Consider the following 72,089-nt stretch of genomic DNA (forward strand, 5'->3'; position numbering starts at 1 on the left):
CTACACTTAGGTCCCTTAGGTAGTTACACCACCTAAACTAACTAACCACTCTAAATGCTCTTGATAGTTGCAATACAATATATACCATGCTTATTGTTTTGAAAAAGAATCTTAGGTCTACCTCAATCTTAAATGCTAGATCAAGAAGTGAGAAATTTTAAGATTAAACAACGAGACAACAATCCATTTCCTCGAATAAAGTGAGACACCAAACACCTACTAGTCAAAATAGAGTAGTGCTCAAATTAATTACTAGTCTTAAGGGCATTTGGGGCCTCCTTTCTTGGTCTTCCAATTGTTGTAGCAAGGGCAGATGGCCTTGTTACCATAATACTAACCAGGAGGGACGCAAAGGCACTTTCTGCAGCACTTTTGGCAGAAGAAGATGCATGCCTTGTGGTACATATTGGGTCCTTCCCACTTTGACCAGCACAAGATTTTTGGAAGAATATTAACAACAAACCACCTATTTTAATTAGTCCAACGAGTATAATGAGCATACTTTTAGGAAGCAAAACAAATTAAGTACCGGATCTGTTAGCCAAATATAAGAGCAAGATCGATATAATTAAGTTCGAGGCAAATAAATTTAGATCTCTGTCCTGTAGAAAAAATACATACACACACACATATATATATATGGAAAATTCCTTTCGGTCATACCACTTTTGGCCACAATGACCCAAATGGGGTTATTAAAGTAAAATCACACCCAAATTAGGGTTTCTGGATAAACTTTATACCGAAAATGCCCTTACCGCTAGGTTTAAATTTCTCTCATTCTCTCTCACCCATTTAATACTTGTCTTCCCAATACATGGAAAATATCAAGCATGCAAACCCTCTTTCCCATAAACCTTTTTTTAAAATTTCTTTTTACGTATTTTTTTTATCTTTTTTTGTAGTATACACGTATATATTTCGAATTCATTCATCTATATATATATATATATATATATATATATATTTTTAGAGAAAATACATCTTTTTAGAAAAGAGAGTTATAATACTTCTTAATTCTTAGTGTTATAATATTTCTTTTTAGAAAAGAGAGTTATAATACTTCTTAATTCTTAGTGTAAAGAAAATATATTTTTATATTTGATATAATAATAAAAAGATAGTTATTAAAAATTAAGATGAATAATAAGATATTGTTAGCTTCGATATTTCATTGCTAAATATTAGCGCCACTATATTAGCGATGAATTACACGTTTTTGTAAAAAAAAACCATATTTAAATTAATATATTTTCTTTTTATTTAGTGATGAAATCATAAATCTAACATTATTTCATAGATAATTAGTTAGGAAACGCCATCATAAATAATTATTTATTTAATTATTCAGGACCATATATACATAAATAAATGGATAAATAAATATATAAAGTCTTCACCATATGAGTACTTAAATTAATAGTTTAGATATAAAAAGGTACTCCAAATACTTATTTAATAAAATAAGAGTTTAGATATAAGAAATTACTATAAATACTTATTTAAAAATAATAAAGGACCAAACTTACATACACACACATAGTGCAAGAAATGGCATAAGTTCTGCACAGCATAGCTAATGTCTGGCCTTGACATAGTAAGGTACAACAGCTTCCCAACTAATTTTTGAGAGTTGCTTGGATCACTAAGCCATTCATCAGCATCTACAATGCCATGTGAACTCGCTTGATCATATTTTACACTGGTGAGCTTATGGCTTGTGTCTAGAGGTGTGCAAGCTGGTTGAAATCTACTAGACCAAGTGTGGCAATGAGGTCAAGAATGAACTTCCTCTGACAAACCAAAATACCATGCTTGCTCCTTGCAATTTCAAGACCAAGGAAGTATCTCATCTCCCCCAGGTCCTTGATCTTCAAGTGATACTGGAGCATAGTTTTAGCCTCCTGAATCAACTAAGGAGAGAAGCCAGTGATTAAGAGGTCATTGACATATATCAGGATAATGACCAATTCAGTTCCATACTGCTTGCTAAAAAGGGAATAGTTATGGTGACTCTGCACAAAGCCTGAGGATGAGAGGGCCTCACTTAGCTTCAAGTTCCATTGTCTAGAGACTTGCCTGAGCCCAAACAATGATTTCTAAAGCTTGCAAACTCTAGGAGGCTCCCCTTCACCTAGAAGACCAGGGGGTGGAGTCATGTAAATTCTTCCAGTAAATCATCTTGAAGAAATGTATTGAAGACATCCATTTGGTGGAGCTTTCATCCTTTCATAGCAGCTAAGGACAAGACAGTCTTTACTATGACCATCTTGTGAGCCGTGAGTGAGAGGTGTGCATATGCCTCTGTATTCAGACGGGAGTGAGGCAAGAATGAGCTTATGTGATAGAGAGAAAAGAAAAGAGAGGGGCGGCGACTAGGGTTTTTTTGGGTGTAGAGGGGGGAAATCTGATCTCTTCTTCAGGTAGTGATGGAGAGGGGAACTAGGGTAGATTTTAGACATGAGGGGGGGATTTTGGGCCGGCGGGTAGTGGGCTGGGGCGAATGGAAGGAAAATGGGCCACTAGAAGCACCTGGCCCAAAGATGTAATGAGATCCCATAGCCTTCTCTTTTCTTTCTTTGTATTTTGCAAGACTAATCAATTTATTTAACACTCCTAATTCTAACTAATTTGTAAAATTAACCAAATGACCTATTTTTCTATAATTAACTAATTCATTTAGCTAACCAATGCATGTAAAGTTACTAATGTATTTTTTGGTATTTTAGTGTTTTACAAATGCAATTGATTATGCAATTAAAATCTAAAAAATATAAAAATTTAAAATATTTTTGTATTTTCTTTAAGATTTAAAATGAAACTTAAAAATGCATCAAACATGAATACGTACAAAGCAAACTAAGTAAAAAAAATAGAAAAATAATTTAAAGTTATTTTTTGGATTTTTTAGGATTACTTTTATATAAGGGCAAACTTTAGGTGCTCACAGCTGTCCCTCTTTGCTTGGAAACATGAAGAGTTTTCGGGCAAAGATAAAGTGAGCAATTACGAGCAATTTTTGCACGTTTGGATACTCCATGGGAAGCGTTTTTTGAAACGTTTGATCGAACCTTACTTCAGAGGTTGCCTACATATCCTTGGCTATAAAAGAATCAGGTTAGTGTAGTTCTGGAAGTTTAGATAGCTGGAACTACCGAGAAGCTGTGATTTCACTGTTATTGTTGTTGTTTACTGCTTGCTGAGCTCCTTATTACACCAAAGTCAAAATGAAAAGGACTAACTAAGCCTATTAGCTACGAGTTACAAGATTCCTATCTATGAGTCTTTTGAAGCTTGATCTTGAGTTTTGGCTGGTTCTTCCTGCAGACTCTGATCTGAACCTTGATGCTTGCTAGCTGCAGGTGCTAGTTCATTCTTCTTCGACTTTTCAGATCAAGATGCGACATGCAAAGCTTGCGACTTCAATCATGTCTTGGTCATCCCGGACTGTCGACTTGCATTCTTGAGGTGAGCTTCTGTACTTCTAACTTGAATTGAATTCTGAAATGACTTCCCTCATTCTTCAGGTGGGCGCCTGCAACTGACTTGAAATTTGAACTGAATTCCCTCGTTCTCCAGGTGCCTGCTAATGACTTGAAAATTGAAACAAATTCCCACATTCTCCAAGTGGGTGCCTGCCGCTAACTTAAAACTTGAAATAAATTCCCTCATTCTCCAGGTGGGCGCCTGATGACTTAAAACTTGAAATAAATTCCCTCATTCTCCAGGTAGGCGCCTGCTGACTTTAAAACCTTGAAATGAATTCCCTCGTTTTCCAAGTGGGTGCCTGATGTTGACTTAACACTTGAAATGAATTCCCTCATTCTCCAGGTGGGCGCCTGATGTTGACTTAAAACTTGAAATAAATTCCCTCGTTCTCTAGGTGGGCGCCTGATGACTTAAAACTTGAAATAAATTCCCTAATTCTCCAGGTGGGCACATGCTGACTTAAAAACTTAAAATAAATTCCCTCGTTTTTTAGGTGGGTGCCTGATGTTGACTTACACTTGAAATGAATTCCCACATTCTCCAGGTGGGTGCCTGATGCTACAACAAAATAGACAAAACAAAAGAAACTTTTCTGCCCCAGTTTGTACTAGGAAGATTTGTGAGTTGTTAGCAGAACTATAAATCACCTATGTTATTGATGAATGATGCAATGATGAGAGTAAAATTAAAGACTCGACTAGGATGTGCGTCTCCTAAAGAAATAAAAATCTGAAAAACCTAAACTAGAAAGTGCGTCTCCTAAATTTTAGATTGAGCTTGCGGAAAACTATAAACTAAGCTTGACTAAACTAAAAACTGACCCTATTCTCCAGGCGGGACCCCTGATTTCAAGAAAACTAAAGATTGATAACTTAAGAAAACTGAAAATTGACCCTTTCTTTTTAAAAAAAGAAAAAGAAAAAAAAATCCAGACTTCCCTTTTTTTAAACTTATTATCGTAGCAGAAAATTCATTAGATTAGGTTTTAATCTTAGGAGAAAGATTCATCAGACTAAGATTTTGATCCTAGGAAAAAAATTCATCAGACTAGGTCTCTTTTTTTTTGTTGGTATCTTTGGAGAAAGATTCATCAGACTAAGATTTCTATCCTAGGAGAAAGTTCATCAGACTAGGTTTTCAATCTTAGGAGAAAGATTCATCAGACTAAGATTTCGATCCTAGGAGAAAGTTCATCAGACTAGGTTTTCAATCTTAGGAGAAAGATTCATCAGACTAAGATTTCGATTCTAGGAGAAAATTCATCAGACTAGGTTTTCTATCTTAGGAGAAAGATTCATCAGACTAAGATTTTGATCCTAGGAGAAAGTTCATCAGACTAGGTCTTTTTTTTTGTTATCTTAGGAGAAAGATTCATCAGACTAAAACGTTTATCCTAGGAGAAACTTCATCATACTAGATTTTCTATCTTAGGAGAAAGATTCATCAGACTAAGATTTTGATCCTTGGAGAAAGTTCATCAGACTAGGTCCTTTTTTTATGGTATCTTAGGAGAAAGATTTATCAGACTAAGATTTTGATCCTAGGAAAAAGTTCATCAGACTAGGTTTTCTATCTTAGAAGAAAAATTCATCAGACTAAGATTTTTATTGGGAGAAAATCCATCAGACTAGGACTATTTATCCTAGGAGGAAAAATGTGAAAAGCAATGGAAACATTTTATGCACACTAGTAAGACAGATAAAGGCAAAGATTTGAGAAACTTCCTTTTGTCGGCTCTTCTCTTCTTCTTTTTTTGGTCTTTCTTTTCTTCTCTTTTTTTTTTGTTTTTGAACCAACTTCCTTGCACTGCTTTGTTCCTATTTCAAACAAAGAAAATTTTGTAAGTTTTAAAAATGATGGTCGGTTTGTGGCCTTGAGTCTTGGGCAGCTTGGCTTTTGCTCAATCAGCTTGAGTCAGTTTCAAGAGACTTTTTGCTCTGCATCAACCCTGATTGTTTCACACTCAGTACCATTTGTATTTGTGGCTCAATCAGCCTTATCTCAAAAGAGAGATTTCTTTTCTTGGATAACCTTTTCTGATATCTTAAATGGCTTTGCTTTTGGAGCAATTTGTCTATCAGAGAGAATCACAACTGGTAAGAGCCTTTTGCACGATATGCACACTTCGTAGTTATTCTTCGGTACTACAGAGAATCTCTGATTAACCTTGAGGTTATCTTTGCTTGCTTTACCCGAATAGGCTGACATATTTTGGGGAAAAGTCTTTGCATGAATCCGCAAGGCATGTTGACAGTAACAACTAAGTGTGCTGGCCAAATTTACTTTGTGCAACTGAAAAGCTGGTGGCAGATTTTGAAATCTTTTCTTACTTATTTTGACAAGGACTGACCCAGAGTGAAGGGACACAATGGTGCAAAGAAATAGTATTAACAAGAAGTGCCCCTGTCAGGAAGGACAGAAGGAAGAGTTTTTTTTTTCAATAGCTAGCCTTAATGATCATGACATGCATTTTGGACTTAACAGTCTGATCTATCAAACTGACCAAATCTTCCCTTTTACCATTCTTATGATTTTGAAGTCGGGCTTGTTCGTGCCAATCCTTTGCATCAGCTTCACGACTCACTATCGACTAATGGTGCCCCGAGAGGTTTTCACCAACAAGTCTCTCTCATTTATTCATCTCTGCTTACCGTCATCTTACAATGCTCATGAGGGTTTTCACTAGTAAGACTCTCATTTTTTCTTCTTTATTTTTCTTTTTCTTTTGCTTTCTAGTGTGAGCAACTGACAATGTTTTATGTTACGTGACAATCGTTGCTCATTGCATACTTCTCTTGGCATTCTTAAAGGCATATCGGGAGGTCTTTATTCGGAAGGTTTTTGGATGGGTTGGAAAGAAAGGACGGCATAAGACTCAAAATACACTCAAAATGAGGGGTTGTAGACTTACAACTCTTGGAATCGACTCTTTCAAAAGTGGAATAAAATCTTTGTCCCTGTTTCTGATACTGGGGATTTTTGGATTTTTTTATTTTCTTTTTTTTTTTGAATTCTTATTTGGTTAGACCGAATCGTGTAAAGCTGCCTACGTATCCTTTTTTTTAAGGAATCAGGTCTAACGTAGTTCAAACATATGACTTAACTTTTTTTTCATCTTTCTTTCTTTTTCTTTGTCTTCTTTTTTCTTTTTTCTTCTTTTTCCAAAACAAGTTGCCCCAACTTTTATTTTCGGAGGGCATGAGACTTTGACTGTTCTTTTCTTCTTTTTCTATTACTTGAACTTTCTAAAATCAGATAATAGACAAAAACTAAGTATAACAGTTATTCTAAGCTCGAATTCTGAACTCTGAACCAGAGATTCTGGGTTCTATTCTCCAGCATAGTCGCCAGAGCTGTCATACCTCCTTTTTCCCGAAGGGATAGGGGTTTTTTTCCAATTTAAGTGACATTAATCGAAATGAGATTATTTATTTGATCAGAGTCGCCACTTTGAATAAGTTATGGTGTCCCAAGTCACCGGTTTATTTTAAAATCTCAAATCGAGAAAATTTGACTCTATTTATAGTCCACGAACACAGAAGACCGGGTAAGAAATTCTATTAACCCGGGAGAAGGTGTGAGGCACTCCCGAGTTCCATGATTTTAGCACGGTCGCTCAACTATTAATAATTGGCCTAATTATCTGATTTATTACATGTTTAAAAGCCTATTGTGCATTTTTAACTTTTAAACTGCTTTTAGTATTATGAAATTTATTTGAACAAGTCGCGATGTCGTGCACTCGTTTATTTTGTACATATTACGAATCGCGCCACGTGAAACGCACCCGCGATTTATAACATGTTAATTTTTTATTATTATTCGAAGTTGTGGTCAAGTCGCGTGAAACGCACACTCGAATTGGGGGATTACGTATCATGACTATGCCACAGGAACCATACCCATAGCCACGATAATTTATTAATCGCGCCTAAAGCAACTAGCGCATTTATGATTATTTCTTAACTTTGAGATTATTGTAAAGGCCATGATTTATGGAAAAATAAAATTATGGGGAAATGTGAAATTGATCACTAAGCATATTCAAAGCTTCTCAAAGCTTCTCTTCCAGCACTTATCAAATGAAGTATCAATGATATTGAATAGAGAATCGGGATACAAATCAATCTAAAAAAAAAACTTCACGTCATCAACTCTTTTAACTTATGTGGAGTCCAAATCAAATCAAATCAAGCAAATACAATTTCAGGATATTCATCAATACATAAAACAACAAACAAGATAGGATTGAACTTAAACTAGTAAGAATATCATCAGTAAGGAAAATAAAAGTAACATGATGAAAGAAAAATTGATCCCTATTTACTACAACAAACAAGCTTTTACTGCAATATGAACTTTCAAAATTGCCAAACTCATATAAAAAAAACCATGAGAATAACATAAATGCTTGCCAAAACAGTTCATAACTCAAGGTGTTAGAATCACAGCTTCATCACTACCTGGAACCACTTTTGTTCATATTTCACACAGATTTCAAATTAACAGTATGTACAATGAAGGATGACGGGATCGTAAGCTGAATTCTCGAAAATTCATGTAATACAGGCAAGCAAATCAAGTGAACTCAGAAAGCAATAAACCAAACAACATAGTCAGGATCCAAATCAAACAAATTTGAGTATGTAAATTGAGGTGAGTACCTAGTTGTGCGAAAACAAATAGCGAATGCCAAATAAAGGCTGAGAAGGAAGCAAATGAAGCTGAGCGGAGCAGTAATCAGAAGCAACGAACTTAACCTTCAGCAACCTTTAAACCCAAAAAATCGTTTCTCAAAGCTTATTTTCAGATCTCCTTTTTTGAGTTTTTGAATTTTTGGAAAGTTTTTGTTTCTACCTCTATGGTGAGCTCTTTTCATGTGTGATCCGTGAGTGAGAGGTGTGCATATGCCTCTGTATTCAGACGGGAATGAGGCAAGAATGAGCTTATGTGATAGAGAGAAAAGAAAAGAGAGGGGTGGCGACTAGGGTTTTTTTGGGTGTAGAAGGGGGAAATCTGATCTCTTCTTCCGGTGGTGATGGAGAGGGGAACTAGGGTGTATTTTAGACATGGGGGGGGGGGGGGGGATTTTAGGCCGGCGGATAGTGGGCTGGGGCGAATGGAAGGAAAATGGGCCACTAGAAGCACCTGGCCCAAAGATGTAATGAGATCCCATAGCCTTCTCTTTTCTTTCTTTGTATTTTGCAAGACTAATCAATTTATTTAACACTCCTAATTCTAACTAATTTGTAAAATTAACCAAATGACCTATTTTTCTATCATTAACTAATTCATTTAGCTAACCAATGCATGTAAAGTTACTAATATATTTTTTGGTATTTTAGTGTTTTACAAATGCAATTGATTATGCAATTAAAATCTTAAAAATCTAAAAATTTAAAATATTTTTGTATTTTCTTTAAGATTTAAAATACAACTTAAAAATGCATCAAACATGAATACGTACAAAGCAAACTAAGAAAAAAAATAGAAAAATAATTTAAAGCTATTTTTTAGATTTTTTAGGAGTAATTTTATATTAGGGCAAAAATTAGGTACTCACAATGCTTTAGAAGCTCTGCTACTACTTTGTGGAAAAGAAAATCTTGTTTGCTTTGCCAAAGGACAAATAGGATAGACATTATTATTATGCAACTTATTGTGCTTTATTATGTGCATTTGTTGTAAAACCTTAGGTGGAATGTGCCCAAATCTTCTATGCCATAGCTCTTCTTCATTGGTCACACACAGTGTTGCTGAAGCGTGAACCCTGTCTTTATCACTGTGAGGCCAATAGTATAGATCTCCTTTCAACCTACCAGTCCCCTTCACCTTTCCAGTGTGAAGGTCCTGCATTAGGCAAAAATCAGGAAAGAACAACATACAACAGTTTAATTCCCTAGTCAGTTTTGACACTGACACTAGATTGAATTTAAAACCTGGGATGCAAAGCACATTGGATATAATCCCTTGATCTAACTCAGAATTTCCTACACAAAAAATGGCCAAGCTATCTCCATTTGGTAAATAAACTTTTCCACCAATACAGCTAGATTGCTCCTTAGGCTTAGAAATCATTTCACTATTTGAAACCATGTGATCTGTTGCACCTGTATCTACTATCTATTTATCACCCTTTTCTTTACTGTCAGTAGAACTAGTTACACTAACTGCACCACAAGGGAGAAGGTATCTTGATAGTAAAGACCCTCTTGTTGTGTGTAACCTTTGGCCACCAAGCAAGATTTATAGCTTTCCACCTCCCCTTTGGCATTGTACTTTACCATAAACACTCATTTACACCCTATAGCCCTCTTGTCGGCTGGAAAGGGAACTAAACTCCAGGTGTGGTTATCCTGTAAAGCCTGCAATTCTTCATCCATGTCAGCAATCCATTTGGGATCTTGAAGAGCATCAGCATAGGAAGTTGGTTCTGTAACAACTGAGAACGAACAAAGTGCCTTGAAGTAAGGTGGAGACAATGAAGCGTAGGACATGTAGGCAGATATGGGGTAGCTGGATCCCAAAGCAGTAGAAGGACCAGTTATTGGCATTCCATGAATAAAATCATTGAGCCAGCCAGGTGGTTTGGAGGTCCTAGTAGACTTCCTTAAACCCTCTTCTGGCATGTCATGTAAGGGAGCTATAGTTGGGTGTGACATCACTGCTGTAAGAGGTGATGTGAGGTGAGACTGTTGTAGGGCCTCAGGAGCTAGACCATCAGGATCAAGAGTTGAGGAAACCTCAGGAGAAGGTTGAGGTGCAACTGATGAATCAAGAGTTGTCTCTGAGACTTCTGGGGTTGGATCTTTGATGAATGCATCATCAGCATCAACAAACTACTCAACATTAGGCCTCATATTTGTAGATGTTTTTGTCTTGAAGGGAAAAATATATTCCTTAAAAGATACATCCTTGCTTACAAAAAAATGTTTATTAGTAAGAGTATAACCTATAACCCTTTTGAGTAGATGAGTATCCCATATGTACTGTTGGTTCTGATCTAACTCCAAATTTGTCACTTCTATCAGTGACACTTGCATAACATAAGCTTCCTAGAACCCTGAGATGTTGCAATCTAGGTGGTCGGCCATAGAATATTTCAAAGGGAGACCTCCCTGCTAATGTTGTGAAGGGAATTCTGTTGATTATATATACTGCATTTTGCACACAAAATCCCCAGAACTTCAATGGAATGCTCCCCTGGAACCTGATGGCTCTAGCAACCTCAAGAATATATCTGTGTTTCCTCTCTATCACCCCATTCTGTTGGGGTGTATAGACACAGGATCTTTGATGAACCACACTTGCAGCCTTAAATAAATCTGTGCAATGAGAATTAAAGAACTTTGTTTCATTGTCTGATCTGAACACCTTTATTGCACTATTAAACTGAGTCTTTACAAGAGTTATGAAGTCCTTTATTATAGTAGGTACATCACTTTTAAGCTTGAGCAGAAATATCCAAACCATTCTACTATAGTCATCTACTAAAGTGAGAAAGTATCTATTCCCATCATAGGTAGGGGTTTTATAAGGACCTCATACATCACCATGTAAAAAATCAAATGCTTGTCACACCTCCTTTTTACCGAATGAATAAGGAATTTTTTCTAATTTAAGTGACATTAATCGAAATGAGATTATTTATTTGATCAGAGTCGCCACTTGGAATAAGTTATGGTGTCCCAAGTCACCGGTTTATTTTAAAATCCCAAATCGAGGAAATTTAACTCTATTTATGGTCCACGAACACAGAAGACCGGGTAAGAAATTCTGTTAATCGGGAGGACCAGTTATACCTGCTGCATTAGCTATTGGCTCAGGTGTATTGTCTTTTTGTAGCATCATCAGAATTTGATCATACTGTTCTGGAGTGAATGGCATTGGCATGCTCAATCCTGTGTATCCTGCATTGGTATGATCAACACTTGGACCTAATGGTCGTGTAGCTCCATGACTTGTGTGTCCATTTCTTGGATTATTTCACATTCCTTGATGTTGTGCATGATTTCCTAATTGTGTAGAGTCACCAAAGGGCGCTGAATTAGCCACTTGCTTCCTTCTGCCTTTGAAATCTGCTAGATATCCAATCAATTGATAGCAATTCTCCTTACTGTGTCCTTTCATTTTACAGAATTCACACTGTATACTAAAATTTTTTCTAGGTTTCTGCATCTGAGATCCTTTAGCACTCCAAAATGCAATAATGTCATTTCCTTCCACTAATAAGTTGAGACCTGCAGAGTTATGCCCTCGTGATCTTCTCTGAGTCTCATCCTCAATAACCATGGAATATGCCTCATTTAGACTTTGTTCAATGGATTTCATTAGGATTTGGCGTCTTGCCTGACTATACGAGTCATTTAGACCTCCTAAAAATTGAAGTAGCCTCTACTGACTTAGGTGCTAAATATAGTCCTTCACAGAGCTAGGAGGCGGCACTATTGCGTCAAATTCCCCCCTCTCCACAATTCCTTCAATTTTGTGAAATATGTAGAAACAGAATCAGTACCTTGATATTGTTGCAATTTCCCTATGTAGCTGATAGATCCTCCTTCGATTGACTTTGTCAAGCCTTTCACGAAGATCCTCCCATACAGCTTGGGCATTCGATGCATACATTATCCCACTGAGTAGATCTGGTGATACAGTATTCATAATCCATGAAAGGACTATAGTGTTACAAGTTTTCCAATTCTCATGCAATGCTGCCGGAAATAAGGCCTGGGTGTGTTTACCATCAACGAACCCTAGCTTTCGCTTGGCTTGAAGTGCAATCTTCATCGATCTCCACCACAAGCCATAGTTCTCGGATTCTTTGAGCTGAACCGGAATTAGCACTGAGCTCAAAGTATCTGACGGATGCACGAACAACGGATGAGTATGATTAATTTTGTTTTCCCCCATTTCTAAGTCGAAGAAAACATAATTGCAAAAGAAATTTCGCAAATGCCAGAATTTTGAGAAATCAACTATCTTCTAACGAGCTTTAGCTTCTGTAATCTAATGATCGAGAAGCGTACTCAGATCTTCTCTGATGGCTTTGATACCATGTCAAAGTCAGCATGGAAGCACTCAAGCTAGAACTTGGTCGCAGTAGAAGAGAGAAGAGAGACTGGAAATGTAAACTGTTTTTATTGAAAAACAAAGCCACAGTATTAATACACATTTACTGACCGACTAAACTAACAAATGCACAAATTACATAATTATCCCCAACACACTAACTACATAACTACCCCTATGCCTATGTTCTCAATATAAACATTAATACGTTGAAATCGAAGAACACATAGACGCCCCAAAGAAACGGCAATCGGGAGTGACCCATTCTTTTCCTTGATTATACCAGTGATCACTTCTTCTTTTGCAAGCCCAAAAGTGTTAACTGTTTTTCTACTAGTATTTGTAATTATTTCTTTACGAAATAACATCCACATTGAGCATTAACCATTTGATAATGAGATTCAAGGCATTATTTGTTTGATTCACCACATCTGCCTGATTTCCAAATATTTTTCCTTATACTTTCACACTTTCTTTCTAACGAGAATTTATTTTCAAAATATATGGAATCTTGCAAATAGCTACAGATTCAAGGCAAGTTATTTGTAAATAAAACTCATATATCAAAATATACTCATTTTCGACATCCACCAGGAACTTCTGAACTAACTCCCTTTCTTCTTGCTTCACTCCACCCAAATCATTCAGTTCCCATCAATATTCAAGTTTTTCCGTTGAAAGAAATATGAATCAGTGTACATGTGTCGATATGGTACATCAACATATAAATAAAAAATAAATTTTATACAAATTTAATGCAAATTTGAATATCTACAATAACATACATAGTAAAAATAAATTTCATACAACTAATTATATATTATACAATTTATTTACAACTTATCTACAACTTTCATACATTATTTTTACCCAATTAAATGCAACTACAATATCATACAACTGAAATATAATTTTTATACAAATTTTATACAATATGTCTTTTTTATATTTTGTATAAGATTTTATACATAATAAAAATAAATTTCATACAACTAATTATATATTATACAACTTATCTACAACTTTCATACATTATTTCTACCCAGTTAAATACAATTACAATATCATACAACTTAAATATAATTTTTATACACATTTTATACAACTAGTCCTATGTTACGTGCGTTGCGCATGTACTCTATGTCGATGGGTAACAGATTTTAAAAAATTACATAAAAATTATCTATTGAGTTATAAAATAAAAGTAAAAATTATTAAGAATTATCTACTGAGTTATAAAAAGTAATTTAAATTCCTTGAAATAATGAATATTGATTCTACTTAGCAAACTCAATAACGGAAACAATATTATTCCACATAAGTCCTCATAGCCTCAACTCAAATTATTTAGTAACTTATTTTTCGTCAGAATATTTTATTTTTCTAAGAGAATGATTTGAAGTCCGAATTGAATATATATGCTAATTATCTCTATAGTGTGTTTGTTCAAGTGAGATTTATATTTAGAAAATTCTTTTAGTATTAGTTAAATTCAAACCCTAAACATTTATTTCCTATAAGTTTTGGACTTTGAAGCCCGTCTTTGTAGTTTTGTAACCACGTATCATATTAGTAGACTCTATCATTTCATATAATTGAAAATTATTATAGATATTTATCAAAAATTAAATCAAAACGTACAATAGCTAATTGTGCAAACAAATCTCTATTTTTTCCTTATAAATATGGTTCTCGCAAAGAAGTATTTATTTGAACATATAATATGTAAAAACATGTAATAAAACCTTAACAATATAAATGAGAAATAAAATTTGAAAAAAAAAAATTGCCTTTAAAATCCCGTCCTAGTCGGCTCTAAGTCTCAATCACACGCTCCACATGAATCTTTTTTCATCTGCACAATAATATTAAAGACTCGATCAAGAATGGCTTACATAAATTTGTTAAATATATATTGTTTGAAGAAAGTGAAAAGTCTAATAACTTTAAAAAATAACAAATATTGATAAGGAAATAAGTAAAAAAAGAATAGCAGTATCCATAGAACATTAGATAAGGGAAAAAGTAGAAAAGAGTTAGCTTGTTTTGAACCTTGAACTCATGTCGATGGGGAACTAACAATAGGATGAAATATTCCAACGAAGTCAAACCTAAAGAAGCCTAAACCTAAAAGAAAGCAACACGTTAGTAAATACTAAAGAATGCTAATCCTAAACAAATAAAGCCTAAAGAATCCTAAACATAAATAAAGTCATCTCCAATAAAAACGGTGATACACGACAGTTTTGGTTTTATCCCCAAAAATAAAATAAAAAATTAGTAGTGATTACAATTACAATTATATCCAACATAAAATAAATTTACGAAGGATAAAAAAGGCGAACAACATTTCGATAGGGGTTTCGTTCTTTTAATATAGTATAGATATATCTTTTGTATATTTTGTATCTGATTTGTATATATTTTGTATGTGGTGTGTGTTTCTTCCTCTCTAAAATTCCAATCAAAACTTACTCTCTTAATACAATTTTGATACATATCAACAACTTTAGGTAAAAAGATAGTATTGATAACTTAAATACAAATTTTATACAACGATTCATACATTATACAATTATTTTTCAACTTTCATACAACATTCAAATAAAATAAAATATATAACTACAACAGAATACAATTTACATACAATTATAATATAACTTTACTACAATTTCGTAAGTATATTGTATGCCATGTGTTCTACTTCTTCTTCTTCGAGTTTCAATCTGAAATTCAGTCAAAATCAAGTCTAATCTTTACCAAAACACCCTCAAAATTGAGATATAAACTCCAAACAATATTCTCAATTATTTGCAACAACACCAAATCCAAACAAATAATGATTTTTGAAAATCCAAATTCGATTTCAAAGCTTCAAAGCTTTTTAATGGTTGTTAGTGATGGAGAGTCAAACACCTTCAAAATTCATTGATTGACAATTTCGATTTGAACACCAATTGTACAACATGAAAGGAAATTGGTAAGTTAAAACGATTGAAATTCATTGATGAATTTCATTATAACTTTATACAATAAGAAAGCATAAAAAAACAGAGAACATCAAATGAAGAAAAATTGGGGAAAACAGAGAAGGAGAGTAGATAGACGGAGAGAGAGAGAGAGAGAGAGAGAGAGAGAGAGAGAGAGAGAGAGAGAGAGAGAGAGAGAGAGAGAGAGAGAGAAAGGGATAAGAAAATAACTTATATTCCTTATCCAATTCCTAATATAAAGGGATATTCATTTAAAACTTATTTGTATATAATTGGTAAATTGTATATGGTCATGTAATTAAATTGAAACATGTGTAGAAAGGGTAATAAGGTTTCAAATAATATATAGGATGGGAAAAAATTACAATTATTATTCCGCGCAAGAGCGACAGATCATAGATCCACATTTTAAGGAAAAATAGGGATGATGTCTGAGTTCAACTTAGGATAAACCCCATTAACCCAGCGTTAGTTTTTTTCCACCAAGTTAATAGAGAACTAAGAAGCAGCGATCAAAAGGTCGATGAGATCGAACTCATGATATTGCATTCCAATTATAGTCTCTTGATCTCACTTGGGGACAATAGGCCATGTTAGTTTATAAACTTGACACCGACATATAAACACGTACAGTGACTCTTTTCCTAACTTTATTATTTTAATTTGGTACAATTTGGAGTGTGTGTGTGTCTATATATATATATATATATATATATATATATATATATATATATGAGCATATCAATTTCTGGAAAAAGAAAATCTGCAAAGGAATTATTGATACTAAAGTGTAATCGCCAAGAAGCAGAAGGAGCTTGCTGGAAGGGCGAGGTGGAAGGAGTAGCATTTTCTTGGTTATAATTTTGTTAAACCTAATGAGTAAAATAATAAAAAGGTGAGAAACCATTCCTAGTAAATAGTTATTGGAGGGTAACAATTGACTTTGTAGATGTGCCACACCTAATGATGTTAAGATGAGCTTTCAACATTGCTGCACCGATTGCAGACCTTGCATTCTCAAAGTGAAATTTAAAAACATGGCTTATGAAAAGTAATGAATTTGTCATCAAACAAAATATTGGAAATTTTAAAACTAATTTATGACCCTTATATAGCAAATTAAAATGTAATGGAGAAATAAGGTACGTACACCCCTGAGTTCATCCATGTTATGAAGTTGTGGGTCAGTAATGGGCTTCTGAAGAATATGGTTTTTAATCGTGACTACGTGCGACCCCATCAACATAAAAATGAATGGGAATTAAGTATTAATTCTGGTCTATTAAACATTTACGGCTTTACGATTTGCTTTAAGATCTTTGATTCTCTAGAAGAATGGAACTTCAGACAAGATTAATAATTCCTAAATTCATTAAGTCAAAGGCTACTCCCTTCTAATTGATAGAGTTGTAGGCACACTAATATTTGTTACGAAAACAAGCTTCAAGAAAATTGCAACTCTTTTCCTAACCTGTTATCACTATGTCTCTGGACCTTATAAGTTTTTGGTGTTATTACTAAGATTAAGGTTAGGATAGAAAACTAAAGGACAAAATGCAATTTTTAATTTATAAGGACTTTATATGTTCCTTTTTGGTTAAAGGCAAAAGGAAAAAGTAAATTATGAACCATTTTCCTTAGTTATTAACATGCAAGCCTTAGTTGAGACTTTTGAATAGTTTGAGGACTTGTGGTATTATTTGTCCTTAATGATGTTAACATATCCAGAATCAGCTTAATGATCATTTCGAGGAATAAAAAGGTTCTCCCTCTATCTTAATATTAAGATTTTTTTTTATTTATGTTTAACTTCATTTTATGAATAAACCTTTCTATTGCAATATAAATTTCATGAAATTTAAATCGTAACAATCAAGTTTAAGTTTTACTGTGATATCTTTCATGAAACTAAATTTTAACATTTAGTTTAATATTTTCTAGCACTATTAAAATAATACCATATTTAAAGTAATATTACAAACGACGCGCACAATCAAATAATCAAGAAAAAAGGTAAAATTCAATCATTTTACCGGACCAAATCAGTGCGTAAATCGATTACTTTTACATGCGAGGAGTGAGGCAACACCAATTCTCCTATTTCTTTTTTTCTCACCAGGATATGGAGCCTTTTTTATATTAATTTGGGTAAATACTCGAAGTAGGTACAATTGAATTTCTTTGTCGAATAATAATATTGCAGAATTTTATTATATGTATAATTGTCAAAATCTTGTGTATGATATTCAAAACGAAAGGGCCAGAACTGTCCCTGAAGTATTGGAATTGGTGCAAAATTGTCCTCCGTCCACCTATTTGAATAAAAATGTCCTTACCGTTATTTTTTTGGCTCAACATTACCCTTATTACTAACAGAAAATTTATTTTTAAAAAATAAATAATATCCACGTGTCACCGTCCCATTGGTCTAACATAAACCCCAACCCGTAACCCGCCCAGATATTGACCCGTCCCAATTTTAAAATATAGCTCTCTCTCTCTCTCTCTCTCTCTCTCTCTCTCTCTCTCTCTCTCTCTTCGCTATTTCATATTAGTGAGCATTTACTTACGAGTGTATGTCTACTATTATTCATGAGGCAAACTCAAAATTGAGTTCTCTATTAGAATTATTTTTATGGAAGATGGAAGAAATTGTCATATTCTTCTTAATGCAAAAAGTTTAGATTCTTTTTGTTTATGCAATGGGTATTTTTTGTTATATAATTTCCTTTATTTGAAATTTGTGGGAGGGTTTCTTCACTATTTTTTGTTATTCCTCCGTGAAAATTTGAGGATTTATTTTTCAATTTTTTTTATTATTTATGTGATGTGTATTTCTATTTTTTTAATTTATTTCATTATTTATTCAATTAATATGTAAGCTTTTCTACTCCGTGTAACGGGTATTGTGCACTTGTCACATTTCATACACACTGGGTTCATATGATGTACTAATAATAATTAACAATTTTTTTAGATCATTTCTTCAGTATTTTTTTTTCTTATTTTGATTGTTATCATGGATTCAATTTTCTCGATTAGATTATTGTGTTAAATCTAGTAAAAAAAGGATTTTCTACTCATAATTTGCAAATGAGAGAGGCTACTGTATACGCTACTATTTCCGGCGGATTCGCCGTTGAATTCCGCCCAAGTAGCAATAAGGCAGAGAGAGAGAGAGAGAGAGAGAGAGAGAGAGAGAGAGAGAGAGAGAGAGAGAGAGAGAGAGAGGGGTTTTAAAATTGGAGCGGGTCAATATTCGGACGAGTTAAGGGTGAGTTTAGTTATATTTTAGTTGAAATTTAAGTTAGGCCAATGGAACGGTGGCACGTGGATATTAATTAAATATTTTTTTTCCAGAATTTTCTGTTAGTAATAAGGGCAATGTTGAGCCAAAAAAATAACAATAAGGACATTTTTATTCAAATAGGTAGACGGATGATATTTTTGTACCAATTTTAATACTTCAAGGGCAGTTTTGACCCTTTTCCATATTCAAAATTTTAATAAATTTCACGGTAAGAGTAAAGAGTAAAGAGTCCGCGGCTCAACAATCATCAATGATCTCAAACTTTACAAGATTCATTTCATTAAATGAAATCTATAATGTTTAAAACAAAAATCCATATCAAAATTCAAATTTAGATAATTAAAATCAAATTGAACGAAGAGTTTCAAATATTTTCCACGTTCAAAGAAAAAGTTTCACATCAGTTGTGTAGAATTCAATAATAATAATATTGAAACAAAAAAATTGCTTATGTCAATCTCACCAGAAAAAGCTCTAAAATAAACTTAATTTAACACCGTATTCAGTGCACATCAACTGTTTCAACATTTGGGGTCAGATACCGAGCAAATTTTAAATAACAAAAATATATTACGTACAGAAAAATGTATGCTACTCCACCTCCACCGTACCTCTCTTTTGGATTTAATATTCTCTTCCCTATATTTGGTTGTTAAGCCCTAAAAGAAGTGACAGGCTGACAATTAATTTTAAAACTTCTACGTAATCATACTTGTGCTTTTGAGTGAAAGATGTAATTTTGTACGTGGCAGGTTTTTAGGGTAAACAAGTACGTCCACGTGTCGCCGCAAAGCAAAGTTAAGTACACGTGGCTGGGATTTGAGCATGCTTTAGAGGAATTAATTGTTATTTAATAGGTAAGTACTCGTGTTACATGCACTAAACACCAAAAGCAAAAAGGCTAAGGTTGAGGCACGTACGTTTCTGTTACGTAAGCTTGGCATGCACTCTTCTCCTCCCCACATTTCAAACAAACGATGTCGTATGATTTAAAATATTGTTTCTTTCTCGAACAAACGTCTTGCTTTCACTATTCAATCCCCTTGACAAAAATGCAATTTTTTCCTTTTAACGTTAAACTATTGTGTTCCATTAATTAGAGTCCACCTAAAACTTCACTATAGTAAAGTTTAAGGGCCCATTAACATTTTTTATTTACTTAGGAAGATCTAATTTTATGAGTTCAAACTGAGATAAATTTTTTATACCATTTCACCATATAACCTGTCTAGATGACAAGAATGTTTTTAATGCGATGATATGGCAAACTTACGATGCTAATTAACGTCTTGCTTCCAGTAATAACATAGATTTTTTTTTTTACTTTTTCTCAACAAAAAAATATTATTTATTCATAAAATTTGATTAGTTCTTGAAAAAAAAAATGAAGAAAAAATTTCAAGTTTCAAAACTGATTAGGGCTAGTTTTTGGGTGTAAATATTTTGTTTCCTTCAAAAAATTTTAACTTTTAATATATGTCCAAGTATAATTTTACAATACAACTTTAGTTTTTTTAAAAAAGAATTTAGCCAAATTTATGTGGAAATGCTAGCTATGTCCTTTGGTGGTGATGTTTGGAGATGGAAGACGCTATCTTCATGTCATGCTCTGCTTCTCCAACTGGCAACTTTGACAAATTAAGGGTGGGTTCAGTAAATGCATCAGACCTGCAACCCCTGCTGTAGTCATTTCGATGATAATCAATATATACTATAGTACTTAAGTCGCAAGAAAATATTTCCATCTTTTCAAACATAATCTCCTATTAGTCACAATCTAGATTAGGACTAGCTGATTATCCAACGCGGACATGGTCCACATATAGCCTGTTTGGTCGAGCCGGATAAATTGCGAGAAGTGCTTTTGAAAAAAGTATTTTTGGAGATAAATATTTTGTGTTTGCCTAATCACTTTGAAAAATATTTTTGAGCAATAATTTATATTTGGCTAAGCTTTTCAGAAAATACTTTTAAGTATCAAATTACGAATAAGGACATGAATAGATTTACTTAATAGTTAATACTATAAGTGAATAAATAATCTTAAAAATTTATTATTACAGGCAATAATTAAATCTTTTTATTTTATTTAAGTAAAATAAGAAAATAAAATTTAAAAGTACTTAATTCTTTTAATATAAGTTAAATGTATTAAAAAATATTCAACAAATATAAAAGCATTCACTCCTAAAATCACTATATATTAGTTATCCTAAAAATAATAATAAATATTTATACATTAATATTCTAAGTATTAGGTTTAACAGTTATTTTGGTATATATTATATTTTCTTAAGGATATTTTTTGTAAGAAGAAAAGTCAAAACTGCTTCTGCTTCTACTTTTGAAAGAAGCTACTTTTTTCTACTTCTCATAAAATGCTTCTGTTTCTTCCCAAAAGCACTAGTTTTCCCCAAAAAAACTTGGCGAAACACCTCAAGTTAGGAAAAAAAGTGCTTTTGAGAAAGAAGAAAAACACTTTTGGACTTTTGAGAAGCTTGGTCAAACAGGCTAATAATCTCTGATGATCTAAATCAATTAGGATCGTTTGGTACGAGGGATAAGATCTGAATTAAATTTATACTGTGTTTGGTTGGCGGTATAAATTTAATGCAGGATAAATTTATACCGCCAACTAAACACGATATAAATTTAGTCTCAGATTTAATTCGGAATATCCCATCTTATCTTATCAAATTTAAAATTATTTTATCCGGATAATTTAGTCCCGGATTATAATCCAGGGATAAAGTGGCACCATTAATTTGGTCAATTCTTAAGGACATTGCCACCTATTGAAAAGATTAATTGATGGAATGTACCACCTTTCAGGGGTCCAATGCTATCAGATCATTAATGACATTTCAGACTTTGTTCTAACCATCAATCTTAAGGTAAATTATTTGGTTTACTGCCTACTCCCTTTCCTCAATGGAAGTTACACACAAAAAGATGGGAAAAGGAGGAATTTTCGGGTGTGTTTGGTAGAACGGAAAATGTTTTTCAAAAAAATATTTTTTTGGAAAACAAGTAATAATCTTATGTATTTGTGGTGTTTGATTCGCAAATTAAGAAAAATAATTTTTCAAGAATATTCATAAATAATTTAAATACAATAAACATGAAGCCATAAACTTTCGAACTAATAACCTTCCGAACCCACAAATTGCATAAACTTCCGAACCGCTAAACTATCGAATTCGTAAACTCTATAATCTCTAAACCCGCAAACTTCCGAACACATAAACCACTAAACTCATAACTTTGGAACTCGTAAAATTTCGAACCTGTAAACTGAAAAATGAAAAAACCAGAATTGAAAATATAAAAATATAATATATTTTTTGCGTGCGTGCGTGCAGGGGGAGGAGAGGGGGTCTATGGGGGTGCTGTAGAAAAAATTTTACTGAAAATTGAAAATATAAAAAAAACAGTTTAAAAAAAAATCGGAGGGGGGGAGGGGTCAAAAGGCATCGGGGATGAGGGGTTAGCAGGGTGGGTGGTGACGGAAAATAAAAAGAAATAAATTCTCGAAAAAGAAAAAACTTTTTGGAGAGAGGGGGTGGGAGAGATGGGGTGGGGAGAGAAGGGGGAGGGGTTGGGGTGAGATTTGAGGGTAGATGGAGTTTTTAGAAAATATTTTCCTAACTTTTTCTAGGAAAATCATTTTACTCCAATTTCAGGAAAATGTGATATATAGAAAAATATTTTTCAAATTATTTTGTGCAACCAAATAGTGAAAAATGAAAAAATATTTTCCGTCATACCAAACACACCCTTCCTAAACAACTATTGTTTAGAGTCTAGTAATTATAGTTTGCCTAATTACCATTCGTAACTACTATTTAGTTGTTACTAACTTGTATTCAAACGCGCAACGAATACAATCTGTGGTAAATTTTATTCGTTCGTGCAACAAATACAACATGTATCAACTGTATTCGTTCGCACAATTATATTCATTCGTATAATTAATACAATATGTATCAATTGTAATTAAGGCGGAATACAAGGGTGCATACAAAGAATACAACTTGTATCGACTGTATACAGGGGTGTATACAAAGAATACAAACATGTATCGATTGTATTTGTTCGCGCAACGAATACAACTAAGATGAAATATATAAATACAAAAGAAAAAAAATGTTCTTGTTGAGGATCGAACTCAAGACCTCCTTTCACTAAACGGACGTTCTACAATATAAATACGAATGGTAAATTTGTTAAAAATATAACTACGAATAAAAAATATAGTGTAAATATTTGATTGTGTTAGCATTATTTTCCCAAAAAAAAAATAGAAAGAGCAGAGGAAATGAAAGGAAATGAGTACTAGTATCAGCTTAGTCAAAACAATACTGATAGCTAGTTGTAGGTTTTCTGTATCAAAGTCTATGGAAGGTCCAAGCTTGTATGATTAAACAGTGAGGTAATGCATTCAGTATATTTCCTGTCTCAATTTGTTTATAACTTCTCATTTATCTTAATTAGGTAGATTACACTAATATTTCAGAACCAAACCAAACATAAATTCGATGATATTTTTCAAATATTAAGTTTGAGTATATAAAAATAAATACACAAAAGCAACTACTTATATATTATAGTAATGAATAATTCCTTTAAAGGTATTTGTCACAAATTATTTTGTTTAACAGTTAAAAAAAAAGGAAAAATAACAATCATTTCACTTCATTTCAGCTTAAGAAAGAAGATTGGTCAAGTAGTTTCCCAGATTTAAAGGAGACAAAGGTATATTAAGGGGGAAGTGGTATTTATTACACACATGACATAACGTCTTAACCAGCAAGTGGGGGTGGGGTCAATAGCAGCAGCTGCAGGTTAACCATAGATTAGATTAGAACCAAGGTCAAAAAATACACAAGTGGTTAACAAGGACGACCACAAACCTATAGATTCTTACATTATCTACAGTCATCATCATCTTCATCAACCCATAACCAAAAATACAAAACACAAAACTTCCCTTCCCTTTTTCATCTCTTTCTCTTAATTTTCTCTACAAAAAGCTCTACTACTATCTTCTTCCTTTTTGCATGAAATGTTAGACCAAAGTCTAACAACAATCAACTCTTAAATCTCAAGAAAAATGCAAAAGCACTAAAGCTAACTAGATGTTTGAGAAATGGACATAAGCAGCAACACAACCACTGCCATAGCCACTACTGTCAAAACAACCGAAGCTGAACCCGAAACCCCTATTCGGATCCAACCCGCTAAGCCCATTTCTTTTAGCAACGGTGTCCTCAAACGCCACAATTCTCTTCATCTTCCCCACCACCATGGCTTTAACAAAAACAACCACCACCACCACCACCACGCGGTGGTGGTCACTTACAAGGAATGTTTGAAAAATCACGCTGCCAGCTTAGGTGGTCACGCCGTTGACGGTTGTGGGGAATTTATGCCCTCTCCCACTGCTAATCCGGTGGACCCTACTTCGCTAAAATGCGCTGCTTGTGGCTGTCACCGTAATTTTCACCGCCGCGAGCCGGAAGAGCCAGTACTCCCGAATCAGAACACTATTCCGGCGTTAGAGTACCAACCTCACCATCGCCACCACCCTCCTCCACCACCGCCGCCGCATCATGGTGCAAGTGGAGGCCACAGTAGTCCTAATTCCCCATCTCCACCTCCGATCTCCTCTGCTTATTACCCCGCCTCTGCACCCCACATGCTCCTTGCACTTAGTGCTGGCTTGTCTAGCCCACCTGCTGAGAATAATCAGCTAATTTCTCCATCTTCAAACCCGATGTCATCTGCTAATTTAACAAACCCTAATGGGAGTGGAAGAAAGCGATTCAGAACTAAATTCACGCAAGATCAGAAGGAGAGAATGCTGGAATTCGCTGAGAAAGTTGAGTGGAAAATACAGAAGCGAGATGAAGAGCTGATTAACGACTTCTGCAGCAAAATCGGAGTTGAAAAAGGGGTTCTTAAGGTATGGATGCACAATAATAAGTGCAAGAAAGATCAAGCCACCGCCGCTGCCGCTATTAACACCGTCGCTACCCCCAACCTCCTCAATGGTAATAATGGTAACGGTTTTGGTTTAATTAGTAGAAATAACACTGACACTATTGCTTCTGAATTCCATCTTCACCACGAAAGCAGCAAAGATAATGACAAAGACCACAGCCACCAACTTCATAACAACGATAGTGTTAGTGCTCATGGTGTTACCACTAATGGGTCGTCTTCTTCATCTTAATCTTCGAATTAATTGGTGGATAAAATAAGGCCTATCTTAAGTATTAGTTCTAGAATGAGAAAAAAAGAAATTTCAGGCTCTACTGTTAGTTTATGTTACTTCTATTAGTTTTTTTTTCCTGTTCGTAAAATTTAGCGTTAAGAACTTGATGATGATAACGATGGAGAGATATTGTTCCAATTAGCAATTTAATTTTTTTATTTCCTTTTCGTTCGTGCCACTATAAACTACACTAATTATGTCTCTGTTGATTGACATAAGTGTTTTACCTTTACTAATTGGGCTTCACAATTTCAAGTCATTTTTTCTTGGTTTAATAGTTTGCTTCAAATTCTTACACTTTTGCACGTATTTAACACCTATAGCCATGAAAAATTAAACAGAGAAGAAAGCTGGAATGGTGTGACTGGATCGAGGTGGGGGGGGAGGTTTAGGGGGAGGGGGAGTATTTATTTTGATTCTTGTCTGAGATAAAGAAGCACAAAGTGGCATACATGCAATGGGGCGGTTACGAATATTATTTTAATGCGCTAGCAGTAGCTAGCTTTACATAATATTCTAATTTGTTCTTTTTGTTAAAGTAACAATACTTATAAGTACGTGATTAGTGTTTGATCATTTTTAATGTTTTTTTTATCCTTTCTAAAGCCGCAGCATTCTTCTTTAGATATTTTTAAAACCTTTTCTTTTCTATTGAATTGTGTGATGTCTATTTTGTGTTAGGTCACCATGACATGTTAATCCTGACAAAGATAGGATATCTCGATTAGTTTTCTTTTTCAAAAGCAGAAAAAATTTAGGGTCATCGAAAAAAGTGAAAAATTCCTTATTTAACCACTTGATGACTTAAATGTAATAAACTTTTGTGGTAGGAATTTAATAGGATGGTTTCATGAAGTAATCTCCATGTATGATGATATCGAAGTTAACTTTCTAAGCAATTTGGGGTTATGGGTAAAGTGTGGTTTGGTTGGCTTTCTTTATAAAAATTAAAAGATAACGCTATCCATTAACAAAGTTTAATGATTGTTAAGGGGATAATCTAACTTTATTTAGGTGTGACTTATCGCCTATAAGTATGACTTTCCTTTTAAGGGAAGCAGTCGAATGACAATAATTGATTATTAAAAGGTGATGAAAGATTAGTGTCGTGTCATTACCTCCTGTGGCCCTAAGTGGGTAGTTTGGTTTCGTTCTGGATCTCTGATTAATGCAGTAATCTTTATTTTGCTGAAACTTGAAAGGAAAAAAATTCTTTGTTTTCGGCTTGATAAAGTCGTTCTAACGATAAATTATTAGGTTGATTGAGATTCAACAACCTAAAAGTATGGGTTGAAGGGTCGTTCAGGCTTTTCATTAATTTAGGTGTAGGGTTGGGTATATAGCTGTCTGGTCTGTATTACATAAGCATTATCATTTACTATTCAGACACATGATTGTCTGTTTACTTTTTCAAGCGGAAATCATGATTGATTACTTGCATATATAAAAGCTGTAATAACAGTACTTTTCTTTCCCTAAACATCAAGTAATAAGTTTGTTACGTGTCTCTTCAACCGATGTAAGGCAAAATTAAGAAAATCTTCTTTTTCTGTTCGAGTCAAATAATCTTGGATTTGCATTCTGATCGATCCAATGTACAAAAGGAAGAATCACTCCTTATTAAAAGTTTCTTCATTCTCCTGAGCTTAAAATTTCTAGTTAAAGATAATTGAATCTTTACTATTGATGAGCGAAGAAGTTCACTGCTTTGTCTTTGGGTGCGAGTGGGGATCTGGGAAGGAAGAAAAGTGGTTGGTGGAAAGGTTCAGAATAAGGACTAAGGTGATATTAAAATTAATATACGAGGGGCCTTAAAACATACCCCATTTGTTTAAAAAAGAATGAAACTATTATTATTTGCTCGACTCAAACAAGATATCTTTGATCATATTTTTGCAATTTTTTTTTAGATATTTTGAATTGTTAACTATTGTGATATACTCTCTTGTTTCAATTTAAATGACACACTTTCCTTATTAATATGTTCAAAAAAGAATAATACATTTCTATATTTGAAAATAATTTAGCTTTAAACTTTTCATTTATCCACTTTACCCTTAATGAGAAGCTTTTATAGCCACAAATATATAATGGCCCTACGAAGCTTTTGACTCTTAAGCATTTAGGATCACATGTTTCGAAAGTCTTCTTTTTTTAAATTTTTTTTTGTGTTAAGTCAAACTACATCATTTAAATTGAAACAGATGGACTAGTACTTTCTATAGTTTCTAAATATCTAAATTTTATTTTAAATAACTTAAAGATTTTTATTCAAATTCATACTTAAAATTAGTTAATTTGATCCTAGTACTCCAAAAAGGTTCAAATAAATTAAAATGGACAAAGTATATCATATATACATAAATATCATATGCCCCGGGGCGAAAGGCATATCTTATTTGGATTCTTACGGCGACTTATATTTTTTTAGTATTATAGGGAGTATAGGTCATGGTGGGGCTTTTTAGCCCCCAACTAGATGGATTTTCGAGTTGAGGTGATGCTCACAATTAATCCCATAATCTAGTAATCAATTCAATTCATATCAATTTATTAAGGCTTCTATAGAATTGGCATTCACAATAATAAGTTTTATAAAGTTGGCATGCATGCAATTGAATTTTTTGTTGTTCCTATCATGTTTTTCTTTCACAAAATCCCAACCCTTAAATACCATGATATATAAAGCTGTAAAAAGAAAAGGACTCATAAAGAGCTCTTTTCTAAAGAATCTAAAAATGGTAGACAGTTGAAATTATAACGAAGACGAGTAACTTTTAAGTTAAATTACCTAAGGTCATAACAGCTACTTTTTAATTTTCTCAACTCTTTTCAAACGATTTCATACACAACCACCCGTCCAACACTCTTCTCTGATAATGTGTTTTCAGAAGCAATTCGACTAGAAACTCAGTTTGTCACAGTTGAAATCCTACGAGAACAGCCTAATTTCAAAAAAAACACAGCAGATCTGCGAGTTTCTGAAAGTTGATAACTTATTCCAAACAAGGAAATTAAAGACCACTGAAAAAAAAAGAAAGGGCCAATCCTCATTGCGGGGATAAACAGAGGACCACATCCTTTATTATGGGCATAAAGGGCACTGCACTTTCTTGCGTTTTCAATGTGGTCCAACAAATTTTGAGGTCGCACAAGATTAAGTGTCTATTAATTCTACGGTGGTAGATAACGTTCCAAAAGTTCCATAATATTTACCAGCATATGATTCCAACGTAACCCTCTCCCAGCCCACAAAAAATTAAAAGACAAAACTATAGAGGAAAAAAATCTTTTTGTTTGTGAAAGAAAAGATTGAAAATCTTTTTCAAGTTGGTTCTCGTAAATACATGGGAAGATCTGCAAAAACATTTATGAAAACATGGCGTATATAACTTAATTTCTACCCAAATTCTGAAGACCACTAAGATTTCACTTTTAGAAATGAGGACATCATGACAAATATAATTGCAGAAAGAGAGAGAGAGAGAGAGAGAGAGAGAGAGAGAGAGACTTGCTAAGTTTCATAGATCTCATGTGTTGCACACTATATAAAGCTCACGGAATAAAGAATGATGTTTGGATTTGAACCTATAATTGTTGAATTCCTAGATATTATTGCTTAATCATTCAGTATTATAACAATTATTCCATTAATTCGAATGTGCACGCAGAGTGCCTATTTTAGGAAAATAATTAGCTGATAAGATGGAGAGCATACATATAATGTGTAGGGATCTCTTAACGGTGTGAGACTGTGTGGACTTGGCCCAAAACGAATAATATCACACCATGTTAAGAGTGTATTTGAATTGATTTAGCCCAATAAAGAATTTCTTCATTTACGCGCCTCGATCTTAAGATTTCTGATTAAGTTTAGAAAAAACTTAGTGCGTTCCACCATATTTGCTGATGTTGAATCCAAGCGTTAATTGGAGGTTGTTTCTTAATGCGTTTGAAGTTACCTTCAATTTTTTAAGACTCGTAACAAACAAAATAGGAGGGGTTGGATGTGAAACTCCACTTGGTCCAACAAAAATAGACCAACAATTGTACTAGTGAAATGTGGAAAAGTGAGAAAAGGGTGCCAAGCCAACAAAAGGCCCATGTGTTAGAATTGCAGAAAGAGACGTTCGTCTAACTAAAAACGGAAGACGGGCGGCAATGCTACATCTTCTTCCTTTTCAACTATCGCTTGTTGGCCATGAAATTTCATTTTGTAAAATGTTAATGCAAATTCATTTTCCACTTGCGAACTAAAGGTTGCCTTGAAAAGACATGGCCGTTGCAATTTTTAAGCTAAATTCTGGACTCTCTTCTTTTTTTGTGTGTGGGGGGTATAGTATCACTAGAGGAGTCATAATGTAAAATTTATGGGTTTCGTAATTTTTGGCTTTTTAAGTTATATGATTCTATATATTTAAGGTCTAGGAACGGGAAAGATGAAAGCGGCAACTATCTAGAAGATCGAGGGATATATTACCTAATAGTCCATTCATGTAGTCACTTGTATAAGTGATATAAAGGGCGGAACTAGAGTGTGAGTTATGGATTCGATCAAATTTACTAGTTTTACCAGGGAAACTCTTTTTAGTATGAGTTGAGCCCGTAAATAACGAATAATGAAACAATTCATATATTGACATTTCGTGCTCATTTCCAAATTTATCTCATGACGTTTACCAGTATTATTAAAAGGTCAGCGAAGCTAAGGTTTCGTATATGTTATATCCTTTCGATCGAGCGAGAACTTATAAGGAAGGCCTTTTCCTAGAAAACGTCCGAAACAACCTGCTACAAAACTACCCCGAAAGAAAGATAGTCTTTTTTTCGATTCCGCGCATTGGAACAGTTCCGATGAACAGTCACTCACTTTTGACAGTTATACGATTCCAGAAGATGATCCAGAATTGGGTCAATCACGTGCGCCCATCTTTTTACTGTTGTCAATGAATCTCTTCCATGTTCGATTCTACTCTATGTTAGAACATTTCAGAGCAGAGCTTGAAGCAAGGGTCAGAACTTTAGGCGGGGGCCTCTGTCGATAGAGCTAAAGCAGTCATGCTGGAAAAACTCGTCGACGCCGTCAAGTATCTTGCAGACGTGGACGAGTTGCCCGAGGAGAAACGAATCCCCGCTCTCATTGTTAGCAGGGGCGGACCCACCTTATAGGTACGGGATTCAGTTAAACCCGTTTCGTTAGAAAAATTAATTAATTTAACCTTGGAATTTTATCAGAAAATTATGAAACTAGTAAATATTATAATATCTGAACTCATTTGACATTAACTAAAGTTGTAGAGCAGTGGCAAGTGGGTTCAAAGTAATTAAGGGCCAGGGTTACAAGTTCGAACTTCTACAAAAGCACTGATCAATGTACGTGTATAAATGAATGAAATGCATTTCTGTCTTCATACCCTGTCGTTTTTGAGTATTTGAGTATCTGTCTGTATTGGAGTCCTATCAATACAAAATATAAACGATTTCCCACCTGCTTTATTCAAATTTAGTTTGGCATTAATGCGGAGAAAATGGCATTGTATGATAACACATAAGGAGAATTGGTAATTTTTTGGCCTTATATTAGGTTTGGCAATAGAAGCGCAAAAGAATTCCTCTCTCTCTCTCTCTCTCTCTCTCTCTCTCTCTCTCTCTCTCTCTCTCTCTCTCTCTCTCTCCATTTCTTCATTGTGCATCATGTAAGGTAACCATTTTTCGACTATTGCATTCCGTATCTTCCTCCATAAATGGTGCCTTATTCTCTTTAGTTTTCTTTATTAAAGAATCTCTCTCTTCTAATTGCTCGCAGCCATCTTCCTAAAAATTATGTTTTATTTTCTTTCAAAAGTACCTAAAAAATTTTAAAATCTCCTTATATCCCTTTTCTTATTTTTTATTTTATTTTTCACTTAGCAATGTATGTAAGTTTAGAGCAAGTTCTAAGACATAAAAATAATAAATATAATTATAAGAGTAAATAAATTTTTGATATACATTTTGATATACAAAGATGGGAAATAAATTTTTGATATATAAAAAGAAGGAAAATAAATTTATGATATATATATTGGTATACACATTATTTTATATGTTATACACTATGATATATAAATAATATAATTATTTGTATTATGATAATACATTCGTATAGAGATAACAATAAATTTTGAATAACTATATTTATAAATTCATAGTTTGGATATACAAAGAAGGAAAATAAAATTTTAATATTCATTTTGATATACACAAAGAGCGACAATAAAATTATGATATACATTTCGCAAATAATCACCAATACATATTTTGGCTGTTATATATCAGTGCGTATATCACACAATATTTTTATTGATATACATAAACATGTATATCACATTGCATATTAGTGTATATCACAACATATTTTCATTGATATACGTAGACATGTATATAAATATGCATGATATACATGAAATAAACAGATATACAGGGTGATATATAGATATATCAGTTGATATACACTGAGATGTGTATTCACCCAAATTCGAAAGTTCAAAAAACTTGAAATGTGTATAGTCACCCAAATTCATTCCTCTTTCAATTCAAACAGAATATTTCTCTTTTGGACAAATGTTTTGTGCAAATTTATAGAAAGTTTGCTTGATTTTGTCCATTAATGCTAAGTGAGAATGAAAAAACTTGTGGCAACTTCGAAAACGGGCCACGAGAATTCAGTTTCATGGTTTGATTCATTCTTTTGGGCATCTATTTATGTCAATTGCTCTAAAATTTTCTGGTGTGAGGAGAGAGGATGAGGAGATATGGAGAAGAGAAGCGAAGAGAGAGAGAGAAAGAGTGACATACCGGGAGAATGTCTAACCTGGTTTATTATACAAATTTAATTTTTTAAATTAAAACATAAATGTGAGTCATAAGATGCCAATAACAATAAGTTGGGCTTTTTTATGCCATTTATTAAGTTAGGTTGTCATACAATGCCAAAACCCCGTTCCAAAATCCTGATAATCGTTAATCTTATAGGCCTAAGTTGTGTTAATCTTGTGGGCCTAAGTTGTTTCTCGATCCCATTTTAATGAAGATGTTTAATTTTGATAGAAAGTTTAAATAAGATATTAATTTCATTTGAAAAATATAAGGTTGTTGAATTCTTAAAAGTTATATAAGTTGCATAAAACTTGAATCATGTTAAAGATTTGAGATGTTAGAGTATCATATAAATTGGAATATAGCGATAGTAACTAAACAGTATTAGATTTAAATAATTGGACTTAAGTATTATATTATTAATAAAGGAGATGTAATAAGTAAAAGCTGAAAAAGTGATTTTGTTTGAATATAAATTTGTGATACAGTAGAGAAAAGACATGTGTGAGGAATAATATTTTTTCTCAAACAAAGGAAATGATTTGTCATCAACCACCATTTATAGAAATCTTTTCGGTCCTTGTGCAAAAAATTGCTTCAGACTTTATTTAATAAGGAAGCACAATCACGTGATGAACATGACTTTTCTATTCAATTGTCCTCTCAAATTAATTCCATCTTCATTCATTTGTTTCAACTTTTACTTACAACGATGACTTCTATTAATAATTGCTAGGAACAACAACAAAAAAATGTTTTTACATTGTTTTTTCTTTTATTTTTTTGTTACGGAAAGACCAATCCTGAGAAAGTAAATACAACAGAATTCCTTCTTTTATGTCTCATAAAGACATCAAAGTGTGTTCAGAACGGAATAATTGCACTTTTGATCCCTCGCTTATTGATAAACTTTGATTTTAATTCTATGATATTGAAACAAGCACATTTATTTTAGAACTACATTACCCTCAAATATATAACATTACCAATTTAACAAAAAAATAGATAATTGAATAAATTAACAATTAATAATTTGTTAATTTTGTAAAGATTCACAAGTATGAGGATAAAAACTGCATATTTTAATTAATTGGAGGTAAAATATGTTTAATCGGATATCATAAGTACCGAAATTGGACTATTTCAGTATTTCAAGGTCGAAAGAGCAAAATTCCCTGTGAGAAAAATAAAAAGAGGAGTAGGACAAATGTCATAGAGAAGTTGTCAATTATAATAGGGCTAAACAAAGAGAGACGTCATGATTAGGGTTAGGTGTTGAATGTGGATTTGCTTGGTTTCAAGCACAACAAAATTGCAGATCTGGCTGTTTCTTCAATGCCTTTTATGGGTAAAATGAAAGAGGAAAGACGTAACAATATTGAAAAAAGAAGGCCCATCACTTTGTGAGGACCACAGCATACCCCTTAGATAATTACAAAAGGTTTGTAAAATGGGGAAATATGCAATTTAAAGTTTCTGCTGCAATGCTTATTAGTTATTTGAGTATTATAATATTTCATAGAAATAGTCATAATTTAAAGTTTATGAGTTGTAAATTTATGTTGAACTCATAGTTTATTTTAGTTATTGAATTTATAATTAAATATTTATATATATTTAATAAATTTTATAAAACAAATATAGATTCGAAGCAAAAGCTTGTAACTAATTTGTGGCTTCGCACCTGCATTATATATTTCGTTTCCTGAAAATGATAATGAGTGAGTTCGACAAAGGAATGATTGATAAAGTATAGATTATAATTTAAAATCGTTTTTTAGCTGCCAAATCGCTGTTAGCAATATAAAATTGATGCAATCTAAATCAGTGAAAAATACCTTTTTTCTGTCGATGTAAAGTCAGCTTAAAAAAATAATTCTAAATAGACAAAGAAAAATTCAAAAGATAATTGCAAAAAAGTTATAAGAAAGAAAAATAATTTACGAAAAAGAAAAAGAAAAGGGATGTTTTGTTTTTGGAAAAGAGTGAGTATTAAGGAAAATGCATATACTGATTTGACACCAAAAATAGGCCTATGTTTTAGATATGGGAAAATGGCCAAATATACCCCTCTATTTTAGCTAGCGTTTGGCCATACATTCCCAAATTTGTTCTGAAAAATTTGATTTGGGTGAAGTTTGGTTTGAAGATGAAAATATGTTTGGACATCAGTTTTCAAAACATATTTTTCAAATTTATTTTGGAAAAACATGAAACATGACTTATACCCACAAGTTCTAAAAATTATCACAAATATCCAACAGTACCATTATCAATAATATTCATTATATTATCGCAAACTATAGTCCTGAACATAAATAAATTTGATACAAAATTATCATTTTTATAATGAACTACATCATACACTATCAGGTGGCCGAGAAGACGAAGCAACATTGTTATAAAATAATAAATGTTGGGCTCTTTTATAAAATACAAAAGTTTGGGGTAATTTTTAAAAAATATAGTAATGATATTTTGGCCCAAAATCAGCTCTTTTGGGATTTGAGATTTTGCCAAAATGTAGGCAAAATCTATGGCCAAACATGTGTTTACCAAACAAAATTTAAATTTATTTTGGAAAAATCAATGGCCAAACGGGTCCTTAGTATATTGTTCATATCTACCCTCCGTTATACTATCGGGTCACATCTACCCTTATCGTTAGCCAAACTTTTTAAAAATACCCTCCACCTAATGAAAAGCCACCAAATTAAAAAAATACCTATTTTTTTAAAACCCATTAATAACCCGTTAAATATTTTTTATTTATTGCATTTCTTCCTTACAGATTAGTCATCTCCTTCGTAGTCATTTGTTGAACTTAAGACGTGAGACATAAAAATACCGACAATCATATATTCATATTCTCGGTCTGTATAATATGGCATTAGACAAAGGGATTCCATATTATAACCACAAAAAATACAACCAAAAGTGATAACATGACATTCTAACGCCACCATGAACAACTAAGAACCAAAAATATAAATTCTTACTAATCCTACTTCCACTATTATTCTCGGTATCTCTCTAAATGAATAAAATATGTTAAGACGTCTGAGAAATTTAGGTTTCGTATTTTTATATGATGGGTTTAACGGGTTATGGGTTAATGAATTTTTTTTAAAATGATTATTTTATTAATCTGGCGGATTCCGTTAGATGGAGGGTATTTTAAAAAAAGTTTTGTTAACGGTAAAGGTAGATATGTCCCGATAGTATAAAGGAGGATAGATGTGAACAATATACCGAAGTAGAAAAATATATTTGGCCATTTTCCCTTTATAATCTGCTGAAATTGTTTCCTCAGACGATCGTGATATAAGAGAACCTTCATCCTCTGGGCTCTAAGTTAGGTCGTTCGGTGAAGAAAAAAGAAAAAACAGCTCATGAGCCAGCCTAAAATAAGGGAGCGTTTGAGTGCTTCTTTAGCCCAATTCGCTTAGTAGAATTGTAAGGTGTTTGGCCCACTAATTATTTCTTGTTTATTATGGGTCCTTACACCATTTAAAGACTCGATGGTCAGAAAGAAATTTTCCTCTTTTTCTTTTAATTTTTTTCCGGTCAAAATTTGATTGAGTAATTGGATTTATAAGGTGCATAAATATCGAGATAATACCAACAATTTTGAATTTTAGATGGATTCACTAGAAAGTGGACAATATGACACTACAGCATTTTTTTTGCTTATTTCCTTTTACTTTTTTTATACGTTGACAGAAAACTGCTCCCGGTCTTCCTAATTATATTCGCGCTGAGTGGATAATTTCGTCTATCTTTGTACATTTACTTAAATTGACTAGCAATTATCTGATCGTCCACATATACTTGACATTCATAAGTTGCTCAGGTGCATGAGAGATTGATTCATCTGGAGGACTTCCCTAGTATTTGACTGTTTTTTCACACACTTATATATTTGGTAAACAATAAACATATTGAAACTATATCATGATTAAGTAGATTTGACATTAGTACATGCTGCATGCAACCTTAGTTGTAGAATTTCATTCATTGAGATGTTAGTATCTACATTATAGTCGTTAAATCGCAATGATTAGGAAAGCATAGAATGATCAAGAATGTCATCAAATAATTCAATTCACTACAGTTTAACATGAAGAGTTTAACTGATCAGCATATAGCAAGAAAACCAATATGTGTTAAGAGTCCCACATTAGTGGGATATATATTTTTTGCTCTTCAGATTTTGGGTAATCCTCACATCTTGAACTACCTTTTGGGGTTTACTTAAGCTCAAGGTCCATTTTTTTTCTCATGATAGCAGAGCCAGACTCATCCCAATTGATTGCTTACCCGATGTTGGGCCTCATCTTATATTGTTCACGCTCCATATGTTTCTTGGTCTCCTAGTATGATTTTGAACAATTCTCACCTCTTGAACTAATTTTTAGGGTTGAGTTAGACCTAAAGTTTTTTTTTTTTTCAATATAGACGTTAGAGTAGGGTAAGGAGTAAGGATCATGTAAAAGTAGAAAAGGGCACTCTTTTTCTGTAATTTATAAGCAGATAACTGTTACACGTGTTAAACGGAATCCGATAATGGCTTGAAATTAAAGTTGGAAGCCATGTTTTCAATCGGGTACAAAAAGAAAGTGGTGGAACTCGAAAAACAAGCGGCTGTGAGGCTTCAATACATTCATAGATTTGACACTTACCTGATTACAAATTAACACTTACCTAAAGCTTTGTTCCCTTCCCATAATACCTAACTCCAACTGAGAGATTCAGACATTTGTGCTTACCAGCCACATGCCATATACTGAACATGACTCTTTTGGAAATCTCTTCATTCTTTTTTATTTTCCACTTAAACGCATGCCTCCACCTCTCTGATCTTTACGGTTTTACCAGCCACCTTCCTTCTGTTTTCTAATTGAAAGAACTTTTGTAGAAGAATCAATAGGGTTATAACAATGTCTTTATAATGTTCAAAGGGATAACAGAAGATTAGTGAACGATGCTTTCAACAAATTTCTCCCTGGAGGAATGGATTTACTGCATTGAGCGAGGATAAATATCCAAGAGAAAACCAAATATACGAGGAGAGTTAGGCCAAATTTGACACTACTTACAACCCATGTTTCCATATCCATATAGTGTACTTCATTTACCAATTTGTTATACAGACTAACGAAAAGTAACTCAATGTGACATAATAACGTTGATTGTTGAGACATAATATAATTAGGTAATCAAACGAATATGTTCTCTCTAGAATTCAAAGCCAAAACCCTTGACAACTGTTAGATTAAATGCTCTTTATGATTAAGGAAACAAAATTTTGTCATCACCTAAAATTAACTACACAACATATGTAAAGTTCACTTAACAGATAAAAGAAAGCTACTTAATTTTTCACTAACTTCAATTTAGATCATTTGTTTGTAACAAACCTTTTTAACATTGGCCTTCCGTCCCCACTCTTCAACCGGCCTAACCTTATCTTGACCAATCAGAGATCCTTCAAGCAACACAGCTTCTTTAACTGGCTCTGTTACGAGATTAAAATAACTTTTGTTTGGCGCAAAATGCTGGTAATTAAATTTAAGCAAAAGATTTGAGACAACAAATTAAAAGTTAGCAACAACATAATACAGCCTACAATATCATGCAGAAAATTTGATAAACACACCATCATGTCTAATCAAAAACAGAAACACAACTTATCTCCCCTAATATATGATTTATTCTAAAAAGGGTTCACTCATTACAAACGATCTCACACCTTCACACATATAAACAAAGCCAAATACAAATCAAAAGAGAAGGAATTAGAAACTTTCCCATAGTTTCTTAATAACCTTCACTCTTGAACACGCAGAAAAATTAAATATGTACAAACACATACTCAAATACAGACCAGACCCTCAATTAAAATTTAGTAGTACTAAAACTTACTTCATGTAGTAATGGAAGAAGCAGAAGTACAATCAGAAGCAACATCAGTTTCCACTTCCTTTCTATGAAAGTTGCGGTGACAGCCACAGGCTGCACAAGTTAGGGCGGCGCCGGAAGTTTCTCCCGGCATGAACTCCCGGCAACCGTCAACGACATATCCGCCGACGCTGGCGGCGTGATTCTTTTGACACTCTACATATCTCACTGTCCTCACGGTAAAGGTTGATGAATTTGTAGAGTTGTGTGAGGAGTCATTTGATGATTTCCTCAAAACTTTTTTCATCTCTCTTCTTCAGTGTAGAGAGTTCTCAGCCGAACAACGAGAAAATAAATGGCATATGGGTGGTGGAGATTAAGGAAATTAAGATTAAATAGCTACTTTCTCTTTTGTTCTTTGGCAAACCCTAACCCTAATAGGCACATTTATACAGCGACTCAATAAAACCTTTTTTCTAAGTGTCTTACTGTAGCATAGGTTTGGTTTCTCAGTTATTTTAATAAATTTATATCATATCAATTTTTAAGTTAATTTATTTCGTTTAGCTAAAATTAATCTTTTCTAGACCGTCCCGTTTATCTCCAATTACCGTGTTTTACTGTTCATTCATTCATTCATGTCCATTTGGGTCTGTCCATGGTAAATTTTTCTATATAATAATGATCATTGTCATGAATTGATAGCACAACTTCCAATCACGTATCAAATTAGATTGGCTTTAAAAGGATTTGTCGTTTCACATTTTTGAAAAAAATTTGAACAAATTATTTCTAAGATTTCCATTTGGCGAGTAACAGTAATGTATTTTTATGGAAGTGGTGAAGCCAAGAATTTTCACTAAGAACATTTAAAATTTAATATATATGTATAAAAAGTAATTTTTGATTTATATATACACAGTATAAGTTTTTATATATACAATATAAATTTTCGATAAAGGATATTCAACTAACCATCATTCATTGTATGTGGCTACGCCACTGCCTGAGGGGAAAATGTAATTTGTTTAAACAACATTTCAAAATTGTGTAGACAAACTGTTTGTGTTCTGTTCAAGTTTATTTCCATGTAGGTAATAAGAGTACTAAATTACACAAATTAAAATCAGTGATATTCCAACTACACACAATAGCTAGGTTGCGACAAATTAAAAAGAAACGAGAGCTTTATAGTCTTTATTTGCTTATGAAACTCTCTTTCTTCCTATTAAGGATGAATTAAGCAAAACTGCTTTTACTAAATAAGCTAGAAGAACAAAATCTCTTTGCTTTGTCTAACGGTGGAATTCACCAGATCAAATCCTGTCTGCACACTTGGACAAAACAGAAAATTAGGCCTCACATGTTATAATCTTTTCCTAACAATTTATTCGTCAAGACAATGTGTTTGGCAATGGTGGATAACGACCTCAATGAGCCTTAAATGTTTTTCACCCATTTCTGTTGCACATATAAGTCGGTTGAAAATTGTAATCTGCCAAATGATTTCTTTTTCTCGAGTCATTAAACTATCCTTCGATAGAAAACTTTTTTCCTTCTTGCTTGAGTCATTTCAGTGTCTATTTTTATTTTCTATCCTTCTACCCAACCATTTTCCTTCCTATTTGTTATGTTACATATTCGATGCTAAATCAACACGGGAATTCCAAAATAGATACGTTCGGAATAGTGCTAGAGATATATATTATCTAATTACTTCATGCGTATAATCTTAAGATACTCGATTTTGAACGCTTCATGGTTCTCTAACATATGGTTTAATATATACGTGAAAGTGCAAATGTCACAACGGCTAAAGATATAATTTAAGTAAATACTCTCTAGCAACTTAACCATTTAGATGAAATGATTACACGATTCATCATGGTATAAAAGCATATAGAGATTCTCGGTTCTAGTCTCATTGATCGACATCCACTAAAAAAAGATGCTCAGCTCGACTCATGAAAAAAAATCAAATGCAGGCTTGTTGAAGATATACTTTAAGTATATGAGATCATGACCTATATCATCTCTGATAGTTTAAACTTTTAAACAGATTTTCATAGAATTTATCAACAACTATAAATTTTAACATGAACAAAACTTTGAATCCCACTAAGTTTCCACTTGAGATGTGAAATGGACACCTAATGGTAGTTAGACCCCATTATCCCCATTGTCATTATTATTACCTGAAAATTGACCCAAGGTATGAGATGACCATAACTAGAAGACTAGATGAAACACATTTAATTTGGTGTAAGGGAAACAGACAAATCAATTCTTGGACTATCACACAAATAAATTGTAGTGCTATTTCTCAAAGGATGTCTAGGCGCAAAAAATAGATAGCCGTAAATGTTAATTATCAACCTCTTGATCTTGCTAATCCATTAGTAACTCCTCGAAATGTTGCCTAAATTTCTTAAATATGTTTTACCTTCACAGAAATATTTAATGATTAAACTTCTCTATATTACTATTTAATAAGTGTATGATAAGTTAGACAGGACTAATTAAGAAAAGATACGCGCGTTTCTTCAAATAGAAAACAATAAAATAATCATAATGAGGGCGCTTGCTATCTTTCGCAAAATTTCTGATACTATTTAATTGAATCGCAAAAAGTTGCGTGCACACATTAGTCTGTATCTAAACATATAAACATATGCATGTACATTATTTATATGGAAGCTGCTAGTCTGATATGTCTAAAATCGATAGTAAAAGTTGAGGGGGGTGGGTGAATGAACTAGGAAGGCAGTTTAATTATAATATTCATTAGATAAAGTAATTGAAATAAAGTGTTTAAAGAAGGTAGTTAGTAAATGTTAATGATAATGGATTTTGAGGTTGAAAGGTACTTAATTAAAGAGAAGCATGATTATGCTTTTGTGAAGGATTAAACTGAATTATGACTCATAAGGCAGATTTTGCTTCTCACCAACCCGACCCATCTTGTGACGCCCACAGAAAAAAGGTTTCTGAGTTTCACTAGTTTTTGGGACCAGTAAACAAAGAATCGTAGGCTCCTATATTAGTTTGTGAAGGAAATTGGCATAACTAATAATCAAATCAATAAGACAACTACGCACGATTTTAATTATTGAACCAGACAATGAAGATGTTTGCTTGAATCTGGAAATTTGGTGTTGATTGATGCAACTTGACACAAGTTAGATGCCGTCTCATACTTTTGTAATTGAAAATACCATTTGCTTTAACTAATTACAGGATAGTTCTTCTTTTTTCTTTCTCTGCTGTTTTCCACACGATAAGTGCACCTTATAAAATTTTAAACATATGTTAGGGTGTAAATCGTAAAAGAGAATACATGTTAGGGGTGCATAACGCAAACATAAAACTCCAGGTAATACACATAAGTATAACTAACAGAAATGATAATGTTGAGGTCCTGAAGAGGGTTCTCATTTTCGTCAAAAATAATGGAATATAATATTTCAAATATTAACTTGTGGATTCTCTTATTATGTGAGTAATTTGGTAATATGAGTTCCATTGCATTAAATTAGTTCACACTTGTTATAAATCCAACGTATATGGATGTCACTTTCAATGTATGTAGATGTTCTCTTCGTAACTGTCTTTGGCAAATTCAATACCAAACGAATGAGTTCATTAATACATGTAACTTGAGAAGAGATTTGTAACCTATAAATAGGATGTTATTCTCCTATGGAATATACATAAGAAGCATACTTGAAATAAGACGAAAAGTTTCCTTCTCCTCTCTACATCTCTTATCTATTCTTGTCTTCTTCTCTTTTGGTGCTTTAGTTTATAATTATAATATTTATTTTATAACACGTTATCAGCACGATTCTCTAACTATAGGTGTTGAGTTGATATTCTTTCCGACTCAGTCTGGCCGTATTTGAAGCTAGAGGCTTCGGCATAAGAAATTCAATTTATAATAAAATTATAAGCAGACAATGAGGTCCGTTGCTGATTTCAAGTTATATTTACTTTGATTTTGCTGGTAGGATACAATGCTATCATTAGATGAATTAGGTACGCATACTACATGGTAAATTAATCTTTAATCATATATTTAGCTCTAAAAGCGTGACTATAAAGTAATATTAAAGAAGATGGGATACCGATGGAATAGAATCATTATACAATGCCACGATTCTTCGGTCTTATTCACTTCCAATTGAATTGCATGATAGTTTAATATATGCATGTAGTAAATTATATTCAATAATGGTTATGGGTTTCTAAGGTAGTGCTTGCATTTTTCTTTCATAAAAAAAATATATGACTGAAATGGGTTAATTTATCTCATAGGTTTTATACATAAGTTTTACCGATTTTTATAGCACTGCGGAAAGTAGAGTCCTTCAATAACTTGGCTATTCTCTAACTCTAGAGACAGGTTAACTCAATAAATAAAAGTCACCAGAATGTACATCTTTAATTAAGAGCATTTAAGAATTTAGAAAACCGTTGTTCACATAGATGTTTTGACAAATACATTGGTCTATGATAAAAGACTTTACACGTGACTACAATCTCCATTAATCTATGCAAATAAATAAGTTCCAAAGGCATTGGTCTGTGTCATATGTGTTCGTTTCATTAGCAAATATTGGTTATATAATTATAATAAATATATGACATTTAGAGTGATAATTAATATTCCTAAAAATTCATTATGACTAAGCATTTATGCTTATAAATGCTAAATTAAGTGATAATACGTTCAAAGTATTGTTAGCTATGATTGTTTGTTATGATCATTAAAAGTGGTAATATTTTCAAATGCTAAATTTATTATGAATGAAGACGTGTTAGAGAATTATTCTCTATGTTACATGCCTCAAATTTGCTCCAGAAGTAGCAATATTTCGGAAGAGGTATTCAGACATCGGATTTGAGTCCTGGTGCATCATGATGATAAGACATTGGGTTTGAGTTCCAACGCATTATGGCTTAACATGCCTTTATGATGGTAAGACATTGAGTTTGAGTCTTAATGCACCACATTAATGATATAATGATGACTGAGGCAAAATAATATGCTTTTAATGAAGCATGTCCCTCTAGATCTGCTCCATTCCCTGAAGCAAATGTGATAGCAATAGATCAAAGTCTGAAAGAAGACTAAATAATTACGGGGCTGTATGAATACATACGTGGACGTGGCAATAGATGAAATAATAATCGTCATCATGATTTTAATTATAAAATGGAGAACAATAAGGGTTCTCATATTAAAATTATCCTTCAAAAGGTGAAGGTAATATTTACCATGATATGGTATGAAAGGGCATTGGATATAGGAATATAGTACACCTGAACATTTTGCGCAACTTTAATCAATCCTCTATCAAAATAAAGAAAAATAAATGCAAACTTAACCTTACAAAATGATATTAAGGAGGGCCATAAAAACAAATATGATAAATGATAAGGCAACACAATAAGCTTATGCTGAGAAATCATGAGACGTGTTCAGATGATTATGATACATTCCAAAAGTGAATGTGACCGTATGAAATAAACTCATGAACATGGATACACTCTTGATTTGTTGAAATCTCACAACTCACCTCTAAAGAGGTTTGAGAGAAATAAAGAGGATAAATATCATAATGTGACCGCATGATTATGTCATTGGTCGTATACCTATTTTACGTCAAAAATATTTTGCCAGGCGTTATGAAAAATTATTAAAAGGGAAAAAGTAAAGCAAGAAATAGGTCTTGCTTATAATGATTTTGACCATGACAATAATAATAATGACTTTCTTCTAGAAAGAGATGTTTCGCCATATGGATGGTAACAAATATGAAGATGAACATGCGGCTTGTATAAGTAGTATAGTTCGATCGCATGCCATAGTAAACCAGGGGTTACTAATAATTTTATTATTTGGCAGGGCCAGTTGGGCCATCCCGGATATAATATGATGCGCAAAAAAATTGAGAATTCACATGATCATTCATTGAAGAACTAGAAGATTCTTCAAACTAAAGAATTCTCTTGTGCTGCATGTTTTCAATGCAAACTAATTATTAGACCATCAACAATTAAAATTGGGAGTGAATTCCCTGCATTTTTGGAACGTATATATGGTAATATATGTGGGCTCATACACCCTCCATGTGGACTATTTAGATATTATATGATTTTGATAGATGCATCTACAAGATGGTCACATGTGTGCTTGTTGTCAACCCGAAATTTGGCATTCCCGGGGTTGTTGGCCGCATTAATATGATTAAAAGCATGATTTCCAGATTATGCGATTAAGACACTTCGTCTTGTTAGTGAGTTTACATCATATGCATTTAATACTTATTGTATATCAACTGGTATAACAATTAAGCATCTGGTTGCTCATGTTCTTACTCAAAATGGTCTAGCAGAATCATTAATAAAATAACGCCTCCAATTAATTGCTAGACTAATGCTTATGATAACAAAAAAATTCATCTCGACATGGGGTCATGCTATTTGCATGCATCAGTTCTTGTATGGATCAGACCACAAGTTGTCATAAAGTCTTCCCATTACAATTGGCTTATGATCAGGAGCCAAATATTTCTCATCTCAGAATATTTGAATGTGTGATATATATATATATTCTAATTACTCCACCACAATGCACAAAGATAAGTTCTCAAAGAAGATTGGAATATATATTGGTATACCCAACATTAGGGGGAGAAAATGAGCAGCTAGAATAAGAGACAGATTGAAATGCATCATCTCCGAGATATCAAATAAAGTTTTCATCAGGGGGAGTATAATACGCGTTGTACTCTCTTTTCCCTTAACCAAGGTTTTGTCCCACTTGGGTTTTCCTGATAAGGTTTTTAATGAGGCACCACTCAATGCGTATTACAAGATGTGTGTACTCTTTTTTCTTCACTAGGCTTTTTCCGATCGAGAGTTTTTTTAGGAAGATTTCAACGAGACATATTATCTATGGACATCCAAGGGGGAGTGTTATAAATCCAATATATATGGATGTCACTTTCAATATATGTAAATGTTCTCTTCGTAACTGTCTTTGGCAAATTCAATACCAAACGAATGAGTTCATTAATACATGTAACTTGAAAAGAGATTTATAACCTATAAATAGGATGTTATTCTCCTATGGAATATACATAAGAAACCTACTTGAAATAAGACGAAAAGTTCCCTTCTTCTCTCTATATCTCTTATCTATACTTGTCTTCTTCTCTTTTGGTGCTTTAGTTTACAATTATAATATTTATTTTATAACAACACTTTAGTAGTATTTTCAATAATAATGAGTTATATGTATCAAAGGTCTTTTAATTAATTGAAATGATGAGCAAAATATCGATCCCCCTCAAAGACTTTCTATTCACTATCTTTAAAAAGAGTACTAGCTATTATTCCAGTTTGAATATAAACCAATATAAACTTTCCTTAAATATTTAAATATATTATAATTTGTTAATGAAAATATAGGAGGCAATTTCATCAAGTATTCTCCCTGTTTTGTAACATACTCCCGCTCTTAACAACTAGACTTATTTTCCATTTCCTTTTTATTTCTTATTGTATTTATGCAAATGTTGAGGAAATAAAATCTCCTCTGACCCCATGGTTATATTGCTTCTTCTGTTTCTTTTTCACATCCAACAAATGTAAGTCACGCAGTGGATAGAATTTTTTTTTATGTTATATAATTTTCCTTTTAATACTCACATTGGATAAAATTGGAATGAAACCAAAAGATAGACACAAGTTAAAGTTTAGCAACTCCAAAATAAAATAAGAAGAATTTCTTTGCGGATACGAAAATAAACTACAATTTAACTTACTCAACTTTCATTTTATTCATATTCTCTCAATTGTCTTGTTGGACTATATTTTTATTTTTTAAAATTTTTCACAAAGGACTAAGTTTTTCTTTACATACATGATATGCAGAAGCATTATACAACTTGCAGCCCAATTTTCAATCTTCAAACCCAAAAGGCTGAATTACCAACCCTCGCACTATTGGGCTTCTTCGTTAAGTGGGCTTACTTTAGTAAGAGATAACTTGGGCCTAATTTTCAGTCTTCTATTGGGCTCTTTCTATCAATTGGGCTAATTTAGTTTCAAGTCGCTTTACTGGTAATCTAAATTCAACCTTGGTCCAAGCCCATCAGTCTTTTGAGTGTGCTTCCACAAGCCCACAGAACAACGCACCAGACTCAGTTGCAAGAAAAATGGTATTCTACTTTTCCCTACGTTCACTTTTACTTGCCAATATATTTTCATTTTTACTAGTCAATTTTACCAAATTAAGAGAAAGATAATTTATTTTGGGATTTTTTTCTTCCTATACAATATTTGAAACTTATTTACCAAAATTATTCTAATTTTGTATATTACCCGCCATAAACAAGGATTACTTACAAATTATATACAATCCATTATTAGTGCCTTAAATTAGAAGATTCAGTTACACCCTTTTTTTTTTTTCTCCTCTCCTTTTTCTTTATTTTTCTTCCCCCTTAATTGCTTGTAAAATTAAGGGAAAATCTTTTTAGAGCGATAAGAAAATGTCAAAAAATATTGGCTGCCTTAATTGCTTTTAACAAAACTTGACTCTATGAATTTCACAAGAATTTCCTTACTTAATTATCATCGTCATACACTGCTTTAAGGGGAAAGACCAGTGTATGATCTGATCTTCTGAGAGAAATTTGTTGTTCTTTTTCGCTTTCGTAGATAGAACTGTTGAGGATCTTTTGATTCTTTTTCTCTCGTTTTCCTTTTTTCCTGGGGATTTTTACATAACTCAACTGTTCACTGATATGCAATGACCAAATCTTTACTATTTTCTAGGCAATATCTTGCAAATTTCTTTAGCTTATAACCAACCAACAGGTTCGACTTGACAATTTTGTTTTTTGAGAAAAGAGTTCTCCACTGCCATTGACACCATCAAATGCTCCATCACAATCTTCATCTAAAAGTACATAAGTTAATTTGGAATTCATTCTCTACTTTTTTTTTCTTAATAAATCAACTGAGAAAAAAAATAATGTATGGTACATCAACATACAAATTAAAAACAAATTTCATACAAATTTAATACATATTTGAATATCTACAACAATATACATAGTAAAAACAAACTTCATACAACTAATTATATAGTACACAACTTATTTATAACTTGTCTACAACTTTCATATATTATTTATACCCAGTTAAATACAACTACAATATCATATAACTTAAATACAATTTTCATACAAATTTTATATAATATGTCTTTAGTATATTTTGTATATGATTTGCATATATTTTGTATGTGGTATGTGCTTCTTCCTCTCTAAAATTCCAATCAAAACTTTCTCTCTTAATACAATTTTGATGCATATCAATAACTTTATTTAAAAAGATAGTATTGATAACTTAAATACAAATTTTATATAACGATTCATACATTATGCAACTATTTTTCAATTTTCATACAACATTCAAATAAATAAAAAAAAAAAATATATATATATATATATAACTATAACAGAATACAATTATAATATAACTTTACTACAATTTTGTAAGTATATTGTATGTCATGTGTTCTTCTTCTTCTTCTTCTTCTTCTTCTTCTTCTTCTTCACCAAATATCATTAAAATTGAGATATAAACTCCAAATAATATTCTCAATTATTTGCAACAACACCCAATCCAAACAAATAATGGTTTTTGAAAATTCAAATTCGAATTCAATGCTTCAAAGCTTTTTAATGGATATCAATGGTGGAGAGTCAAACACCTTCAAAATTTATTGATTGACAATTTTAATTTGAACACCAATTGTGCAATATGAATTGAAATTGCTAAGTTAAAACTTTATAGTAAAACGATTGAAATCCATTGATGAATTTCATTAAAAATATATACAACATGAAATGATTAAAAGTAAAAAACATCAGAGGAAGAAAAATTGGGGAAAGAACAGAGAATTATATATATATATATATATATATATATATATATATATATATATATATATAGAGAGAGAGAGAGAGAGAGAGAGAGAGAGAGAGAGAGAGAGAGAGAGAGAGAGAGAGAGAGAGAGAGAGCAGAGATAGGAAATAACTGATTCCTTATTCAATTCCTAATTTAAAGGTGTAATGACCCGACTTGTCGTTTTAATATTTAACGCCACGTTCAACGACTTAAGGTCCCAAGCAACTTCGTAATATGTATTAAATTGAAAGAACAATTTTTATTTTTGATGCTTAAATGAAAAGAGTTGATCGGAGTTTGACTTTTTAGAAAACGACTCCGGAATGAAATTGTGATGATGTCAATAGTTTCGTATGGTAATTTCGTACTTAGGCGTATGTCCGAATTTTGATTTGGAAGTCCGTAGGATAATTCGACATATTTCGGCGAAAAGTTGGAAAATGAAGTTCTTGAAATATTCCTAAATTCGACCGTAAGTCGATTGGTTGATAATGAGGCCGGATTTCGAGTACAAAAATTGGAACAACTCAATTATGACATTTATGACTCGTGTGCAAAATTTGATGTCATTCGAGATTGATTTGATAGGTTTCGGTATCAAATGTAAAATTTGGAATTCGGAAGTTCATAAGTTTCTTAGGCTTGAATCGATGCGTGATTTGTGATTTTAAGGTTTGGTACCTCGGAAAAATTCTTGAATAAATTTTGTGTGAAAGTGGTGGTTGCCGAAATAACCTTGACCCGGATGAAATAGAAAAGATTTTCCGTCACCAGCGCCCAGGGTAGCATGGGGCGCTAGCCCAGGCACTGGGATTTTTGAGGTTCTGGAAACAGGGCCACAGGTAGCGCCCCACGCCACCTGTGGTGCTCGAAATATTATATACTCACTTTGGGGTTCATTTTTCCCTTTTCCTCTTGGCCAAATTTTGCGGGTTTCCTCCACTCTCTCAAGACCTCCAACTCCCCCCATCTCCAAGGTGAATAATCCCTACTAATTTGGTGTTTCATTCTATCATTTCCACTCTATAACTAACTCAATCCACCATAAAATCCTTAGATCTTCAAGAAATTTCTTCAAGAACTCAAAAGAGGGTTTTGACAAGATTTCTTCCAAAAGGTAATCCTACACCTTTAGACAGATATGCATGGATTTATTATGAGTATTTGAGCAAGAAATAAGTATTAGAACTTATTGGATGGTGCTTAGAAACCATAAATACATAAACTAGATTATTTGGTGTTGTAGAGATTTTGTAATGAATTAATTAGTAACAATTGGGTGGATGTGAGTTCATTGATGATTTTAATGGTGCTAAAGAAGGTTGTTTGTAGACAAAGAATGGTTTAGTATCTCTTGTTGGTGGGAAGGAGAAATTGTTGGATGAAGAAACACCATTACTAGAGGTAGTAAAATGCTATGTACTCTAGGTGTTTGATAAAATGCCTAAATGACCAAAAATCTGAAAATTTATTTACTAATATTGGTCCAATTAAATTTTGTTGATGTAGATTGAAGTTGTAAGAGTAGTGAGAGGTTTTAATACCACTAAAGAGCTGAATTAAGAAAGCTCAATTTGTGGCGATCTTATTTTCGAGGGATTTTCAAGGAAATCATCGAGATTTGAGCCGTCCGGAGGTAGCTTCACTCGCGAAGATCATTTAAAGACTCGGTTTAGTTTCGTCGAGGTAAGTATCTTGCCTAACCTTGTGTGAGAGAATTTTCCCTTAGGCATTGAGTCTTATATGAAAATTGTGTGATTGAAAGCCATATAGGCGATGTGACGAGTACATGCTTAGTTTATATGTGCAAAGTATACCGGTTAAAATTTGTAGACACCCTTATGTATTAAATTAAAAAATTATTGTAACTTATTAAATCCTTTATTTGTCATGCCTCACTCCTTACTTGCCGAGGTTGTTTTTATGTGATAATTTAGTGTGATTGTCACTTTAATTTTTATGTGAGATGTCGTGGTTGGTTGGGTTGACATTTCTTGGAAATAATTTCATTATGGATTCTTCATATGCAAATAATTAATTAAATATGTTAAAAAAGAGGCATTAATATATTTATCAAAAATTTAGATTAAAGAAGTCGTTGTCCTATGAGGAGCTATTTTTCCTATCCTTGTTATTGTTTTGTGGTTTTATATACATTGTATTGAGCCGTGGGCTATCTGCTGTGAAATGGATTGATTTAGTTGTACCTTTGAAAAGGTTGTGGCATACGAGCAATTTGTAAATACGAGTTGATTATGCTGTATTGTTGTGATAATATTTTGTGTGAATTGTTGTGTGATTGGGTTACTGTTATGTGGCATATAAGGGTGGTATTCCACTATTGATTTTATGCGAGTATAAGGGTGGCATTTTACTGTTGTTATGTGTGTTGGGATATTATTTGGGCGGAGCGATAAGGGAGGCTATTAAACAGAGCGATAAGGGAGGCTATTATAGGAGTGATAAAGGTGGTTATAGGAGCGATAAAGGTGGCTATTGATATTGTCAAGGCGGAGGGATAAGGGAGGCTATTATAGGAGTGATGCGGGTGGCTATAGGAGAGATAAGGGTGACTATTATCAGGGATGATATGTGATGATGTGGGGTTATTGTGCTGGCAATTTTCATGTGATGTTGTGATTTTCTTTGTGTTTATTTTTATATCTTATGCAACTTGTCTTGTTATTTCGGTAAACTTGATAATAGTCTGATCTATGTTGAAATTATGAGTTTGTGGCTATTGCCGGGCGGATTATGATATTGGCACGTGAATTGTCCGTGCATATGTGATATGAAATGTGGGCACGAGGTGCCAGAAAAATATAATGATTATGTTATTGGCACGCGAACTATCCGTGCAGATGTGATATGAAATGCGGGCACGAGATGTTGGGGAAATATAATAATTTTTATTATTGACACGTGAGTTGTCCGTGTGATTTTGATAAAAATATGGGCATAAGGTGCCGTGGAAATATGAAAGTGGGCTGAGACCCGTGTTACGAAAATATGAAAGTGGACGAAGACCCGTGATTTATGATTGTGAAATGAGATATCATAGATTGACTTTTATTTGAAAGAATTTATATTCGAAAGATATTTATTTGAAAGAATTATATTCGAAAGATATTTATTTGAAAGAAGTATAATCGGAAGGCATTTATTCAAAAGAATTATATGTGAAAGATTTATATTGGAAAGACTTGACTAATTGGTTATACTTGTGTTTCTTATTCGTTTGAGCAATAATTATGGTGTTCTTGTTGTCTTACTGTTTATATCACTGGTTGATTTTGTTGCTATCATTGCTAGTTATTTTTCAGTACTATTGTATACTGCTATATTACACAGGTTATTTGATTAGTGAGTGTCTTGACTGTACCTCGTCACTGCTCTATCGAGATTAGTCTTGATACTTATTGGGTACCGACCGTGGTGTACTCATACTACACTTCTGCACATTTTTGTGTAGAGCCAGGTATTGGAGATATCAGACTCAGGCAGAGTTAGAGTGTGATCGCAAGGATTCAAGGTAGAGCTGCTTGGTCATCGCAGTCCCTTGGAGTCTTTTCATTTTATTGTACTATCAACTCTTATTCGAACATTATTGTATATTCGATCCTTAAGATCATTGCATGTATTGAGTTAGAGTTCGTGACTCAGTATTACCAGTCTTGGGAGGTTGTTTGAATATTTCCGTTGTTGGTTTTGACACTTGTATTGAATTAAAAAAATGGCTTGAATTGTTATTATGATCAGCTTACTTAGTCTTAAAGACTAATTGTCATCACGACGCTTGTGGTGGGATTTTGGGTCGTGACAAGTTAGTATCAGAGCTCTAGGTTCATAGGTCCTACGAGTCATGAACGAGTTTAGTAGAGTCTTGCAAATCGGTACGGAGACGTCACTACTTATGTTCAAGAGGCTACAGAACTGTTAGGAAATTTTTATTTCTTTCATTCTTGTCTTGCGGATTTGTTGATTTCGGAATTTGAGCCTTTGTATCTCTATTCTCTCACTGATGGTGAGGACACATGGTACCGGATCAGATGAGAAGATACCCGCACATACTGCTAGGGCCTCAAGAGGCGAGAGCCGAGGTAGAGGCCGAGGAAGGGCACGTGTCGTAGCTAGAGCACCTGTCAAAGCAGTAGTTGAGGAGCCACCAGTAGCTCCGGTTGGAGGACAGGCACCAGAGACACTTGTTGTTACCGCTGGATTTCAGGAGACCTTAGCACAGTTCCTGAACATGTTTGGTACATTAACTCCGACATTGATCTCTGATTCGCCAAATATTTCAGAAATTGGGGGAGGAACTCAGACTCCTAACAACCGTACTCCATAGCAGCCGGTTCACATTGGTCAGGTTCCGGGTGTGGTGCTGGTACAACCTGTTATTCCGGTTTAGCCTAAGGTCAGGCCAGAGGCATACGAAGAGAAACAAAAGAGACTTGAGAGGTTTAAGAGGTATAGCCCACCTACTTTCAGTGGCACAACTACAGAGGATGCCCAAGGATTTCTAGAAAAAGTGTCATCGTATTTTCCGCACCATGGGTATTGTGGAAGTGAGTGTAGTTGCCTTTACTATATTTTAGCTATCAGGAGCAGCGTATCAGTAGTGGTAAGTTCGTGAAAGAGGTAGACCAGCCGAGTTTGTTCCCCAGACTCTCTGGGATGCGTGGCGCACAGAGTTTGAACGGTTGCGCTAGGGCACCGTGACTATGTCAGAATATGCTATCAGGTTCAGTGAGTTAACCCGTCATGCACCTATCTTGGTTCCTACAGTTAGAGAGCGAGTCCGCAGATTTATTGAAGGACTCGATTATTATTTTAAAATATATATGGCTCGAGAGTTGCAGACTGATATTACATTTCAGCAAGTAGTAGAGATTGCCAGGATGTTAGAACGTTTTCAAAGTGAGGAAATAGAGTGTAAGGAGGCTAAGAGGTCTCGAAATTCTGGAGGATTTGGTGGATTCTACTTTGCAGCTAACACTCATCATGGCAGAGGCTCAAGCAATCAGTCAGCCCAGTCCGCAATTCAGAATACTCGTAATGCTCGAGTTAATATTTTTAGTGCACCACCGACACGGGATTCTTACAGTGGTTATTCCAGCTATCCGGCATAGACTCAGTACGAGCAATCACGACCTCATAGGGGTTGTTATGAGTGCGGTGATACTAGGCACATCATGAGAGATTGTCCCAGGCTTGGGAGAGGTGGATTTCATCAAAACACTCAGGCTACAGGCTCTATTCCAGTTACTACCCCACATGCACAGCTAGTTAGGGGTGGAGGACAGGCGGGTAGAGGGCACCCTAGAGGGGAAGGCCCAACCCGTTGATATAATTTCTATGGTATGGCCGAGGCCTCTACACCAGATGGTGTCATTATAAGTACAATCCCGATTTTTATAAAGGAATATTTTATTTAGTTGGATTCAGTTCTGAGTATCGAGGCGAGTCCTCCTATTATGCTCCACTTATGGGTGGGCTTCGTAATTCTGTAACCTACTTAGGTGTTTACCCATGTTGGGAGATTTTATTACGATAGACGTATCTATCATTTTATTTTGTATACTATTGAGGGCTATGAGTCCAAAAGTGACTTTCTATTACTCACTACAGTGGGTTTTGATATAATTTCGGGATAATTGATTATAATTTTTAGGACATTAAATTACTGCGTGTATTCTTACACACATACTCGTGGCTGATTCTACATTACCGCAAATTTAACATGGGTCCGACAACACCATCTAGTTGATATTATTTCTTTTATCCGCATTTATAAACTTTAAAACCCATTTCTTACACTCCAAACATTTTCAAAAGGCCTAAATTTTATATCAACACACGGTATTAGTCTCAATCGACTGTAGCAACTCGTGCCTATGCACACATCATACATATTCCCATAACCACATCTCTGGTCATAATAGTTGTTCATAATTAATTCTAGTATCGTCAATTAACCTCACATTATCCAAAACCTCGTTTTAAATTTTCACAACACTTACAGTAACACGCGAGGCATGAAGACTTTATATTTATTTACCTGGATTAATGAGTCACATTTAATGTCACATGGGCACTCACCTCGTGGGCTAAAACTCAATAATTACAGTACGAATATGGCTAAATATGCATAGAAAAATACATACAAGAATTATCAAATAAGCCTAACAGGCATAACTCCATATCTGTACTATAATGCAAAACAATTTCAAAAGGGAGAATTTAAAATACATGAATTTAATCACAAGGATCTCATCCTGATATAACTTCCACTGCGGCACGTAGCCCGGGTTAAACATATCAAATCACATTAAACCGCGAGGATCCCATCCTCAATTCTGAATCACAAGTACTTTGCACATTGTGCTAACTGAAATTTTTTATTTCTTTTCTTTCTTCTTTTTAATAAATTCCGTGAAATAATTTCACCACACATAATGAACCCCCATACCGGTAGGGCATAATAATTCTTGGCACATTCGAGGACGAACGTATGTTTAAGAAGGGGAGAATGTAACGACCTAACTTGTTGTTTTAAGAATTAACACCCCGTTCAGTGACTTAAGGTTCCGAACAACTTCGTAATATGTATTATGACCTGTGTGTGTGGTCGAGTTTGGTTTTCAGAAGATTTAGAATTAAATTGAAAGAACAATTCTTATTTTTGAAGCTTAAATGAAAAGAGTTGACCGGAGTTTGACTTTTGAGAAAGCGACTCTGGAATGAAATTGTGGTTATGTCAATAGTTTTGTATGGTGATTTCGAACTTAGGCGTATGTCCGGATTTGGATTTGGAAGTTCGTAGGACAATTCGGCACATTTTGGCGAAAAGTTGGAAAATGAAGTTCTTGAAATATTCATAAATTCGACCGTAAGTCGATTGATTGATAACGAGGTTGGAATTCGATTCCGAAAATTGGAACAACTCCATCATGACATTTATGACTCGTGTGCAAAATTTGAAGTCATTATGAATGTAAAATTTGATAGATTTCGGCATCGAATGTAAAATTTGAAATTCGGAAGTTCATAAGTTTCTTGAACTTGAATCGATGCGTGATTTTTTATTTTAAGGTTTGGTACCTCGGAAAAATTCTTGAATAAATCTTGTGTTAAAGTGGTGGTTGCTGAAATAACCTTGACCCAGGCGAAATAGAAAAGATTTCCCGTCACCAGTGATCTTGTCCAATTTTACACCTCAATTCAAGGTTATGAAACGGTCGATTACAATAGTAGTACCCAACAAGAGTCGGGGTCGATTTCCACAGGGAGTTATGAATGGGTGTTATGCATATATATTGTAGTACGTGAGTTTAAACTACCTCAATTTACACTTCCACAAATTGGGGTTGATTCTATGACTTTTTTAAACTAAGATTGCAAAGTTAAGAAGTAAAACTAAGAAATTATTTTTGTTGTTTTTCAAGTTTTTTAAAAGCCTAGGGTTATGACCATCATCTAGGTATTTGGCTAATGGGATATAAACCTTAATGCTTGTTTTATTGAACGGGGTGTATTATATCTATCAACTCTCAATTACCCACTCAATACCTCTCGGTCAGAGAGTGATTTTGCCCAATTTGGCTTTCTCATGTCCAAATGGGTATTGCACAAAACGGTTGATAAAAGCTCAAGTCAGATTATTACTATCTCTAGGTTGAACCCTTTAATTAGGATTATCAATATTTCGATTGACCCAATTTCTTATTAGCCGAGTTGTCCTAGACTAAGTCTCTCTTTCTCAAGTAGAGACTAAGTCAAATAGGCATGAACTAATATTTGCAACCATTAATTCCACAAATTAACGCATGAACAAGGCTAAATAATAAATACCTAACCATAAACAAACATTAAGTCAAACACCCATAAGGTTTACACATTAGGGTTGGGTCACAACCCTAGTAAAAATCTAACTACTCATGCTTGAAATTGAAGAAATAGAAGAAGAAATACTAATTAAACTCATATTGTAAAATTAAAATGATAAAATCTATGTTAAAATATCCCAAAGTATGAAAAACTACTAAAAGAAGCAAAGAAAAATGGCTATTGTAGCTGCTGATGTCAAAAGTTGACCTAATTTCGTGAAACTCTTCTATTTATACAAAGCCGATAATTTCGAACAAAAATGCCCCTCGGGAGGTTCTGCGGCCGTGCGGTCTGCATATTTCTTCAACTTGTCAAGAACTGGAGGTTTGCGGCCACGAGGTATTCTTTCTGCGGTCCGCAGATTTGTAACTGCGCTCGTAACTTGGTTCTGCGGTCCGCACATTTACTTTTGCGGCCGCATTTCTGAGGTACTTGGAACTTGGGAATTGCACATTCTCTGAACTTTGTTCCTAGCCCAGCTTTTGCGGCTGCACAATTAATGTGCGGTCTGCAATTTGCACCAAAGTCTGCTGGGCTTTCCTTCATCATCCGCGGCTACAGATGAAATTATGCGATCCACACTTTGTTAGCTTCTGTGCCTTTTATATCCTTGAGTTTAGATTACTCCTTTTTGAGTCGGATTTCATCTCGGGAGTCCAACTTTCAACATACCTATAATTTTGCACATTTATCAGTTTCGGGAACACAATTAAACGCTTTTAGACTAAAACAAAAGCTAAAAGGCACAATCAACCAGCGCCTAGGGTAGCAAACAGCATGGGGCGCTAGCCCTGGCGCTGAAATTTTTGAGGTTCTGGAAACAGGGCCACAGGTAGTGCCCCACGCCACCTGTAGCGCTCGAAATATTATATACTCACTTCGGGGTTCATTTTTTCCCATTCCTCTTGGCCGAATTTTGGGGGTTTCCTCCACTCTCTCAAGACCTCCAACTCCCCCCATATCCAAGGTGAGTAATCCCTACTAATTTGGTATTTCATTCTATCATTTCTACTCTATAACTAACTCAATCCACTATGAAATCCTTAGATCTTCAAGAACTCAAAAGAGGGTTTTGGCAAGATTTCTTCCAAAAGGTAATTCTACACCCTTAGACATATATGTATGGATTTATTATGAGTATGTGAGCAAGAAATAAGTATTAGCACTTATTGGATGGTGCTTGAAAGCCATAAATACTTAAACTAGATTATTGGGTGTTGTAAAGATTTTGTAATGAATTAATTAGTAACAATTGGGTGGATGTGAGTTCATTGATGATTTTAATGGTGCTAAAGAAGGTTGTTTGTAGACAAAGGATTGTTTAGTATCTCTTGTTGGTGGGAAGGAGGAATTGTTGGATGAAGAAATACCATTACTAGAGGTAGTAAAATGTTATGTACTCTAGGTGTTTGATAAAATACCTAAATGACCAAAAATCTAAAAATTTGTTTACTAATATTGGTCCAATTGAATTATATTGATGTAAATTGAAGTTGTAAGAGTACCGGGAGGTTTTAATACCACTAAAGAGCTGAATTAAGAAAGCTCGATTTGTGGTGACCTTATTTTCGAGGGATTTTCAAGGAAATCATCGGGATTTGAGCCGTCCGGAGGTGACCTTAGTTTCGTCGAGGTAAGTATCTTGCCTAACCTTGTGTGGGGGAATTTCCCCTTAGGCATTGAGTGTTATGTGGAAATTGTGTGATTGAAAGCTATGTACGCGAGGTGACGAGTACGTACTTGGTTTATATGTGCAAAGTATACCGGTTAAAATTTGTAGACACCCTTATGTATTAAATTGAAAAATTGTTGGAACTTATTAAATCCTTTATTTGTCATGCCTCATTCCTTGCTTGCCGAGGTTGTTTTTATATGCTAATTTGGTGTGATTGCCACTTTAATTTTTATGTGAGATGTCGTGGTTGGTCGGGTTGACATTTTTTGGAAATAATTTCATTATGGATTCATTATATTCAAATAATTAATTAAATAAGTTTTAAAAAAAGAGGCATTAATATATTTATTAAAAATTTGGATTAAATAAGGTGTTGTTCTATGCACAGCTATTTTTTCCATCCTTGTTGTTATTTTTGTGGTTTTATATATATTGTGTTGAGCTGTGAGCTATCTACTGTGAAATGGATTGATTTCGTTGTACCTGTCACACCTCTTTTTGCCCCAAAAGATATATGTGTTATGGATTATTGTGGGTTAAAGAATTTTTCCAATTAAAGTGACAAATTTGGATAGGGATTATTTTATTTATAGAGTCGCCACTTGGAATTGATTTTTTTTGGTGTTCCAAGTCACCTTTTATTTGAATCCCTAGTCAAAGGAAGGTTTGACTCTATTATTATTGGTCTGCAAAAATAAAGTCCGGGTAAGAAATTATGTTGACCGGAGAGAAGGTGTAAGGTATTACCGAGTCCCGTGGTTCTAGCACAGTCGCTTTATTGACTACAACTTGGCTTGAATTAATTTTAGATAAACTGTGATTTATTGGTTTTCATATTTTATCTGTCCGCTTTTATATTAAAATATAGAATTATCTTTGAAACGAATCACGTGTGTGAATCTGTTTTATTTATTGTGCCAAAATAATATCACGTGTACGTGCACGCAATTAATAGCATTTTTATTATATTTAAGGTTGTTTCGACCAAAGTTGCGCGAACGCATACCTTGATTTTAGTATTGGGAATCGTAATTATGTCACGCGAACGTATACATAATCACGATGATTCAATTAATTATGAGTACGCCTAAAGCATTCTAGCGCATTCATGATTTGTTTCTTTCCTAAGTTTGAGATTATTGTGAAGGCCATGAATTATAGAATTACTTGTGGAAGAAGTGTACGATTTTAGATATTTGAATAAATAAACGATCATATACCAATACCCTACAACCCAACAATTGAAACCCAAACTCATTAGGGTCAAAATCTTCCCAACTTTAAAGCAAGTTTGAATACCATATTTTCAAAAACATGATTAAGCATATAACATTTAAGGACTAACTTACATTATTATTTATAAAATTTAAAGACAAATAAATAAAATCACATGAAATAAGATAAAAAGAACAGAGGGAAGAATAAACCTTTAATGCAAAATTTCCAATTAAATGAGTCTCCAAGAACAGGTACAATAACTCAGACGAACGTCGAACAAGCATAAGCGACGAATAACATCAAACCTAGTCAACAGAGCTCCAACGGAATCCTCGACCTCTACTATTGACTCCACTTTTTGGTGTGTAAAAAAGGACGTTATGAAGTATTTTTATTGGGTTTTGGGTAATGACTTGTTCGATTGTTTGAAAGAAAGACGAAGAAAGAATGACACGAGTAGAAATTTCCTTAGTGTAGAAGAAGAAAAAATAATTTCTCTCAACTCCCTCCTCCCTTCTTTTTTTCTCTTTCTCCATCCGCTTTCTTTTTTCCTTTCTCTCCTATTTATAGAAACATTTTCGGAATTTTTCAGATTTTAAAAAAAAAATTTATTTTATTATTATTTTTTAATTAAAAAGAATTCCCACTTTCCATTTTTCTTCTTTTTTTTAAAAAAAATAATTCCTTACTTTCCTTTACTTTTATTTTTTAATTTCCCATTTTTTACTTTTATTATATTTAAATTTCCACTTTTTTTTACTTTTCTTTTTTTTATTTTTCACTCATTTTACTTTTCTTTCTTTTAATTTCCACTTTCTTTTACTTTTTTTAAAAAAATTTCAGCTACCTTTACTTTAGTTTTTAATTCAAACTTTCTTTTACTTTTTATTTTTTAAATTTTCACATTCTTTTACTTTTATTTTTTTAAATTTTAACTTTCTTTTACTTTTCTATTAAACAATTTTCACCTACTTTTATTTTACTTTTAATTTTTAATTCCATACTTTTAATTTTTCTGTTATTTTATTCCCATCCGAAAATTAAAAAAAATATTTAATTTTTTCGGTTTTTTAATTTATTTTATTTTAAAATAAAGATAAAAAAAATAATACTAATAGTAATAATTGACCTTTTTAAATTATTTTTAATTTTTACCCTATATAAAAAAAGTGTAACAAAGCTAAAAAATATATATTAAATTTTTAAAAATATTTACATAGTAGAAAGTGATAAAAATTCAAATATAGTCAAAAATTAGGTGCTCACAGCTGCCCCTTTTTGCTTGGAAATATGAAGAGTTTTCAGGCAAAGACTAGGTGAGCCATGTGACTAATATTTGACCAAACCGTTATTCAAAAGGAAAAGAAATAAACGATAAGGTGTAACCGAGTCCTGGTTTTGGACAACCTATATATCCCGAGTTATAGGGGAATCAGGTCACGTGTAGTTCAAGGAGAATGGTGGAATGATGTGTCGAGGAGTCGAGTGAGGTTCCGTCGAGGCTTCGGTCTGTAGTCTAGTTATTACATCAAAATCAAAAAGAAACTAAACAAACCTATCAGCTATGAGTTATAAGATTCCTATCTATAAGTCTTCTAAAACATGATCTTGAATCTTGACTGGTTCTTCACGCAGACTCTCATCTAAACCTTGATGCTCGCTAGCTGTAGGTGCTAGCTCATTGTTCTATAGCTTCTTCTAAAAACGGGACTCCAATGCTAGTGGCTTCAGTCATGTCTTGAGCATTCCACATCTTTTCAACTACTTTTGCATTTTGGATTCACCTATTTTTTCTTTTCTTTTATTCTGAATTGAGACTTCTTCTTTTGTCCATCTCGAACCCTGTGCCTCGATGTAAAACCTACTCAAACACCGAAACAAACAAACGAGCAAAAATTTTCTGCCCCATTTTGCACTAGAAAAATTTCGTGAGTTATTGTAACAAAATTCAAAAGTAGTTCTTTATTGAAAGCAATAAAAGGTCGGGAACGGTATACCCCGAAAAACAATCAGAGACTATGGAATGAAAATCCTATGTCTAAAATGAAAGAAACTAGGGGGTGGAGTCCCGATATTGGAAAAACGACTAGGGATTGGTGTACCCTGATACTGTTAAGAAAATGTAATAGGGGATGGCACCCTGTATTACGAAAAAGGAAATGTAACCAGGGGTTGGCGCACTGTATTACTGAAAAGGAAATGTAACCAGGGGTTGGCGCCTGTATTACTGAAAAGGAAATGTAACCAGAGGTTGGCGCCCTGTATTACTGAACAGGAAATGTAACCAGGGGTTGAAGCCCTGTATTACTGAAAAGGAAATGTAACGAGGAAATATAAGGCGAAAAGGTTTTACCTGGGTTAAGCTACGAAAAGCGGCCCGAGCGAAGAGTACTTCTACCCGGAAATATGAGCTGGATCACCCTAGGCAAAATAGTTCTACCTGAGTTAAGCTACATGAAACAACCTGAGCGAAGAGTATTTCTACCCGGAACTATGAGCTGGATCCCCCTAGGCGAAATGGTTCTACCTGAGTTAAGCTACGTAAAACAACCTGAGTGAAGAGTACTTCAACTCGGAACTATGAGCTGGATCCCCTAGGCGAAAAGGTTCTACCTGGGTTAAGGTACGTAAAACAACCTAAGCAAAGAGTACTTCAACTCGGAATGATGAGCTGGATCCCCCTAGGCGAAAAGGTTCTACTTGAGTTAAGCCACGAAAAAACAAGCTTGGCGAAGAGTACTTCAACCTGAAAATATGAGCTAGATCCCCCTAGGCGAAAAAGGTTCTACCTGGGTTAAACTATGAAAAACAAGCATGGGCAAAGAGTACTTTTACCCGAAAATATGAGCTAGATCCTTCTAGGCGAAAAATGTTCTACCTGGGTTAATCTACAAAAACAATCATGGGCGAAAAGTACTTCTACCCGGAAATATGAGCTGGATTCCCCTAGGCGAAAATATTCTATCTGGGTTAAGCTACGAAAAACAGCATGGGCGAAGAGTACTTCTACCCGAAAACTATGAGCTGGATCCCCCTAGGCAAAAAGGTTCTACCTGGGTTAAGCTACAAAATTAGCCTGGGCAAAAAATATTTCTACCCAAAATTATGAGCTGGATCCCCCTAGGCAAAAAGGTTCTACCTGGGTTAAGATACATAAAACAATCTAAGCGAAGAGTACTTCTACCCGGAACTATGAGCTGGATCCCCCTAGGCAAAAAGGTTCTACGTGGGTTAAGCTATGAAACAACCTAGGCGAAGAGTACTTCTACCCGAAACTATGAGCTTGATCCTCCTAGGCGAAAAGGTTCTACCAGGGTTAAACTACGAAAATGAGAGGTATGAACAGTAGTGATGCATGCTAAAAATAAAGAAAAGTGGAGATTTTGAGAAAACTTACCTTTGGTGACATTCGTCTTTTAGGAGTCGCCATTCTGCACTGCTTTGTTCCTGCTGCAAACAAAACAAATTGTGAGTTTTAAAAGTGGTGGTCAGTTTGTGGCCTTGATGTCTTTGGCAACTTGGCTTTGTGCCCATCTTCTTTTGATGATGATTTCAACTTGCCACTAGATGTTTCGTGAATACCACTTGCATTTCTGGCCCCAGAGAGCCTTTGACTTTTCAAACTTTTACATGACGGTTGGTCGCATAGAACTTAACCTTTTTCAACTTTATTTTGCCTTTGTGGCATTTCACTTTCGATTTCTTTCCTCCAAAACTTTCAATTCCAGAGCATTGGGGAACCTTTGGCTTTTCAAACTTTGCCAAAATGGTTAGCCACTTGAGACTTAACCTATTTAACTTCATTTTGCCTTGTAGGCACTTTCAATTTGATTTCCTCCTTTCGATAGTTTTTGATTTTAAAGCATCAACCACCATGGCCAATCGGGATTGACTTGATGCCCCTACCAAGGCTGGGTGCCTTTTGAATATTAGCTTATATCAAACGAAAACTCTATAAATCAGTCTTGCTATCCCTTCTTTGCCTTAGTTTTGGAACAGAGTTAGACCCAAAGGGATTCAAAGAATAACAAACAATGAAATGGACAATGAATTTAGATAAGAGATATCCCTTTCGGGAGAAGGAAAGAAGGAATTATCTAGCGTATATACGGACTTCAATGAACATGACATGCCTTTTGGACTGGATGCCCGATCTATGTCCACTGTATGACTCTCATAAATTCATTATAAACTTTTGCCTTGAAACCGAGAAACCTTGCCTAGGATTGTGTCAATGCCAATTAGGGCTGCTTATCGGGCGGATTGGGCGGTTAATTACTCTTAAAGGTTTGGCTTAACGGTTATCGGCTTTTAAATGTATTAATCCGCTAGCCACCCGATAAGATATCGGGCGGATTGGTATCGGTTTAGCTCTGATCGGGCGGTTTATCAGCCTAATTAAATCTATATTGCGTGCATTAATTGTTTGTTGACCGCCTAGCATACAAATTCATAATAGGAAATTACATATTGAGTCCCGACAAACAGGTTTGCTAACGCCTACATAAAAATGATGTAATGTGTCATGTGTTGTAGAGTGAAAAAAGTAGAACACATTGTAGGCTAGATTACATCCCAAAGTAGACTACATATGAGTCCAGACATACATGTATGTTAACGCCTACCATTAAATCCCAAAGCAGACTACATTACATGAGTCCAGACATACATATGTCTGTTAACGCCTAGCATACAAATTCAGAATAGGAAATTCTAGTCTATATTCAAAGTGAGTCCATGATACATATTTCAAAATGATTAATCCATAAGTGAGCAGAATACACAGAAATGTTTGGCCTGCAGCTAACGCCTAACAGAGCTTGAATTTATGCAGCTTCAAAGTTCAAACAACAACTTCAAATTTCTAACTTAAACTCTCAACCAGGCATTTCACGCTATATCATTAACCATACAAACAACACCGAGCAAAAGGCAGTTATGTATAGAAATAGGGATGGATTATAAGTAGTAAACAATTTATAGGAAACGCAAATGTGCTATTTTCCCAAAACATAATTCAAGACAGTACTATTATCAATATTGTGGGATAAAAGTTGTGGCAACAACACTGTTGTTCTTCTATTAAACATAGACAACATGCATTAGTTTTAAAAAATAAAAGCAGAGGTGAACCATAGACAGCAGCTTAAACAATCTTATAGTAGGGTGGGAGAATAAGCTAAGCAAATAGCTGGAAGAAGTGGAAGAGTTTTTGATATTTAATATATATATGGATAAAAACAATTATATATATATATATATATATATATATATATATATATATATATATATATATATATATATAAAATTGTTAACGGGTTAACAGATTATCCGTTAAGAAAATTGAATAATCCGCCCCCAAACCGATAAGCCGTTAATAAAAATATTTCAATCCGTTCCCCGTCCGTTAAACCATTAACCCGATACCAATAAGCCATTAAGCTTCGGTTTCGGTTCGGTTTTCGGTTTCGGTTCGGTTTTGAACACCCCTAAATTGCCAATGGGTGTGAGGATCCTCTTTTCGATCAGTGGCGCCCTTTGCGGGTTTTCACCAACAGACCTCTCTCATTTCTCTTCTCGCCATCGCCTTATAGTGCTCTTTGCGAGTTTTCACTAACAAGACTCTCATTTTGGTGTCTTTACTCACCATCGCCTTACAGTGCCCGGAAGATTTTTCACCAATAAGACTCTTTCATTTTACTTCTCTCATTTTGTTGTATCAGATCCAAGTAATTGTATCCTCCAATTCTTGAACATTCTCGTTGATTGATCGGAAGGACTTGAAAAGGATTTGGGTAAAAAAGATTTGGATTTAATTACAACTTTGGAACCTTTCAGGCGAACCCGTCGCCGAATCATTGTAACATCTGTCCCAGTTTCAACTTTTGGGGGAATGTGAATTTTTATTTTGGTGTGACTGAACCCCAGAGAGAGGCTGCTTACGTATCCTTTCGGAATCAAGTCGAACGTAGTTCAAGAAACATGAACTTGTTTGGATTTTTGTTTTGTTTTGTTTTGTTTTGTATTTTTCTCTCTTTTTTTCATTTTTTCATTTCATTTTCTTTTAGTCTTTTTTTTCTCTTTTTTTCATTTTATTTTTCATTTTTTTTATAATAACTTTCAGGTTCCAAAGAGGGTAATAAAAAAAAGAGCCGGCTCAAAGGGTTTGCAAAGTGTTGAATATTTGGATAGAAAGAAAACCTTCTTCATCCCATCCGGAGAACATTAATGATATATAGATGATCTAACATAGTAACTTTTGACTACACTTGCATTGACAGTTTTTGCAAGAACATTTCCTTCGATGTTTCCCAGGTACAACGCTCTCTTTTGGCAGTACTCTCATTACCATGTATGGATCTTTCCAATCTGGAGCCAATTTTCCTTTAGCTGTTCTCAGTCTTTGTTTTATTTTCTTAAACTTCTCTTCCTTGCATTCTGATTCTTGATTCATTATTTCGAAGTCTCACATCGTTTAAGGATCTGGACATGAAGTCCGAAAGCATGTTATGTCATTAAAATCTGTACTAACAGAACTGAAAAGAGAATAAGAAAAATGACAAGATTAAGAAAAGAGACATTCTTAGACAATGAAATATTAATTTCATTTAATTGATTTTTTTTTTTTTGAATTTGATTTTTGTTTTTTTGAATTTTAAAGATAGAAGGGTTTACATCAGAAAGTAAGACAATAAAAGTTAAATGTCCGGATTACACCCTAAAATAATCCAGACGCAGAAAAGATAGCAAGACCGGCTACCGAGACTCCCATCTCACAGAGAACTTTTCAGGTTTGGCGCCCGTTTTTAGGTTTCTCTTCTGCTGAGGCAATGGCTATTGTGGCTTTTAGTGTTGGATCAAATTCCTCATCTTCTCAGATCATTCCGACTACTGGCCCATTGGTATAAGTAGGCAGAGGATTGTTCATTATATTGGGCCTCTTCATCCCTAAGCACTATTGCCTTGACCTCGATGAGGTCTTCCACTGCTCTCTTACGAATCCAACAGTCTCCCGTATCATGTCCCATTGCTCCAGAGTGGTAATCACATCTAGCATTAGCCCAGTGTGAGGGGGACTCGGGGTTTGGCCGGTTCGGGGCTACTGACTGTAGTAGACCTAGCCTGACTAGCTTTTGGAACAAGCTCGAGTATGATTCACCAACAGGGGTGAATTGATTCCTTCTGGGAGGCTCTTTTTTTTTAATTTGTTTTTGAATTTTTTTTTCATATCTGATTTCTTTTTTTCTTTCTCTTTTTGTTGTTTTTCGCTCTTTGTTTTTCTCTGTTATTTTTTGTTACTCTTTTCTTTCTTTTTCGCTCAATTTTTTTCGGTTTATTTTTTCACTTAATTTGTTTATTGTTATGATCGAATCCGATGGGGATCGCCTACATATCATGACGCGGCATGAATCAGATCATTACGTAGTTCAGGGAAGATCAGGAATAAAGTAAACAAACTAACCCTTTTTCCTTTATTGTTTTTACTCATACACAAAACAGACCACGAAAACTTCTAACAAGGAACATATTTTTGAGTTTTGATTTATTTTATTTTTTGGAGGGGAATTTTTCAAAGAAAAACTTCTTTAAGAGTAAAGAAAATATTTTCGAATTTTGAATTTTTTTATTTTTTTAAATATATTTCTTTTTATGTTTTTTTTTTCTTGATAATTTTTGAAAAGAAAGACCTCTAAAGAAGAAAATAAATATTTTATTTTTGAATTTCGATTTTTATTTTATTTTTTTCGAAGAAAGACTTCTGAATAAGGAAAAAAACTTATTTTTTGATTTTGATTTGATTTTCTTTTTCGAATGAAAGACTTCTAAAAAGAAAGAAAATATTTTTAGTTTTAATTTTTTTTTATTTGGAATTTTCTAAGGAAAGACTTCTAAAGAAGGAATTAAATGAAAATATTTTTGGATTTTTAAAAATTGGGGCTGGAACCGATGAGGTTTGCCTACGTATCTCACATCTGGTGAGAATTAGACCCGCGTAGTGCGGTCAATATTTCAGAAATGGGATGACACTTTTATTTTTGAGAAACATTCAATCTTATTTTGTAATAATTGTTTTGGGGTAAAATTTTGACAGGGTTTTTGGATTTTCAAATACCGAAATTTTTCAAAAACCAAGTAAATTTTCTCTCTCCTATTTTCTTCCTTCTGGTTTTCTCTCAATTCTTATTTTTATGTTTTAGAAGCTGGTCAACATGCACAAACCGAATCAAACATAATGTACATGTAGCACATAAGATGCATCAGGATGGTCTTGTAATTATCGGGTACACCTGTCCTAGACGGACCCAACCCTATATTGAGTCCCCAAAGTCAAATGTACGTGATGCAAACAAACGTTCCTACTAGGGATCCGGCATTAGGCTATGTTATTCTAGGTTTAAAATCCTGGGGGAGTGTTTTAGACCTGGCTTACCCAAGCGAACAGCTCGAGCCGAGGTGAGGGTAACGTACCGGGAGCACGAAAGTCTACCCGGCCTAGTTACTGATCCAGTCTCATTCTATATTGTATGACCTCTATTAGAAAAGTGGGCCACACACACATGTGCATCATAAATGCAGAAGACTCAGAAGGGAGGTGTAAGAAAATAATTTATATAGTTCAAATAATATCAAAGTGGTAAATGAGAGGCAATTAGCACATTAGGCCCACAAACACAGTAATATCAACAATCAAGAAAGCCAAGTATAGATCACATAACAAGCTCGAATTCTGAACCTTGAACCAAAAGTTTTGGGTTCTTTTCCCCCAGTAGAGTCGCCAGAGCTGTCACACCTCTTTTTGCCCCAAAAGATATATGTGTTATGGATTGTTATGGGTTAAAGAGTTTTTACAATTAAAGTGACAAATTTGAATAGGGATTATTTTATTTACAGAGTCGCCACTTGGAATTTATTTTTTGGGTGTTCCAAGTCACCTTTTATTTGAATCCCTAGTCAAAGGAAGGTTTGACTCTATTATTATTGGTCTGCAAAAATAAAGTCCGGGTAAGAAATTCTGTTGATCGGGAAGAAGGTATAAGGCATTCCCCGAGTTCCGTGGTTCTAGTACGGTCGCTTTATTGACTACAACTTGGCTTGAATTAATTTTAGATAAACTGTGATTTATTGATTTTCATATTTTATCTGTCCGCTGTTATATAAAAATATGAAATTATCTTTGGAACGAATCATGTGTGTGAATCCGTTTTGTTTATTTTGCCAAAATCATGTCACGTGTACGTGCACGCAATTAATAGCATTTTTATTATATTTAAGGTTGTTTCGACCAAAGTTGCGCGAACGCATACCTTGATTTTAGTTTTGGGAATCGTAATTATGTCACGCGAACGTATACATAATCACGATGATTCAATTAATTATGAGTACGCCTAAAGCATTCTAGCGCATTCATGATTTGTTTCTTTCCTAAGTTTGAGATTATTGTGAAGGTCATGAATTATGGAATTACTTGTGGAATAAGTGTATGATTTTAGATATTTGAATAAATAAACCATCATATATCAATACCCTACAACCCAACAATTGAAGCCCAAACTCATTAGGGTCCAAATCTTCCCAACTTTAAAGCAAGTTTGAATACCATATTTTCAAAAACATGATTAAGCATATAGCATTTAAGGACTAACTTATATTATTATTTATAAAGTTTAAAGGCAAATAAATAAAATCACATGAAATAAGATAAAAATAACAGAGGGAAGAATAAACCTAAAATGCAAAATTTCCAATTAAATGAGTCTCCAAGAACATGTACAATAACTCAGACGAACGTCGAACAAGCATAAGCGACGAATAACATCAAACCTAGTGAACGGAGCTCCAACGGAATCCTCGACCTCTACTATTGACTCTACTTTTTGGCATGTAAAAAAGGATGTTATGAAGTATTTTTGTTGGATTTTGGGTGATGACTTGTTCAGTTATTTGAAAGAAAGACGAAGAAAGAATGACACGAGTACAAATTCCCTTAGCGTAGAAGAAGAAAAAACAATTTCTCTCAATTCCCTCCTCCCTTATTTTTTTCTCCTTCTCCTTCCTCTTTCTTTTTTCCTTTTTCCTATATTTATAGAAAATATTTCGAAATTTTTCAGATTTGTTTTTAATTTTTTAATTTTATTATTATATTTTAATTAAAAAGAATTCCCACTTCCCATTTTTCTTCTTTTTAAAAAAAAATAATTCCCCACTTTCCTTTAATTTTATTTTTTAATTTCCCATTTTTAACTTTTATTATATTTAATTTTTCACTTTTTTTACTTTTCTTTTTTTATTTACCGCTTATTTTACTTTTCTTTCTTTTAATTTCCACTTTCTTTTATTTATTTTTAAAAAAATTTCAGCTACCTTTACTTTATTTTTTAATTCAAACTTTCTTTTACTTTTCATTTTTTTAAATTTTCACATTATTTACTTTTATTTTTTAAATATTTCACTTTCTTTTACTTTTCTATTAAATAATTTCCACCTACTTTTACTTTTACTTTTTAATTCCATACTTTTAATTTTCCTATTATTTTATTCCCGTCCGAAAATTAAAAAAAATAGTTAATTTTTTCGGTTTTTCAATTTTTTTATTTTAAAATAAAGATAAAAAATAAAAATAATACTAATAGTAATAATTGACCTTTTAAAATTATTTTTAATTTTTACCCTATATAAAAAAAAGTGTAAAAAAGCTAAAAAATATATATTAAATTTCTAAAAATGTTTACATAGTAGAAGGTGATAAAAATTCAAATATATTCAAAAATTAGGTGCTCACAGTACCTTTGGAAAGGTTGTGGCCTAGGGGCAATTTGTAAATACGAGTTGATTATGTTGTGTTGTTGTGATAATAGTTTGTGTGAACTGTACTGTGATTTGGGTTACTGTTATGTGGCGTATAAGGGTGGCATTCCACTATTAATTTTATGGGGGCATAAAAGTGGCATTTCATTATTGTTATGTGTGTTAGGATATTTTCTGGGCGGAGTGATAAGGGAGGCTATTAAACAGAGCGATAAGGGAGGCTATTATATGAGTGATAAAGGTGGATGTAAGAGCGATAAGGGTGTCTATAGGAGCGATAAGAATGACTATTGATATTATCAGGGCGAAGGGATAAATGAGGCTATTATAGGAGTGATAAGGGTAGTTATAAGAGAGATAAGGGTGGCTATTGTCATGGATGATATGCAATGATTTAGGATTATTGTGCTAGTAATTTTCATGTGATGTTGTGATTTTTCTTGTGTTTATTTTTATATCTTGTGCAACTTGTCTTGTTGTTTCGGTAAACTTTATAATAGTCTAATCTATGTTGAAATTGTGAGCCTGTGGCTATTGCTGGGCGGATTATGATATTGGCACGTGAATTATCCGTGCAGATGTGATATGAAATGTGGGCACGAGGTGCCAGGTAAATATAATGATTATGTTATTGGCAGGCAAACTGTCCGTGCAGATGTGATATGAAATGCGGGCACGAGGTGCCAGGGAAATATAATAATTTTTATTATTGGCATGTGAGTTGTCCGTGCGGTTTTGATAGAAATATGGGCACAAGGTGCCGTGAAAATATGAAAGTCGACTGAGAACCGTGTTACGAAAATATGAAAGTGGACGGAGATCCGTGTTTTATGATTATGAAATGAGGTGTCACAGAGTGATTTTTATTTGAAAGAATTTATATTTGAAAGATATTTATTTGAAAGAATTATATTCGAAAAATATTTATTTGAAAGAAGTATATTCAAAAGGCATTTATTCGAAAGAATTATATGTGAAAGATTTATATTTGAAGGTCTTGATTAATTGGTTGTACTTGTGTTCCTTATTCGTTTGAGCAATATTTATGGTGTTCTTGTTGTCTTGATGTTTATATCACTGGTTGATTTTGTTGCTATCATTGCTAGTTGTCTTCCACTACTATTTTATACTGATATATTACAAAAGTTATTTGACTAGTGAGTGTCTTGACTGTACCTCATCACTACCCCATCGAGGTTAGTCTTGATACTTACTGGGTACTGACCGTGATGTACTCATACTACACTTCTGTACATTTTTATGCAGAGCCAGATATTAGAGATATCAGACTCAGGCAGAGTTAGAGTGTGATCGCAAGGATTCAAGGTAGAGCCGTTTGGTCGTCGCAGTCCCTTGGAGTCATTCCATTTTATTGTAGTGCCAACTCTTATTCGAACATTATTGTATATTCGATCCTTGAGATCATTGCATGTATTCAGTTAGAGTTTGTGACTCAGTATTACTAGTCTTGGGAGGTTGTTTGAATATTTCCGTTGTTGGTTTTGACACTTGTATTGAATTCAAAAAGACAATGGCTTGAATTGTTATTATGATCGGCTTACTTAGTCTTAGAGACTAAGTGTCATCACGACGCATGTGGTGGGATTTTGGGTCGTGACAAAAGGGATACACATTTAAAACTAATTTATATATAATTGGTAAATTATATATGGCCATGTAATTACGTTAAAACTTGATTAGAAAGGGTAATAAAGTTTCATATGTTGTATATGAAGGTAAAATTTCCATTTTTTTAAATTGTACCCTTATCATTGACTAGATAATTATTTTTTTAACTTTACCCTTATCATTGACTACTCTTTCCCTTTCCAATACTTTTTGAAGTGTTATCATTATTATGGGTAAAATTGTAAAAAATAGACTATATTTATTTTTTTCTTAAAGGGAGTATAAAGTCAAAAGTAGACAACTAAATAAGAATTGCACGGGGTGCCCCTATTTGATTGCCCACATTTAACTTATACCCACTTTTTAAAAACGTTTTAACTTGTACCCACTTTTTAAACAACTTCAGGCCTCTTTCCCCTCCTCCTTTGTTTTCTTCTCCTTCTTCTTCTACTTCTTCTTCTTCTTCTTCGTCTTCTTCTTCTTCTTTATCCTCCTCTTCCTCCTCCTTCTTCTTCTTCTTCTTTGGGTAAAAATGATTTTATATGGTGGTTGTGAACATATTTTAATGTAGTTTATGATATTTTACAATGGTGAGCTGTTATGAGCTTTATTTTTTACTATTGCTTAGGGTTTCTTCTTCTTCTTTTTCTTAATTGCAAAACGGGTTCATTAGATTTATTGTTGTTTGGACAAATTGATGATTGGGGTTTGTTTCTGATGATATTTTGAGGTTATGTTTCAAATTTGAGCTCATTTGGAGTAGATTTCGGCATTAAATCGTATATTGGATTGTAAGTGCATAAAAATGTTAGTTGTACTTCAGACCTTTTGGTCTTAAGTGAATCTGAAGTGCAATTTTTTACTTTAGACTTATTGGCCTTAAGTGTAGCAAAATTGTCACGACCCAAAATCTCACCTGTCGTTATGGCGCCTAACTCAATACTAAGTAAGCCGACAATCCCAATGAACCACCATATCTTTTAAATTTAAAAA

The 72,089-nt window shown here is 33.7% G+C and overlaps 3 protein-coding genes across 8 annotated transcripts; 1 reads left to right on the forward strand and 2 right to left on the reverse strand.

The window, feature by feature from the left end:
- Positions 1-11,997: 11,997 nt before the first annotated feature.
- On the reverse strand, positions 11,998-12,399 carry LOC138905260 (uncharacterized). The gene has a single exon (XM_070193766.1). The coding sequence runs from the start codon at positions 12,397-12,399 to the stop codon at positions 11,998-12,000; it is 402 nt and encodes a 133-aa protein (XP_070049867.1).
- Positions 12,400-23,678: 11,279 nt separating this feature from the next.
- LOC104112152 (zinc-finger homeodomain protein 9-like) lies at positions 23,679-25,371 on the forward strand. Its single transcript, XM_009621996.4, has one exon. The coding sequence runs from the start codon at positions 24,008-24,010 to the stop codon at positions 25,091-25,093; it is 1,086 nt and encodes a 361-aa protein (XP_009620291.1). The 5' UTR covers positions 23,679-24,007; the 3' UTR covers positions 25,094-25,371.
- An 11,112-nt stretch (positions 25,372-36,483) lies between these two features.
- Positions 36,484-38,460, reverse strand: LOC104112151 (mini zinc finger protein 2-like). Of its 6 annotated transcripts, none has more exons than XR_004511066.2 (3): positions 37,919-38,460; positions 37,414-37,511; positions 36,484-36,882 (listed from the first exon to the last, which is right to left on the reverse strand). XR_004511066.2 is itself a non-coding variant. In XM_033660253.2 (2 exons), the coding sequence occupies exon 1, from the start codon at positions 38,199-38,201 to the stop codon at positions 37,920-37,922; it is 282 nt and encodes a 93-aa protein (XP_033516144.1). In that variant the 5' UTR covers positions 38,202-38,460; the 3' UTR covers positions 36,484-36,882; position 37,919. The 6 variants fall into 6 exon arrangements, 4 of the variants coding, with proteins under 4 accessions (XP_033516144.1, XP_018631814.1, XP_018631815.1 ...); XR_689915.4 differs by having other exon boundaries at positions 36,484-36,889; XM_033660253.2 differs by lacking the exon at positions 37,414-37,511.
- Positions 38,461-72,089: the final 33,629 nt, after the last annotated feature.

This window comes from Nicotiana tomentosiformis, chromosome 2 (assembly GCF_000390325.3).
Source record: "Nicotiana tomentosiformis chromosome 2, ASM39032v3, whole genome shotgun sequence".
Classification (NCBI taxonomy): Eukaryota; Viridiplantae; Streptophyta; class Magnoliopsida; order Solanales; family Solanaceae; genus Nicotiana; species Nicotiana tomentosiformis.

Bases quoted from the DNA above. Each gene is read 5' to 3' on its own strand.
- LOC138905260 (XM_070193766.1), bottom strand. From the start codon at position 12,399: ATGGGGGAAAACAAAATTAATCATACTCATCCGTTGTTCGTGCATCCG.
- LOC104112152 (XM_009621996.4), top strand. From the start codon at position 24,008: ATGGACATAAGCAGCAACACAACCACTGCCATAGCCACTACTGTCAAA.
- LOC104112151 (XM_033660253.2), bottom strand. From the start codon at position 38,201: ATGAAAAAAGTTTTGAGGAAATCATCAAATGACTCCTCACACAACTCT.